Source organism: Danio rerio, chromosome 2 (genome assembly GCF_049306965.1).
Source record: "Danio rerio strain Tuebingen ecotype United States chromosome 2, GRCz12tu, whole genome shotgun sequence".
NCBI classification, from domain to species: Eukaryota; Metazoa; Chordata; class Actinopteri; order Cypriniformes; family Danionidae; genus Danio; species Danio rerio.
In genome coordinates, this window is record NC_133177.1 from 16652533 (window position 1) to 16719281 (window position 66749).

Consider the following 66749-nt stretch of genomic DNA (forward strand, 5'->3'; position numbering starts at 1 on the left):
GGGTGACTGACTCCCGCTTATTGTGGCAGCTCAATTGGGCATGGAAGAAACGCCCTGGAGGTCTTGTTCTTGGGGCCCTTCAAGAGCTCAAGCTGCCCCAGAAAGAGTGACTGATTCCTGCCAGTTGCTGGCAGCTCGTTTTGGCATTCAAGAAACCCTCCGCAAGTCTTACCCAGGGGTCCCTTTAGAGCTGAAGCTGCCCCAGAAAGAGTGACTCCTTCCCCGCTGACTGTGGTGGCTCAAGTGGGCATGGAAGAATCACCCTGGACGTCCTTCCCAATGGTCCCTTGGGCAGCTGAAGCTGCCCCAGACAGGGTGACTGATTCCTGCTAGTTGGGGCAGCACGTTTGGGCATGGAAGAAACGCCCTGGAGGTCTGTTCTTGGGGCCCTTCCAGAGGTCTAGCTGCCCCAGAAAGAGTGACTGATTCCCGCCTATTGTGGCAGCTCGTTTGGGCTTGGAAGAAACGCCCTGGAGGTCTTGTTCTTGGGGTCCTTCAAGAGCTCAAGCTGCCCCAGAAAGAGTGACTGATTCCTGCCAGTTGCTGGCAGCTCGTTTTGGCATTCAAGAAACCCTCCACAAGTCTTACCCAGGGGTCCCTTTAGAGCTGAAGCTGCCCCAGAAAGAGTGACTCCTTCCCCGCTGACTGTGGTGGCTCAAGTGGGCATGGAAGAATCACCCTGGAGGTCCTTCCCAGGGGTCCCTTAAGTAGCTGAGGCTGCCCCAGAAAGAGTGACTGATTCCTGCCAGTTGGGGCAGCTCCTTTGGGCATGGAAGAAATGCCCTGGAGGTCTTTTCTTGGGGTCCTTCAAGAGCTCAAGCTGCCCCGGAAAGAGTGACTGATTCCTGCCAATTGCTGGCAGCTCGTTTGGGCATGGAAGAAATGCCCTGGAGGTATTCTCTTGGGCTCCTTCAAGAGATCAAGCTGCCCCGGAAAGAGTGACATATTCCTGCCAGTTGCTGGCAGCTCGTTAGGGCATTCAAGAAACCCTCTGGAAGTCTTTCCCAGGGGTCCATTTTGAGCTGAAGCCGCCCCCGGAAAGAGTGACTGATTCCCCGCCGACTGTGGTGGCTCAAGTGGGCATGGAAGAAACACCCTGGAGGTCTTTTCTTGGGCTACTTCACGAGCTCAAGCTGTCCCAGAAAGAGTGACTGATCCCTGCCAGGAGCTGGCAGCTCGCGTGGGCGTTCAAGAAGCCCCCTGGAAGTCTTTTTCCAGGGTTCCCTTCAGAGCTGAAGCTGCCCCCGGAAAGAGTGGCTGGTTCCTGCCAATTGCTGGCAGCTCGTTCGGGCACGCAAGAAACTCTCTGGAGGTCTTTCCCAGGGTTCCCTTTAGAGCTGAAGCTGCCCCAAAAAGAGTGACTGATTCCCGCTGATTGTGGTGGCTCAAGTGGGCATGAAAGAATCACCCTGGAGGTCCTTCCCAATGGTCCCTTAAGTAGCTGAAGCTACCCCACAAAGAGTGACTGATTCCTGCTAGTTGGGGCAGCTCCTTTGGGCATGGAAGAAATGCCCTGGAGGTCTTTTCTTGGGGTCCTTCAAGAGCTCAAGCTGCCCCAGAAAGAGTGACTGATTCCTGCCAGTTGCTGGCAGCTCGTTTTGGCATTCAAGAAACCCTCCGCAAGTCTTACCCAGGGGTCCCTTTAGAGCTGAAGCTGCCCCAGAAAGAGTGACTCCTTCCCCGCTGACTGTGGTGGCTCAAGTGGGCATGGAAGAATCACCCTGGAGGTCCTTCCCAGGGGTCCCTTAAGTAGCTGAGGCTGCCCCAGAAAGAGTGACTGATTCCTGCTAGTTGGGGCAGCTCGTTTGGGATTGGAAGAAATGCCCTGGAGGTCTTTTCTTGGGCTCCTTCAAGAGCTCAAGCTGCCCCAGAAGGAGTGACTGATGTGGTGGCTCACGCGGGCATGGAAGAAATGCCATGCAAGTCCTTTCCAGGGGTTCCTTTAGAGCTGGAGCTGCCCCAAAAAAGAGTCACTGATTCCCGCTGACTGTGGTGGCTCATACGGGCATGGAAGTCTTTTCCCAAGGCTCAAGCAGGTAAAGGAAGACAGGTTGATCTCCGAGGCCGGCCCAGACAAAATCCTGGTCTGGACTTCTGAAGGGGGGATGGCAACTACACTGACTTGGTCGGAAAAGTCTCTCAAACAGGGGCTTTTCAAGTACCCTCATTGGGCACCAGCGGCCCATAGTCACGTCTCTTTGCCGTATTCAAGCTTGGAGTTTGTTTTTGGTCACCAACGGCTCTTAGTTAAGCCTAAAATGTTATGTCTGTCTGTCTGTCAGCAAATGTGCTGGAGGTTTAAGGGTTAAAAATTAGTACCTGTTATGCTTGCCGACATTGTATTATTTGTGGCGTAGATTGCGGCTCCTACTGCTGACAGTTTGTGGGTATCGCTTCTCGGCCTTTTGGCTAAGATCAAGTGTAGTATCTGTTCTTATCAGTTTAATATCTGATACGTGCCCTACCCGGGCACTATATATTAAATTGATTTTTGCAGCTGGGAGATGGGTTAGGGGCTTGCTCCACCCACTCCACGCATCGACCTGGTATTGCAGTACCTCCGGGAACGGTGCACTCATTAAGCGGTGAACAGCAGAACTAGATTGCATGAAATTTAACATAACGTTAGATTGAATGTAGGGACTTGCGCTTCTTTGCGATTAGGTATCTGTCTTATGCGCTCGTTTAGACAGTGAGCATGAACAACCCTCTTGGCAGGATCCTCTTATTCTAGTCCATGAGCCACGATGCACATATTGCAACTCAGGGAGGAAAAAAAAATAAATAAAAAAAATCCATCCAAAATTCCCAATCAGGACCTAAGTCTGACCTGGGGGATGGTGGGTCCAGAGAGCTGTGGAGAGGATAATTCCCAATCAGGACCCAAGTCTGACCTGGGGGATGGTGGGTCCAGAGAGCTGTGGAGAGGATAATTCCCAATCAGGACCTAAGTCTGACCTGGGGGATGGTGGGTCCAGAGAGCTGTGCAGAGGATTTGAAAAATGGCAAAGCATGAAACCCCCGCTCCTGTCGCATTCACCCAGGGTCCAAAGCGCCGGGCCGGGGCCCCAACTCCCAGCCTACGTGTGGGGACGTCCCGCGCCTAGAGGTACATGCCCCTTTGGGGCACCAGCGGCACGCAAGGCTGGCACCTGCGGTTAACCAAGTCAATGTTCCCGGGCTTAAGTTTGGGCTACCCGGGCACTGCTGGAGAACAGGTGTTCCTCCAGGGTCCCCCACAGGGCAGGTGCTTGCCCCCAGAGAGGGTGAAGATTACCCAGCCAGAGTCAAGGCCAGTGCGGGCAAGGAAAAACGCTCCGGAAAGGGGGGCCCTTAGGAGCTTAAGCGTATCCCCGGGAAAGGGTGACTGATTTCCGGCCAAGCTGGATTGGAAGAAAGGCTCTGGAAGTCCTTCCCATGGAAGGGTCCCTTAAGAGCTGGGTCTGACCCTAAAAAAGGTGATGGTTTCCCGCTAATTGTGGCCATGGAAGTCCTTCCAGGGCGCTTTTGAGAGCTAAAACACACCCCAGAAAGAGTGACCGATTCCTGCTGATTATGGTGGCTCAAGTGGGCATGGAAGAATCGCCCTGGAAGTCCTTCCCACTGGTCCCTTGAGTAGCCGAAGCTGCCCCAGAAAGGGTGACTGATTGCCGCTTGTGGAGGCATCTCGTTTGGGCTTGGAAGAAACGCCCTGGAGGTCTGTTCTTGGGGCCCTTCCAGAGGTCTAGCTGCCCCAGAAAGAGTGACTGATTCCCGCCTATTGTGGCAGCTCGTTTGGGCTTGGAAGAAACGCCCTGGAGGTCTTGTTCTTGGGGTCCTTCAAGAGGTCTAGCTGCCCCAGAAAGAGTGACTGATTCCCGCCTATTGTGGCAGTTGCTGGCAGCTTGTTTTGGCATTCAAGAAACCCTCCATAAGTCTTACCCAGGGGTCCCTTTGGAGCTGAAGCTGCCCCAGACAGGGTGACTGACTCCCGCTTATTGTGGCAGCTCAATTGGGCATGGAAGAAACGCCCTGGAGGTCTTGTTCTTGGGGCCCTTCAAGAGCTCAAGCTGCCCCAGAAAGAGTGACTGATTCCTGCCAGTTGCTGGCAGCTCGTTTTGGCATTCAAGAAACCCTCCGCAAGTCTTACCCAGGGGTCCCTTTAGAGCTGAAGCTGCCCCAGAAAGAGTGACTCCTTCCCCGCTGACTGTGGTGGCTCAAGTGGGCATGGAAGAATCACCCTGGACGTCCTTCCCAATGGTCCCTTGGGCAGCTGAAGCTGCCCCAGACAGGGTGACTGATTCCTGCTAGTTGGGGCAGCACGTTTGGGCATGGAAGAAACGCCCTGGAGGTCTGTTCTTGGGGCCCTTCCAGAGGTCTAGCTGCCCCAGAAAGAGTGACTGATTCCCGCCTATTGTGGCAGCTCGTTTGGGCTTGGAAGAAACGCCCTGGAGGTCTTGTTCTTGGGGTCCTTCAAGAGGTCTAGCTGCCCCAGAAAGAGTGACTGATTCCCGCCTATTGTGGCAGTTGCTGGCAGCTTGTTTTGGCATTCAAGAAACCCTCCATAAGTCTTACCCAGGGGTCCCTTTGGAGCTGAAGCTGCCCCAGACAGGGTGACTGACTCCCGCTTATTGTGGCAGCTCAATTGGGCATGGAAGAAACGCCCTGGAGGTCTTGTTCTTGGGGCCCTTCAAGAGCTCAAGCTGCCCCAGAAAGAGTGACTGATTCCTGCCAGTTGCTGGCAGCTCGTTTTGGCATTCAAGAAACCCTCCGCAAGTCTTACCCAGGGGTCCCTTTAGAGCTGAAGCTGCCCCAGAAAGAGTGACTCCTTCCCCGCTGACTGTGGTGGCTCAAGTGGGCATGGAAGAATCACCCTGGACGTCCTTCCCAATGGTCCCTTGGGCAGCTGAAGCTGCCCCAGACAGGGTGACTGATTCCTGCTAGTTGGGGCAGCACGTTTGGGCATGGAAGAAACGCCCTGGAGGTCTGTTCTTGGGGCCCTTCCAGAGGTCTAGCTGCCCCAGAAAGAGTGACTGATTCCCGCCTATTGTGGCAGCTCGTTTGGGCTTGGAAGAAACGCCCTGGAGGTCTTGTTCTTGGGGTCCTTCAAGAGCTCAAGCTGCCCCAGAAAGAGTGACTGATTCCTGCCAGTTGCTGGCAGCTCGTTTTGGCATTCAAGAAACCCTCCACAAGTCTTACCCAGGGGTCCCTTTAGAGCTGAAGCTGCCCCAGAAAGAGTGACTCCTTCCCCGCTGACTGTGGTGGCTCAAGTGGGCATGGAAGAATCACCCTGGAGGTCCTTCCCAGGGGTCCCTTAAGTAGCTGAGGCTGCCCCAGAAAGAGTGACTGATTCCTGCCAGTTGGGGCAGCTCCTTTGGGCATGGAAGAAATGCCCTGGAGGTCTTTTCTTGGGGTCCTTCAAGAGCTCAAGCTGCCCCGGAAAGAGTGACTGATTCCTGCCAATTGCTGGCAGCTCGTTTGGGCATGGAAGAAATGCCCTGGAGGTATTCTCTTGGGCTCCTTCAAGAGATCAAGCTGCCCCGGAAAGAGTGACATATTCCTGCCAGTTGCTGGCAGCTCGTTAGGGCATTCAAGAAACCCTCTGGAAGTCTTTCCCAGGGGTCCATTTTGAGCTGAAGCCGCCCCCGGAAAGAGTGACTGATTCCCCGCCGACTGTGGTGGCTCAAGTGGGCATGGAAGAAACACCCTGGAGGTCTTTTCTTGGGCTACTTCACGAGCTCAAGCTGTCCCAGAAAGAGTGACTGATCCCTGCCAGGAGCTGGCAGCTCGCGTGGGCGTTCAAGAAGCCCCCTGGAAGTCTTTTTCCAGGGTTCCCTTCAGAGCTGAAGCTGCCCCCGGAAAGAGTGGCTGGTTCCTGCCAATTGCTGGCAGCTCGTTCGGGCACGCAAGAAACTCTCTGGAGGTCTTTCCCAGGGTTCCCTTTAGAGCTGAAGCTGCCCCAAAAAGAGTGACTGATTCCCGCTGATTGTGGTGGCTCAAGTGGGCATGAAAGAATCACCCTGGAGGTCCTTCCCAATGGTCCCTTAAGTAGCTGAAGCTACCCCACAAAGAGTGACTGATTCCTGCTAGTTGGGGCAGCTCCTTTGGGCATGGAAGAAATGCCCTGGAGGTCTTTTCTTGGGGTCCTTCAAGAGCTCAAGCTGCCCCAGAAAGAGTGACTGATTCCTGCCAGTTGCTGGCAGCTCGTTTTGGCATTCAAGAAACCCTCCGCAAGTCTTACCCAGGGGTCCCTTTAGAGCTGAAGCTGCCCCAGAAAGAGTGACTCCTTCCCCGCTGACTGTGGTGGCTCAAGTGGGCATGGAAGAATCACCCTGGAGGTCCTTCCCAGGGGTCCCTTAAGTAGCTGAGGCTGCCCCAGAAAGAGTGACTGATTCCTGCTAGTTGGGGCAGCTCGTTTGGGATTGGAAGAAATGCCCTGGAGGTCTTTTCTTGGGCTCCTTCAAGAGCTCAAGCTGCCCCAGAAGGAGTGACTGATGTGGTGGCTCACGCGGGCATGGAAGAAATGCCATGCAAGTCCTTTCCAGGGGTTCCTTTAGAGCTGGAGCTGCCCCAAAAAAGAGTCACTGATTCCCGCTGACTGTGGTGGCTCATACGGGCATGGAAGTCTTTTCCCAAGGCTCAAGCAGGTAAAGGAAGACAGGTTGATCTCCGAGGCCGGCCCAGACAAAATCCTGGTCTGGACTTCTGAAGGGGGGATGGCAACTACACTGACTTGGTCGGAAAAGTCTCTCAAACAGGGGCTTTTCAAGTACCCTCATTGGGCACCAGCGGCCCATAGTCACGTCTCTTTGCCGTATTCAAGCTTGGAGTTTGTTTTTGGTCACCAACGGCTCTTAGTTAAGCCTAAAATGTTATGTCTGTCTGTCTGTCAGCAAATGTGCTGGAGGTTTAAGGGTTAAAAATTAGTACCTGTTATGCTTGCCGACATTGTATTATTTGTGGCGTAGATTGCGGCTCCTACTGCTGACAGTTTGTGGGTATCGCTTCTCGGCCTTTTGGCTAAGATCAAGTGTAGTATCTGTTCTTATCAGTTTAATATCTGATACGTGCCCTACCCGGGCACTATATATTAAATTGATTTTTGCAGCTGGGAGATGGGTTAGGGGCTTGCTCCACCCACTCCACGCATCGACCTGGTATTGCAGTACCTCCGGGAACGGTGCACTCATTAAGCGGTGAACAGCAGAACTAGATTGCATGAAATTTAACATAACGTTAGATTGAATGTAGGGACTTGCGCTTCTTTGCGATTAGGTATCTGTCTTATGCGCTCGTTTAGACAGTGAGCATGAACAACCCTCTTGGCAGGATCCTCTTATTCTAGTCCATGAGCCACGATGCACATATTGCAACTCAGGGAGGAAAAAAAAATAAATAAAAAAAATCCATCCAAAATTCCCAATCAGGACCTAAGTCTGACCTGGGGGATGGTGGGTCCAGAGAGCTGTGGAGAGGATAATTCCCAATCAGGACCCAAGTCTGACCTGGGGGATGGTGGGTCCAGAGAGCTGTGGAGAGGATAATTCCCAATCAGGACCTAAGTCTGACCTGGGGGATGGTGGGTCCAGAGAGCTGTGCAGAGGATTTGAAAAATGGCAAAGCATGAAACCCCCGCTCCTGTCGCATTCACCCAGGGTCCAAAGCGCCGGGCCGGGGCCCCAACTCCCAGCCTACGTGTGGGGACGTCCCGCGCCTAGAGGTACATGCCCCTTTGGGGCACCAGCGGCACGCAAGGCTGGCACCTGCGGTTAACCAAGTCAATGTTCCCGGGCTTAAGTTTGGGCTACCCGGGCACTGCTGGAGAACAGGTGTTCCTCCAGGGTCCCCCACAGGGCAGGTGCTTGCCCCCAGAGAGGGTGAAGATTACCCAGCCAGAGTCAAGGCCAGTGCGGGCAAGGAAAAACGCTCCGGAAAGGGGGGCCCTTAGGAGCTTAAGCGTATCCCCGGGAAAGGGTGACTGATTTCCGGCCAAGCTGGATTGGAAGAAAGGCTCTGGAAGTCCTTCCCATGGAAGGGTCCCTTAAGAGCTGGGTCTGACCCTAAAAAAGGTGATGGTTTCCCGCTAATTGTGGCCATGGAAGTCCTTCCAGGGCGCTTTTGAGAGCTAAAACACACCCCAGAAAGAGTGACCGATTCCTGCTGATTATGGTGGCTCAAGTGGGCATGGAAGAATCGCCCTGGAAGTCCTTCCCACTGGTCCCTTGAGTAGCCGAAGCTGCCCCAGAAAGGGTGACTGATTGCCGCTTGTGGAGGCATCTCGTTTGGGCTTGGAAGAAACGCCCTGGAGGTCTGTTCTTGGGGCCCTTCCAGAGGTCTAGCTGCCCCAGAAAGAGTGACTGATTCCCGCCTATTGTGGCAGCTCGTTTGGGCTTGGAAGAAACGCCCTGGAGGTCTTGTTCTTGGGGTCCTTCAAGAGGTCTAGCTGCCCCAGAAAGAGTGACTGATTCCCGCCTATTGTGGCAGTTGCTGGCAGCTTGTTTTGGCATTCAAGAAACCCTCCATAAGTCTTACCCAGGGGTCCCTTTGGAGCTGAAGCTGCCCCAGACAGGGTGACTGACTCCCGCTTATTGTGGCAGCTCAATTGGGCATGGAAGAAACGCCCTGGAGGTCTTGTTCTTGGGGCCCTTCAAGAGCTCAAGCTGCCCCAGAAAGAGTGACTGATTCCTGCCAGTTGCTGGCAGCTCGTTTTGGCATTCAAGAAACCCTCCGCAAGTCTTACCCAGGGGTCCCTTTAGAGCTGAAGCTGCCCCAGAAAGAGTGACTCCTTCCCCGCTGACTGTGGTGGCTCAAGTGGGCATGGAAGAATCACCCTGGACGTCCTTCCCAATGGTCCCTTGGGCAGCTGAAGCTGCCCCAGACAGGGTGACTGATTCCTGCTAGTTGGGGCAGCACGTTTGGGCATGGAAGAAACGCCCTGGAGGTCTGTTCTTGGGGCCCTTCCAGAGGTCTAGCTGCCCCAGAAAGAGTGACTGATTCCCGCCTATTGTGGCAGCTCGTTTGGGCTTGGAAGAAACGCCCTGGAGGTCTTGTTCTTGGGGTCCTTCAAGAGGTCTAGCTGCCCCAGAAAGAGTGACTGATTCCCGCCTATTGTGGCAGTTGCTGGCAGCTTGTTTTGGCATTCAAGAAACCCTCCATAAGTCTTACCCAGGGGTCCCTTTGGAGCTGAAGCTGCCCCAGACAGGGTGACTGACTCCCGCTTATTGTGGCAGCTCAATTGGGCATGGAAGAAACGCCCTGGAGGTCTTGTTCTTGGGGCCCTTCAAGAGCTCAAGCTGCCCCAGAAAGAGTGACTGATTCCTGCCAGTTGCTGGCAGCTCGTTTTGGCATTCAAGAAACCCTCCGCAAGTCTTACCCAGGGGTCCCTTTAGAGCTGAAGCTGCCCCAGAAAGAGTGACTCCTTCCCCGCTGACTGTGGTGGCTCAAGTGGGCATGGAAGAATCACCCTGGACGTCCTTCCCAATGGTCCCTTGGGCAGCTGAAGCTGCCCCAGACAGGGTGACTGATTCCTGCTAGTTGGGGCAGCACGTTTGGGCATGGAAGAAACGCCCTGGAGGTCTGTTCTTGGGGCCCTTCCAGAGGTCTAGCTGCCCCAGAAAGAGTGACTGATTCCCGCCTATTGTGGCAGCTCGTTTGGGCTTGGAAGAAACGCCCTGGAGGTCTTGTTCTTGGGGTCCTTCAAGAGCTCAAGCTGCCCCAGAAAGAGTGACTGATTCCTGCCAGTTGCTGGCAGCTCGTTTTGGCATTCAAGAAACCCTCCACAAGTCTTACCCAGGGGTCCCTTTAGAGCTGAAGCTGCCCCAGAAAGAGTGACTCCTTCCCCGCTGACTGTGGTGGCTCAAGTGGGCATGGAAGAATCACCCTGGAGGTCCTTCCCAGGGGTCCCTTAAGTAGCTGAGGCTGCCCCAGAAAGAGTGACTGATTCCTGCCAGTTGGGGCAGCTCCTTTGGGCATGGAAGAAATGCCCTGGAGGTCTTTTCTTGGGGTCCTTCAAGAGCTCAAGCTGCCCCGGAAAGAGTGACTGATTCCTGCCAATTGCTGGCAGCTCGTTTGGGCATGGAAGAAATGCCCTGGAGGTATTCTCTTGGGCTCCTTCAAGAGATCAAGCTGCCCCGGAAAGAGTGACATATTCCTGCCAGTTGCTGGCAGCTCGTTAGGGCATTCAAGAAACCCTCTGGAAGTCTTTCCCAGGGGTCCATTTTGAGCTGAAGCCGCCCCCGGAAAGAGTGACTGATTCCCCGCCGACTGTGGTGGCTCAAGTGGGCATGGAAGAAACACCCTGGAGGTCTTTTCTTGGGCTACTTCACGAGCTCAAGCTGTCCCAGAAAGAGTGACTGATCCCTGCCAGGAGCTGGCAGCTCGCGTGGGCGTTCAAGAAGCCCCCTGGAAGTCTTTTTCCAGGGTTCCCTTCAGAGCTGAAGCTGCCCCCGGAAAGAGTGGCTGGTTCCTGCCAATTGCTGGCAGCTCGTTCGGGCACGCAAGAAACTCTCTGGAGGTCTTTCCCAGGGTTCCCTTTAGAGCTGAAGCTGCCCCAAAAAGAGTGACTGATTCCCGCTGATTGTGGTGGCTCAAGTGGGCATGAAAGAATCACCCTGGAGGTCCTTCCCAATGGTCCCTTAAGTAGCTGAAGCTACCCCACAAAGAGTGACTGATTCCTGCTAGTTGGGGCAGCTCCTTTGGGCATGGAAGAAATGCCCTGGAGGTCTTTTCTTGGGGTCCTTCAAGAGCTCAAGCTGCCCCAGAAAGAGTGACTGATTCCTGCCAGTTGCTGGCAGCTCGTTTTGGCATTCAAGAAACCCTCCGCAAGTCTTACCCAGGGGTCCCTTTAGAGCTGAAGCTGCCCCAGAAAGAGTGACTCCTTCCCCGCTGACTGTGGTGGCTCAAGTGGGCATGGAAGAATCACCCTGGAGGTCCTTCCCAGGGGTCCCTTAAGTAGCTGAGGCTGCCCCAGAAAGAGTGACTGATTCCTGCTAGTTGGGGCAGCTCGTTTGGGATTGGAAGAAATGCCCTGGAGGTCTTTTCTTGGGCTCCTTCAAGAGCTCAAGCTGCCCCAGAAGGAGTGACTGATGTGGTGGCTCACGCGGGCATGGAAGAAATGCCATGCAAGTCCTTTCCAGGGGTTCCTTTAGAGCTGGAGCTGCCCCAAAAAAGAGTCACTGATTCCCGCTGACTGTGGTGGCTCATACGGGCATGGAAGTCTTTTCCCAAGGCTCAAGCAGGTAAAGGAAGACAGGTTGATCTCCGAGGCCGGCCCAGACAAAATCCTGGTCTGGACTTCTGAAGGGGGGATGGCAACTACACTGACTTGGTCGGAAAAGTCTCTCAAACAGGGGCTTTTCAAGTACCCTCATTGGGCACCAGCGGCCCATAGTCACGTCTCTTTGCCGTATTCAAGCTTGGAGTTTGTTTTTGGTCACCAACGGCTCTTAGTTAAGCCTAAAATGTTATGTCTGTCTGTCTGTCAGCAAATGTGCTGGAGGTTTAAGGGTTAAAAATTAGTACCTGTTATGCTTGCCGACATTGTATTATTTGTGGCGTAGATTGCGGCTCCTACTGCTGACAGTTTGTGGGTATCGCTTCTCGGCCTTTTGGCTAAGATCAAGTGTAGTATCTGTTCTTATCAGTTTAATATCTGATACGTGCCCTACCCGGGCACTATATATTAAATTGATTTTTGCAGCTGGGAGATGGGTTAGGGGCTTGCTCCACCCACTCCACGCATCGACCTGGTATTGCAGTACCTCCGGGAACGGTGCACTCATTAAGCGGTGAACAGCAGAACTAGATTGCATGAAATTTAACATAACGTTAGATTGAATGTAGGGACTTGCGCTTCTTTGCGATTAGGTATCTGTCTTATGCGCTCGTTTAGACAGTGAGCATGAACAACCCTCTTGGCAGGATCCTCTTATTCTAGTCCATGAGCCACGATGCACATATTGCAACTCAGGGAGGAAAAAAAAATAAATAAAAAAAATCCATCCAAAATTCCCAATCAGGACCTAAGTCTGACCTGGGGGATGGTGGGTCCAGAGAGCTGTGGAGAGGATAATTCCCAATCAGGACCCAAGTCTGACCTGGGGGATGGTGGGTCCAGAGAGCTGTGGAGAGGATAATTCCCAATCAGGACCTAAGTCTGACCTGGGGGATGGTGGGTCCAGAGAGCTGTGCAGAGGATTTGAAAAATGGCAAAGCATGAAACCCCCGCTCCTGTCGCATTCACCCAGGGTCCAAAGCGCCGGGCCGGGGCCCCAACTCCCAGCCTACGTGTGGGGACGTCCCGCGCCTAGAGGTACATGCCCCTTTGGGGCACCAGCGGCACGCAAGGCTGGCACCTGCGGTTAACCAAGTCAATGTTCCCGGGCTTAAGTTTGGGCTACCCGGGCACTGCTGGAGAACAGGTGTTCCTCCAGGGTCCCCCACAGGGCAGGTGCTTGCCCCCAGAGAGGGTGAAGATTACCCAGCCAGAGTCAAGGCCAGTGCGGGCAAGGAAAAACGCTCCGGAAAGGGGGGCCCTTAGGAGCTTAAGCGTATCCCCGGGAAAGGGTGACTGATTTCCGGCCAAGCTGGATTGGAAGAAAGGCTCTGGAAGTCCTTCCCATGGAAGGGTCCCTTAAGAGCTGGGTCTGACCCTAAAAAAGGTGATGGTTTCCCGCTAATTGTGGCCATGGAAGTCCTTCCAGGGCGCTTTTGAGAGCTAAAACACACCCCAGAAAGAGTGACCGATTCCTGCTGATTATGGTGGCTCAAGTGGGCATGGAAGAATCGCCCTGGAAGTCCTTCCCACTGGTCCCTTGAGTAGCCGAAGCTGCCCCAGAAAGGGTGACTGATTGCCGCTTGTGGAGGCATCTCGTTTGGGCTTGGAAGAAACGCCCTGGAGGTCTGTTCTTGGGGCCCTTCCAGAGGTCTAGCTGCCCCAGAAAGAGTGACTGATTCCCGCCTATTGTGGCAGCTCGTTTGGGCTTGGAAGAAACGCCCTGGAGGTCTTGTTCTTGGGGTCCTTCAAGAGGTCTAGCTGCCCCAGAAAGAGTGACTGATTCCCGCCTATTGTGGCAGTTGCTGGCAGCTTGTTTTGGCATTCAAGAAACCCTCCATAAGTCTTACCCAGGGGTCCCTTTGGAGCTGAAGCTGCCCCAGACAGGGTGACTGACTCCCGCTTATTGTGGCAGCTCAATTGGGCATGGAAGAAACGCCCTGGAGGTCTTGTTCTTGGGGCCCTTCAAGAGCTCAAGCTGCCCCAGAAAGAGTGACTGATTCCTGCCAGTTGCTGGCAGCTCGTTTTGGCATTCAAGAAACCCTCCGCAAGTCTTACCCAGGGGTCCCTTTAGAGCTGAAGCTGCCCCAGAAAGAGTGACTCCTTCCCCGCTGACTGTGGTGGCTCAAGTGGGCATGGAAGAATCACCCTGGACGTCCTTCCCAATGGTCCCTTGGGCAGCTGAAGCTGCCCCAGACAGGGTGACTGATTCCTGCTAGTTGGGGCAGCACGTTTGGGCATGGAAGAAACGCCCTGGAGGTCTGTTCTTGGGGCCCTTCCAGAGGTCTAGCTGCCCCAGAAAGAGTGACTGATTCCCGCCTATTGTGGCAGCTCGTTTGGGCTTGGAAGAAACGCCCTGGAAGTCCTTCCCACTGGTCCCTTGAGTAGCCGAAGCTGCCCCAGAAAGGGTGACTGATTGCCGCTTGTGGAGGCATCTCGTTTGGGCTTGGAAGAAACGCCCTGGAGGTCTGTTCTTGGGGCCCTTCCAGAGGTCTAGCTGCCCCAGAAAGAGTGACTGATTCCCGCCTATTGTGGCAGCTCGTTTGGGCTTGGAAGAAACGCCCTGGAGGTCTTGTTCTTGGGGTCCTTCAAGAGGTCTAGCTGCCCCAGAAAGAGTGACTGATTCCCGCCTATTGTGGCAGTTGCTGGCAGCTTGTTTTGGCATTCAAGAAACCCTCCATAAGTCTTACCCAGGGGTCCCTTTGGAGCTGAAGCTGCCCCAGACAGGGTGACTGACTCCCGCTTATTGTGGCAGCTCAATTGGGCATGGAAGAAACGCCCTGGAGGTCTTGTTCTTGGGGCCCTTCAAGAGCTCAAGCTGCCCCAGAAAGAGTGACTGATTCCTGCCAGTTGCTGGCAGCTCGTTTTGGCATTCAAGAAACCCTCCGCAAGTCTTACCCAGGGGTCCCTTTAGAGCTGAAGCTGCCCCAGAAAGAGTGACTCCTTCCCCGCTGACTGTGGTGGCTCAAGTGGGCATGGAAGAATCACCCTGGACGTCCTTCCCAATGGTCCCTTGGGCAGCTGAAGCTGCCCCAGACAGGGTGACTGATTCCTGCTAGTTGGGGCAGCACGTTTGGGCATGGAAGAAACGCCCTGGAGGTCTGTTCTTGGGGCCCTTCCAGAGGTCTAGCTGCCCCAGAAAGAGTGACTGATTCCCGCCTATTGTGGCAGCTCGTTTGGGCTTGGAAGAAACGCCCTGGAAGTCCTTCCCACTGGTCCCTTGAGTAGCCGAAGCTGCCCCAGAAAGGGTGACTGATTGCCGCTTGTGGAGGCATCTCGTTTGGGCTTGGAAGAAACGCCCTGGAGGTCTGTTCTTGGGGCCCTTCCAGAGGTCTAGCTGCCCCAGAAAGAGTGACTGATTCCCGCCTATTGTGGCAGCTCGTTTGGGCTTGGAAGAAACGCCCTGGAGGTCTTGTTCTTGGGGTCCTTCAAGAGGTCTAGCTGCCCCAGAAAGAGTGACTGATTCCCGCCTATTGTGGCAGTTGCTGGCAGCTTGTTTTGGCATTCAAGAAACCCTCCATAAGTCTTACCCAGGGGTCCCTTTGGAGCTGAAGCTGCCCCAGACAGGGTGACTGACTCCCGCTTATTGTGGCAGCTCAATTGGGCATGGAAGAAACGCCCTGGAGGTCTTGTTCTTGGGGCCCTTCAAGAGCTCAAGCTGCCCCAGAAAGAGTGACTGATTCCTGCCAGTTGCTGGCAGCTCGTTTTGGCATTCAAGAAACCCTCCGCAAGTCTTACCCAGGGGTCCCTTTAGAGCTGAAGCTGCCCCAGAAAGAGTGACTCCTTCCCCGCTGACTGTGGTGGCTCAAGTGGGCATGGAAGAATCACCCTGGACGTCCTTCCCAATGGTCCCTTGGGCAGCTGAAGCTGCCCCAGACAGGGTGACTGATTCCTGCTAGTTGGGGCAGCACGTTTGGGCATGGAAGAAACGCCCTGGAGGTCTGTTCTTGGGGCCCTTCCAGAGGTCTAGCTGCCCCAGAAAGAGTGACTGATTCCCGCCTATTGTGGCAGCTCGTTTGGGCTTGGAAGAAACGCCCTGGAGGTCTTGTTCTTGGGGTCCTTCAAGAGGTCTAGCTGCCCCAGAAAGAGTGACTGATTCCCGCCTATTGTGGCAGTTGCTGGCAGCTTGTTTTGGCATTCAAGAAACCCTCCATAAGTCTTACCCAGGGGTCCCTTTGGAGCTGAAGCTGCCCCAGACAGGGTGACTGACTCCCGCTTATTGTGGCAGCTCAATTGGGCATGGAAGAAACGCCCTGGAGGTCTTGTTCTTGGGGCCCTTCAAGAGCTCAAGCTGCCCCAGAAAGAGTGACTGATTCCTGCCAGTTGCTGGCAGCTCGTTTTGGCATTCAAGAAACCCTCCGCAAGTCTTACCCAGGGGTCCCTTTAGAGCTGAAGCTGCCCCAGAAAGAGTGACTCCTTCCCCGCTGACTGTGGTGGCTCAAGTGGGCATGGAAGAATCACCCTGGACGTCCTTCCCAATGGTCCCTTGGGCAGCTGAAGCTGCCCCAGACAGGGTGACTGATTCCTGCTAGTTGGGGCAGCACGTTTGGGCATGGAAGAAACGCCCTGGAGGTCTGTTCTTGGGGCCCTTCCAGAGGTCTAGCTGCCCCAGAAAGAGTGACTGATTCCCGCCTATTGTGGCAGCTCGTTTGGGCTTGGAAGAAACGCCCTGGAAGTCCTTCCCACTGGTCCCTTGAGTAGCCGAAGCTGCCCCAGAAAGGGTGACTGATTGCCGCTTGTGGAGGCATCTCGTTTGGGCTTGGAAGAAACGCCCTGGAGGTCTGTTCTTGGGGCCCTTCCAGAGGTCTAGCTGCCCCAGAAAGAGTGACTGATTCCCGCCTATTGTGGCAGCTCGTTTGGGCTTGGAAGAAACGCCCTGGAGGTCTTGTTCTTGGGGTCCTTCAAGAGGTCTAGCTGCCCCAGAAAGAGTGACTGATTCCCGCCTATTGTGGCAGTTGCTGGCAGCTTGTTTTGGCATTCAAGAAACCCTCCATAAGTCTTACCCAGGGGTCCCTTTGGAGCTGAAGCTGCCCCAGACAGGGTGACTGACTCCCGCTTATTGTGGCAGCTCAATTGGGCATGGAAGAAACGCCCTGGAGGTCTTGTTCTTGGGGCCCTTCAAGAGCTCAAGCTGCCCCAGAAAGAGTGACTGATTCCTGCCAGTTGCTGGCAGCTCGTTTTGGCATTCAAGAAACCCTCCGCAAGTCTTACCCAGGGGTCCCTTTAGAGCTGAAGCTGCCCCAGAAAGAGTGACTCCTTCCCCGCTGACTGTGGTGGCTCAAGTGGGCATGGAAGAATCACCCTGGACGTCCTTCCCAATGGTCCCTTGGGCAGCTGAAGCTGCCCCAGACAGGGTGACTGATTCCTGCTAGTTGGGGCAGCACGTTTGGGCATGGAAGAAACGCCCTGGAGGTCTGTTCTTGGGGCCCTTCCAGAGGTCTAGCTGCCCCAGAAAGAGTGACTGATTCCCGCCTATTGTGGCAGCTCGTTTGGGCTTGGAAGAAACGCCCTGGAGGTCTTGTTCTTGGGGTCCTTCAAGAGCTCAAGCTGCCCCAGAAAGAGTGACTGATTCCTGCCAGTTGCTGGCAGCTCGTTTTGGCATTCAAGAAACCCTCCACAAGTCTTACCCAGGGGTCCCTTTAGAGCTGAAGCTGMCCCRGAAAGAGTGACTCCTTCCCCGCTGACTGTGGTGGCTCAAGTGGGCATGGAAGAATCACCCTGGAGGTCCTTCCCAGGGGTCCCTTAAGTAGCTGAGGCTGCCCCAGAAAGAGTGACTGATTCCTGCCAGTTGGGGCAGCTCCTTTGGGCATGGAAGAAATGCCCTGGAGGTCTTTTCTTGGGGTCCTTCAAGAGCTCAAGCTGCCCCGGAAAGAGTGACTGATTCCTGCCAATTGCTGGCAGCTCGTTYGGGCATGGAAGAAATGCCCTGGAGGTATTCTCTTGGGCTCCTTCAAGAGATCAAGCTGCCCCGGAAAGAGTGACATATTCCTGCCAGTTGCTGGCAGCTCGTTAGGGCATTCAAGAAACCCTCTGGAAGTCTTTCCCAGGGGTCCATTTTGAGCTGAAGCCGCCCCCGGAAAGAGTGACTGATTCCCCGCCGACTGTGGTGGCTCAAGTGGGCATGGAAGAAACACCCTGGAGGTCTTTTCTTGGGCTACTTCAMGAGCTCAAGCTGTCCCAGAAAGAGTGACTGATCCCTGCCAGGAGCTGGCAGCTCGCGTGGGCGTTCAAGAAGCCCCCTGGAAGTCTTTTTCCAGGGTTCCCTTCAGAGCTGAAGCTGCCCCCGGAAAGAGTGGCTGGTTCCTGCCAATTGCTGGCAGCTCGTTCGGGCACGCAAGAAACTCTCTGGAGGTCTTTCCCAGGGTTCCCTTTAGAGCTGAAGCTGCCCCAAAAAGAGTGACTGATTCCCGCTGATTGTGGTGGCTCAAGTGGGCATGAAAGAATCACCCTGGAGGTCCTTCCCAATGGTCCCTTAAGTAGCTGAAGCTACCCCACAAAGAGTGACTGATTCCTGCTAGTTGGGGCAGCTCCTTTGGGCATGGAAGAAATGCCCTGGAGGTCTTTTCTTGGGGTCCTTCAAGAGCTCAAGCTGCCCCAGAAAGAGTGACTGATTCCTGCCAGTTGCTGGCAGCTCGTTTTGGCATTCAAGAAACCCTCCGCAAGTCTTACCCAGGGGTCCCTTTAGAGCTGAAGCTGCCCCAGAAAGAGTGACTCCTTCCCCGCTGACTGTGGTGGCTCAAGTGGGCATGGAAGAATCACCCTGGAGGTCCTTCCCAGGGGTCCCTTAAGTAGCTGAGGCTGCCCCAGAAAGAGTGACTGATTCCTGCTAGTTGGGGCAGCTCGTTTGGGATTGGAAGAAATGCCCTGGAGGTCTTTTCTTGGGCTCCTTCAAGAGCTCAAGCTGCCCCAGAAGGAGTGACTGATGTGGTGGCTCACGCGGGCATGGAAGAAATGCCATGCAAGTCCTTTCCAGGGGTTCCTTTAGAGCTGGAGCTGCCCCAAAAAAGAGTCACTGATTCCCGCTGACTGTGGTGGCTCATACGGGCATGGAAGTCTTTTCCCAAGGCTCAAGCAGGTAAAGGAAGACAGGTTGATCTCCGAGGCCGGCCCAGACAAAATCCTGGTCTGGACTTCTGAAGGGGGGATGGCAACTACACTGACTTGGTCGGAAAAGTCTCTCAAACAGGGGCTTTTCAAGTACCCTCATTGGGCACCAGCGGCCCATAGTCACGTCTCTTTGCCGTATTCAAGCTTGGAGTTTGTTTTTGGTCACCAACGGCTCTTAGTTAAGCCTAAAATGTTATGTCTGTCTGTCTGTCAGCAAATGTGCTGGAGGTTTAAGGGTTAAAAATTAGTACCTGTTATGCTTGCCGACATTGTATTATTTGTGGCGTAGATTGCGGCTCCTACTGCTGACAGTTTGTGGGTATCGCTTCTCGGCCTTTTGGCTAAGATCAAGTGTAGTATCTGTTCTTATCAGTTTAATATCTGATACGTGCCCTACCCGGGCACTATATATTAAATTGATTTTTGCAGCTGGGAGATGGGTTAGGGGCTTGCTCCACCCACTCCACGCATCGACCTGGTATTGCAGTACCTCCGGGAACGGTGCACTCATTAAGCGGTGAACAGCAGAACTAGATTGCATGAAATTTAACATAACGTTAGATTGAATGTAGGGACTTGCGCTTCTTTGCGATTAGGTATCTGTCTTATGCGCTCGTTTAGACAGTGAGCATGAACAACCCTCTTGGCAGGATCCTCTTATTCTAGTCCATGAGCCACGATGCACATATTGCAACTCAGGGAGGAAAAAAAAATAAATAAAAAAAATCCATCCAAAATTCCCAATCAGGACCTAAGTCTGACCTGGGGGATGGTGGGTCCAGAGAGCTGTGGAGAGGATAATTCCCAATCAGGACCCAAGTCTGACCTGGGGGATGGTGGGTCCAGAGAGCTGTGGAGAGGATAATTCCCAATCAGGACCTAAGTCTGACCTGGGGGATGGTGGGTCCAGAGAGCTGTGCAGAGGATTTGAAAAATGGCAAAGCATGAAACCCCCGCTCCTGTCGCATTCACCCAGGGTCCAAAGCGCCGGGCCGGGGCCCCAACTCCCAGCCTACGTGTGGGGACGTCCCGCGCCTAGAGGTACATGCCCCTTTGGGGCACCAGCGGCACGCAAGGCTGGCACCTGCGGTTAACCAAGTCAATGTTCCCGGGCTTAAGTTTGGGCTACCCGGGCACTGCTGGAGAACAGGTGTTCCTCCAGGGTCCCCCACAGGGCAGGTGCTTGCCCCCAGAGAGGGTGAAGATTACCCAGCCAGAGTCAAGGCCAGTGCGGGCAAGGAAAAACGCTCCGGAAAGGGGGGCCCTTAGGAGCTTAAGCGTATCCCCGGGAAAGGGTGACTGATTTCCGGCCAAGCTGGATTGGAAGAAAGGCTCTGGAAGTCCTTCCCATGGAAGGGTCCCTTAAGAGCTGGGTCTGACCCTAAAAAAGGTGATGGTTTCCCGCTAATTGTGGCCATGGAAGTCCTTCCAGGGCGCTTTTGAGAGCTAAAACACACCCCAGAAAGAGTGACCGATTCCTGCTGATTATGGTGGCTCAAGTGGGCATGGAAGAATCGCCCTGGAAGTCCTTCCCACTGGTCCCTTGAGTAGCCGAAGCTGCCCCAGAAAGGGTGACTGATTGCCGCTTGTGGAGGCATCTCGTTTGGGCTTGGAAGAAACGCCCTGGAGGTCTGTTCTTGGGGCCCTTCCAGAGGTCTAGCTGCCCCAGAAAGAGTGACTGATTCCCGCCTATTGTGGCAGCTCGTTTGGGCTTGGAAGAAACGCCCTGGAGGTCTTGTTCTTGGGGTCCTTCAAGAGGTCTAGCTGCCCCAGAAAGAGTGACTGATTCCCGCCTATTGTGGCAGTTGCTGGCAGCTTGTTTTGGCATTCAAGAAACCCTCCATAAGTCTTACCCAGGGGTCCCTTTGGAGCTGAAGCTGCCCCAGACAGGGTGACTGACTCCCGCTTATTGTGGCAGCTCAATTGGGCATGGAAGAAACGCCCTGGAGGTCTTGTTCTTGGGGCCCTTCAAGAGCTCAAGCTGCCCCAGAAAGAGTGACTGATTCCTGCCAGTTGCTGGCAGCTCGTTTTGGCATTCAAGAAACCCTCCGCAAGTCTTACCCAGGGGTCCCTTTAGAGCTGAAGCTGCCCCAGAAAGAGTGACTCCTTCCCCGCTGACTGTGGTGGCTCAAGTGGGCATGGAAGAATCACCCTGGACGTCCTTCCCAATGGTCCCTTGGGCAGCTGAAGCTGCCCCAGACAGGGTGACTGATTCCTGCTAGTTGGGGCAGCACGTTTGGGCATGGAAGAAACGCCCTGGAGGTCTGTTCTTGGGGCCCTTCCAGAGGTCTAGCTGCCCCAGAAAGAGTGACTGATTCCCGCCTATTGTGGCAGCTCGTTTGGGCTTGGAAGAAACGCCCTGGAAGTCCTTCCCACTGGTCCCTTGAGTAGCCGAAGCTGCCCCAGAAAGGGTGACTGATTGCCGCTTGTGGAGGCATCTCGTTTGGGCTTGGAAGAAACGCCCTGGAGGTCTGTTCTTGGGGCCCTTCCAGAGGTCTAGCTGCCCCAGAAAGAGTGACTGATTCCCGCCTATTGTGGCAGCTCGTTTGGGCTTGGAAGAAACGCCCTGGAGGTCTTGTTCTTGGGGTCCTTCAAGAGGTCTAGCTGCCCCAGAAAGAGTGACTGATTCCCGCCTATTGTGGCAGTTGCTGGCAGCTTGTTTTGGCATTCAAGAAACCCTCCATAAGTCTTACCCAGGGGTCCCTTTGGAGCTGAAGCTGCCCCAGACAGGGTGACTGACTCCCGCTTATTGTGGCAGCTCAATTGGGCATGGAAGAAACGCCCTGGAGGTCTTGTTCTTGGGGCCCTTCAAGAGCTCAAGCTGCCCCAGAAAGAGTGACTGATTCCTGCCAGTTGCTGGCAGCTCGTTTTGGCATTCAAGAAACCCTCCGCAAGTCTTACCCAGGGGTCCCTTTAGAGCTGAAGCTGCCCCAGAAAGAGTGACTCCTTCCCCGCTGACTGTGGTGGCTCAAGTGGGCATGGAAGAATCACCCTGGACGTCCTTCCCAATGGTCCCTTGGGCAGCTGAAGCTGCCCCAGACAGGGTGACTGATTCCTGCTAGTTGGGGCAGCACGTTTGGGCATGGAAGAAACGCCCTGGAGGTCTGTTCTTGGGGCCCTTCCAGAGGTCTAGCTGCCCCAGAAAGAGTGACTGATTCCCGCCTATTGTGGCAGCTCGTTTGGGCTTGGAAGAAACGCCCTGGAAGTCCTTCCCACTGGTCCCTTGAGTAGCCGAAGCTGCCCCAGAAAGGGTGACTGATTGCCGCTTGTGGAGGCATCTCGTTTGGGCTTGGAAGAAACGCCCTGGAGGTCTGTTCTTGGGGCCCTTCCAGAGGTCTAGCTGCCCCAGAAAGAGTGACTGATTCCCGCCTATTGTGGCAGCTCGTTTGGGCTTGGAAGAAACGCCCTGGAGGTCTTGTTCTTGGGGTCCTTCAAGAGGTCTAGCTGCCCCAGAAAGAGTGACTGATTCCCGCCTATTGTGGCAGTTGCTGGCAGCTTGTTTTGGCATTCAAGAAACCCTCCATAAGTCTTACCCAGGGGTCCCTTTGGAGCTGAAGCTGCCCCAGACAGGGTGACTGACTCCCGCTTATTGTGGCAGCTCAATTGGGCATGGAAGAAACGCCCTGGAGGTCTTGTTCTTGGGGCCCTTCAAGAGCTCAAGCTGCCCCAGAAAGAGTGACTGATTCCTGCCAGTTGCTGGCAGCTCGTTTTGGCATTCAAGAAACCCTCCGCAAGTCTTACCCAGGGGTCCCTTTAGAGCTGAAGCTGCCCCAGAAAGAGTGACTCCTTCCCCGCTGACTGTGGTGGCTCAAGTGGGCATGGAAGAATCACCCTGGACGTCCTTCCCAATGGTCCCTTGGGCAGCTGAAGCTGCCCCAGACAGGGTGACTGATTCCTGCTAGTTGGGGCAGCACGTTTGGGCATGGAAGAAACGCCCTGGAGGTCTGTTCTTGGGGCCCTTCCAGAGGTCTAGCTGCCCCAGAAAGAGTGACTGATTCCCGCCTATTGTGGCAGCTCGTTTGGGCTTGGAAGAAACGCCCTGGAGGTCTTGTTCTTGGGGTCCTTCAAGAGGTCTAGCTGCCCCAGAAAGAGTGACTGATTCCCGCCTATTGTGGCAGTTGCTGGCAGCTTGTTTTGGCATTCAAGAAACCCTCCATAAGTCTTACCCAGGGGTCCCTTTGGAGCTGAAGCTGCCCCAGACAGGGTGACTGACTCCCGCTTATTGTGGCAGCTCAATTGGGCATGGAAGAAACGCCCTGGAGGTCTTGTTCTTGGGGCCCTTCAAGAGCTCAAGCTGCCCCAGAAAGAGTGACTGATTCCTGCCAGTTGCTGGCAGCTCGTTTTGGCATTCAAGAAACCCTCCGCAAGTCTTACCCAGGGGTCCCTTTAGAGCTGAAGCTGCCCCAGAAAGAGTGACTCCTTCCCCGCTGACTGTGGTGGCTCAAGTGGGCATGGAAGAATCACCCTGGACGTCCTTCCCAATGGTCCCTTGGGCAGCTGAAGCTGCCCCAGACAGGGTGACTGATTCCTGCTAGTTGGGGCAGCACGTTTGGGCATGGAAGAAACGCCCTGGAGGTCTGTTCTTGGGGCCCTTCCAGAGGTCTAGCTGCCCCAGAAAGAGTGACTGATTCCCGCCTATTGTGGCAGCTCGTTTGGGCTTGGAAGAAACGCCCTGGAAGTCCTTCCCACTGGTCCCTTGAGTAGCCGAAGCTGCCCCAGAAAGGGTGACTGATTGCCGCTTGTGGAGGCATCTCGTTTGGGCTTGGAAGAAACGCCCTGGAGGTCTGTTCTTGGGGCCCTTCCAGAGGTCTAGCTGCCCCAGAAAGAGTGACTGATTCCCGCCTATTGTGGCAGCTCGTTTGGGCTTGGAAGAAACGCCCTGGAGGTCTTGTTCTTGGGGTCCTTCAAGAGGTCTAGCTGCCCCAGAAAGAGTGACTGATTCCCGCCTATTGTGGCAGTTGCTGGCAGCTTGTTTTGGCATTCAAGAAACCCTCCATAAGTCTTACCCAGGGGTCCCTTTGGAGCTGAAGCTGCCCCAGACAGGGTGACTGACTCCCGCTTATTGTGGCAGCTCAATTGGGCATGGAAGAAACGCCCTGGAGGTCTTGTTCTTGGGGCCCTTCAAGAGCTCAAGCTGCCCCAGAAAGAGTGACTGATTCCTGCCAGTTGCTGGCAGCTCGTTTTGGCATTCAAGAAACCCTCCGCAAGTCTTACCCAGGGGTCCCTTTAGAGCTGAAGCTGCCCCAGAAAGAGTGACTCCTTCCCCGCTGACTGTGGTGGCTCAAGTGGGCATGGAAGAATCACCCTGGACGTCCTTCCCAATGGTCCCTTGGGCAGCTGAAGCTGCCCCAGACAGGGTGACTGATTCCTGCTAGTTGGGGCAGCACGTTTGGGCATGGAAGAAACGCCCTGGAGGTCTGTTCTTGGGGCCCTTCCAGAGGTCTAGCTGCCCCAGAAAGAGTGACTGATTCCCGCCTATTGTGGCAGCTCGTTTGGGCTTGGAAGAAACGCCCTGGAGGTCTTGTTCTTGGGGTCCTTCAAGAGCTCAAGCTGCCCCAGAAAGAGTGACTGATTCCTGCCAGTTGCTGGCAGCTCGTTTTGGCATTCAAGAAACCCTCCACAAGTCTTACCCAGGGGTCCCTTTAGAGCTGAAGCTGAACCCGGAAAGAGTGACTCCTTCCCCGCTGACTGTGGTGGCTCAAGTGGGCATGGAAGAATCACCCTGGAGGTCCTTCCCAGGGGTCCCTTAAGTAGCTGAGGCTGCCCCAGAAAGAGTGACTGATTCCTGCCAGTTGGGGCAGCTCCTTTGGGCATGGAAGAAATGCCCTGGAGGTCTTTTCTTGGGGTCCTTCAAGAGCTCAAGCTGCCCCGGAAAGAGTGACTGATTCCTGCCAATTGCTGGCAGCTCGTTCGGGCATGGAAGAAATGCCCTGGAGGTATTCTCTTGGGCTCCTTCAAGAGATCAAGCTGCCCCGGAAAGAGTGACATATTCCTGCCAGTTGCTGGCAGCTCGTTAGGGCATTCAAGAAACCCTCTGGAAGTCTTTCCCAGGGGTCCATTTTGAGCTGAAGCCGCCCCCGGAAAGAGTGACTGATTCCCCGCCGACTGTGGTGGCTCAAGTGGGCATGGAAGAAACACCCTGGAGGTCTTTTCTTGGGCTACTTCAAGAGCTCAAGCTGTCCCAGAAAGAGTGACTGATCCCTGCCAGGAGCTGGCAGCTCGCGTGGGCGTTCAAGAAGCCCCCTGGAAGTCTTTTTCCAGGGTTCCCTTCAGAGCTGAAGCTGCCCCCGGAAAGAGTGGCTGGTTCCTGCCAATTGCTGGCAGCTCGTTCGGGCACGCAAGAAACTCTCTGGAGGTCTTTCCCAGGGTTCCCTTTAGAGCTGAAGCTGCCCCAAAAAGAGTGACTGATTCCCGCTGATTGTGGTGGCTCAAGTGGGCATGAAAGAATCACCCTGGAGGTCCTTCCCAATGGTCCCTTAAGTAGCTGAAGCTACCCCACAAAGAGTGACTGATTCCTGCTAGTTGGGGCAGCTCCTTTGGGCATGGAAGAAATGCCCTGGAGGTCTTTTCTTGGGGTCCTTCAAGAGCTCAAGCTGCCCCAGAAAGAGTGACTGATTCCTGCCAGTTGCTGGCAGCTCGTTTTGGCATTCAAGAAACCCTCCGCAAGTCTTACCCAGGGGTCCCTTTAGAGCTGAAGCTGCCCCAGAAAGAGTGACTCCTTCCCCGCTGACTGTGGTGGCTCAAGTGGGCATGGAAGAATCACCCTGGAGGTCCTTCCCAGGGGTCCCTTAAGTAGCTGAGGCTGCCCCAGAAAGAGTGACTGATTCCTGCTAGTTGGGGCAGCTCGTTTGGGATTGGAAGAAATGCCCTGGAGGTCTTTTCTTGGGCTCCTTCAAGAGCTCAAGCTGCCCCAGAAGGAGTGACTGATGTGGTGGCTCACGCGGGCATGGAAGAAATGCCATGCAAGTCCTTTCCAGGGGTTCCTTTAGAGCTGGAGCTGCCCCAAAAAAGAGTCACTGATTCCCGCTGACTGTGGTGGCTCATACGGGCATGGAAGTCTTTTCCCAAGGCTCAAGCAGGTAAAGGAAGACAGGTTGATCTCCGAGGCCGGCCCAGACAAAATCCTGGTCTGGACTTCTGAAGGGGGGATGGCAACTACACTGACTTGGTCGGAAAAGTCTCTCAAACAGGGGCTTTTCAAGTACCCTCATTGGGCACCAGCGGCCCATAGTCACGTCTCTTTGCCGTATTCAAGCTTGGAGTTTGTTTTTGGTCACCAACGGCTCTTAGTTAAGCCTAAAATGTTATGTCTGTCTGTCTGTCAGCAAATGTGCTGGAGGTTTAAGGGTTAAAAATTAGTACCTGTTATGCTTGCCGACATTGTATTATTTGTGGCGTAGATTGCGGCTCCTACTGCTGACAGTTTGTGGGTATCGCTTCTCGGCCTTTTGGCTAAGATCAAGTGTAGTATCTGTTCTTATCAGTTTAATATCTGATACGTGCCCTACCCGGGCACTATATATTAAATTGATTTTTGCAGCTGGGAGATGGGTTAGGGGCTTGCTCCACCCACTCCACGCATCGACCTGGTATTGCAGTACCTCCGGGAACGGTGCACTCATTAAGCGGTGAACAGCAGAACTAGATTGCATGAAATTTAACATAACGTTAGATTGAATGTAGGGACTTGCGCTTCTTTGCGATTAGGTATCTGTCTTATGCGCTCGTTTAGACAGTGAGCATGAACAACCCTCTTGGCAGGATCCTCTTATTCTAGTCCATGAGCCACGATGCACATATTGCAACTCAGGGAGGAAAAAAAAATAAATAAAAAAAATCCATCCAAAATTCCCAATCAGGACCTAAGTCTGACCTGGGGGATGGTGGGTCCAGAGAGCTGTGGAGAGGATAATTCCCAATCAGGACCCAAGTCTGACCTGGGGGATGGTGGGTCCAGAGAGCTGTGGAGAGGATAATTCCCAATCAGGACCTAAGTCTGACCTGGGGGATGGTGGGTCCAGAGAGCTGTGCAGAGGATTTGAAAAATGGCAAAGCATGAAACCCCCGCTCCTGTCGCATTCACCCAGGGTCCAAAGCGCCGGGCCGGGGCCCCAACTCCCAGCCTACGTGTGGGGACGTCCCGCGCCTAGAGGTACATGCCCCTTTGGGGCACCAGCGGCACGCAAGGCTGGCACCTGCGGTTAACCAAGTCAATGTTCCCGGGCTTAAGTTTGGGCAACCCGGGCACTGCTGGAGAACAGGTGTTCCTCCAGGGTCCCCCACAGGGCAGGTGCTTGCCCCCAGAGAGGGTGAAGATTACCCAGCCAGAGTCAAGGCCAGTGCGGGCAAGGAAAAACGCTCCGGAAAGGGGGGCCCTTAGGAGCTTAAGCGTATCCCCGGGAAAGGGTGACTGATTTCCGGCCAAGCTGGATTGGAAGAAAGGCTCTGGAAGTCCTTCCCATGGAAGGGTCCCTTAAGAGCTGGGTCTGACCCTAAAAAAGGTGATGGTTTCCCGCTAATTGTGGCCATGGAAGTCCTTCCAGGGCGCTTTTGAGAGCTAAAACACACCCCAGAAAGAGTGACCGATTCCTGCTGATTATGGTGGCTCAAGTGGGCATGGAAGAATCGCCCTGGAAGTCCTTCCCACTGGTCCCTTGAGTAGCCGAAGCTGCCCCAGAAAGGGTGACTGATTGCCGCTTGTGGAGGCATCTCGTTTGGGCTTGGAAGAAACGCCCTGGAGGTCTGTTCTTGGGGCCCTTCCAGAGGTCTAGCTGCCCCAGAAAGAGTGACTGATTCCCGCCTATTGTGGCAGCTCGTTTGGGCTTGGAAGAAACGCCCTGGAGGTCTTGTTCTTGGGGTCCTTCAAGAGGTCTAGCTGCCCCAGAAAGAGTGACTGATTCCCGCCTATTGTGGCAGTTGCTGGCAGCTTGTTTTGGCATTCAAGAAACCCTCCATAAGTCTTACCCAGGGGTCCCTTTGGAGCTGAAGCTGCCCCAGACAGGGTGACTGACTCCCGCTTATTGTGGCAGCTCAATTGGGCATGGAAGAAACGCCCTGGAGGTCTTGTTCTTGGGGCCCTTCAAGAGCTCAAGCTGCCCCAGAAAGAGTGACTGATTCCTGCCAGTTGCTGGCAGCTCGTTTTGGCATTCAAGAAACCCTCCGCAAGTCTTACCCAGGGGTCCCTTTAGAGCTGAAGCTGCCCCAGAAAGAGTGACTCCTTCCCCGCTGACTGTGGTGGCTCAAGTGGGCATGGAAGAATCACCCTGGACGTCCTTCCCAATGGTCCCTTGGGCAGCTGAAGCTGCCCCAGACAGGGTGACTGATTCCTGCTAGTTGGGGCAGCACGTTTGGGCATGGAAGAAACGCCCTGGAGGTCTGTTCTTGGGGCCCTTCCAGAGGTCTAGCTGCCCCAGAAAGAGTGACTGATTCCCGCCTATTGTGGCAGCTCGTTTGGGCTTGGAAGAAACGCCCTGGAGGTCTTGTTCTTGGGGTCCTTCAAGAGGTCTAGCTGCCCCAGAAAGAGTGACTGATTCCCGCCTATTGTGGCAGTTGCTGGCAGCTTGTTTTGGCATTCAAGAAACCCTCCATAAGTCTTACCCAGGGGTCCCTTTGGAGCTGAAGCTGCCCCAGACAGGGTGACTGACTCCCGCTTATTGTGGCAGCTCAATTGGGCATGGAAGAAACGCCCTGGAGGTCTTGTTCTTGGGGCCCTTCAAGAGCTCAAGCTGCCCCAGAAAGAGTGACTGATTCCTGCCAGTTGCTGGCAGCTCGTTTTGGCATTCAAGAAACCCTCCGCAAGTCTTACCCAGGGGTCCCTTTAGAGCTGAAGCTGCCCCAGAAAGAGTGACTCCTTCCCCGCTGACTGTGGTGGCTCAAGTGGGCATGGAAGAATCACCCTGGACGTCCTTCCCAATGGTCCCTTGGGCAGCTGAAGCTGCCCCAGACAGGGTGACTGATTCCTGCTAGTTGGGGCAGCACGTTTGGGCATGGAAGAAACGCCCTGGAGGTCTGTTCTTGGGGCCCTTCCAGAGGTCTAGCTGCCCCAGAAAGAGTGACTGATTCCCGCCTATTGTGGCAGCTCGTTTGGGCTTGGAAGAAACGCCCTGGAGGTCTTGTTCTTGGGGTCCTTCAAGAGCTCAAGCTGCCCCAGAAAGAGTGACTGATTCCTGCCAGTTGCTGGCAGCTCGTTTTGGCATTCAAGAAACCCTCCACAAGTCTTACCCAGGGGTCCCTTTAGAGCTGAAGCTGCCCCAGAAAGAGTGACTCCTTCCCCGCTGACTGTGGTGGCTCAAGTGGGCATGGAAGAATCACCCTGGAGGTCCTTCCCAGGGGTCCCTTAAGTAGCTGAGGCTGCCCCAGAAAGAGTGACTGATTCCTGCCAGTTGGGGCAGCTCCTTTGGGCATGGAAGAAATGCCCTGGAGGTCTTTTCTTGGGGTCCTTCAAGAGCTCAAGCTGCCCCGGAAAGAGTGACTGATTCCTGCCAATTGCTGGCAGCTCGTTTGGGCATGGAAGAAATGCCCTGGAGGTATTCTCTTGGGCTCCTTCAAGAGATCAAGCTGCCCCGGAAAGAGTGACATATTCCTGCCAGTTGCTGGCAGCTCGTTAGGGCATTCAAGAAACCCTCTGGAAGTCTTTCCCAGGGGTCCATTTTGAGCTGAAGCCGCCCCCGGAAAGAGTGACTGATTCCCCGCCGACTGTGGTGGCTCAAGTGGGCATGGAAGAAACACCCTGGAGGTCTTTTCTTGGGCTACTTCACGAGCTCAAGCTGTCCCAGAAAGAGTGACTGATCCCTGCCAGGAGCTGGCAGCTCGCGTGGGCGTTCAAGAAGCCCCCTGGAAGTCTTTTTCCAGGGTTCCCTTCAGAGCTGAAGCTGCCCCCGGAAAGAGTGGCTGGTTCCTGCCAATTGCTGGCAGCTCGTTCGGGCACGCAAGAAACTCTCTGGAGGTCTTTCCCAGGGTTCCCTTTAGAGCTGAAGCTGCCCCAAAAAGAGTGACTGATTCCCGCTGATTGTGGTGGCTCAAGTGGGCATGAAAGAATCACCCTGGAGGTCCTTCCCAATGGTCCCTTAAGTAGCTGAAGCTACCCCACAAAGAGTGACTGATTCCTGCTAGTTGGGGCAGCTCCTTTGGGCATGGAAGAAATGCCCTGGAGGTCTTTTCTTGGGGTCCTTCAAGAGCTCAAGCTGCCCCAGAAAGAGTGACTGATTCCTGCCAGTTGCTGGCAGCTCGTTTTGGCATTCAAGAAACCCTCCGCAAGTCTTACCCAGGGGTCCCTTTAGAGCTGAAGCTGCCCCAGAAAGAGTGACTCCTTCCCCGCTGACTGTGGTGGCTCAAGTGGGCATGGAAGAATCACCCTGGAGGTCCTTCCCAGGGGTCCCTTAAGTAGCTGAGGCTGCCCCAGAAAGAGTGACTGATTCCTGCTAGTTGGGGCAGCTCGTTTGGGATTGGAAGAAATGCCCTGGAGGTCTTTTCTTGGGCTCCTTCAAGAGCTCAAGCTGCCCCAGAAGGAGTGACTGATGTGGTGGCTCACGCGGGCATGGAAGAAATGCCATGCAAGTCCTTTCCAGGGGTTCCTTTAGAGCTGGAGCTGCCCCAAAAAAGAGTCACTGATTCCCGCTGACTGTGGTGGCTCATACGGGCATGGAAGTCTTTTCCCAAGGCTCAAGCAGGTAAAGGAAGACAGGTTGATCTCCGAGGCCGGCCCAGACAAAATCCTGGTCTGGACTTCTGAAGGGGGGATGGCAACTACACTGACTTGGTCGGAAAAGTCTCTCAAACAGGGGCTTTTCAAGTACCCTCATTGGGCACCAGCGGCCCATAGTCACGTCTCTTTGCCGTATTCAAGCTTGGAGTTTGTTTTTGGTCACCAACGGCTCTTAGTTAAGCCTAAAATGTTATGTCTGTCTGTCTGTCAGCAAATGTGCTGGAGGTTTAAGGGTTAAAAATTAGTACCTGTTATGCTTGCCGACATTGTATTATTTGTGGCGTAGATTGCGGCTCCTACTGCTGACAGTTTGTGGGTATCGCTTCTCGGCCTTTTGGCTAAGATCAAGTGTAGTATCTGTTCTTATCAGTTTAATATCTGATACGTGCCCTACCCGGGCACTATATATTAAATTGATTTTTGCAGCTGGGAGATGGGTTAGGGGCTTGCTCCACCCACTCCACGCATCGACCTGGTATTGCAGTACCTCCGGGAACGGTGCACTCATTAAGCGGTGAACAGCAGAACTAGATTGCATGAAATTTAACATAACGTTAGATTGAATGTAGGGACTTGCGCTTCTTTGCGATTAGGTATCTGTCTTATGCGCTCGTTTAGACAGTGAGCATGAACAACCCTCTTGGCAGGATCCTCTTATTCTAGTCCATGAGCCACGATGCACATATTGCAACTCAGGGAGGAAAAAAAAATAAATAAAAAAAATCCATCCAAAATTCCCAATCAGGACCTAAGTCTGACCTGGGGGATGGTGGGTCCAGAGAGCTGTGGAGAGGATAATTCCCAATCAGGACCCAAGTCTGACCTGGGGGATGGTGGGTCCAGAGAGCTGTGCAGAGGATTTGAAAAATGGCAAAGCATGAAACCCCCGCTCCTGTCGCATTCACCCAGGGTCCAAAGCGCCGGGCCGGGGCCCCAACTCCCAGCCTACGTGTGGGGACGTCCCGCGCCTAGAGGTACATGCCCCTTTGGGGCACCAGCGGCACGCAAGGCTGGCACCTGCGGTTAACCAAGTCAATGTTCCCGGGCTTAAGTTTGGGCTACCCGGGCACTGCTGGAGAACAGGTGTTCCTCCAGGGTCCCCCACAGGGCAGGTGCTTGCCCCCAGAGAGGGTGAAGATTACCCAGCCAGAGTCAAGGCCAGTGCGGGCAAGGAAAAACGCTCCGGAAAGGGGGGCCCTTAGGAGCTTAAGCGTATCCCCGGGAAAGGGTGACTGATTTCCGGCCAAGCTGGATTGGAAGAAAGGCTCTGGAAGTCCTTCCCATGGAAGGGTCCCTTAAGAGCTGGGTCTGACCCTAAAAAAGGTGATGGTTTCCCGCTAATTGTGGCCATGGAAGTCCTTCCAGGGCGCTTTTGAGAGCTAAAACACACCCCAGAAAGAGTGACCGATTCCTGCTGATTATGGTGGCTCAAGTGGGCATGGAAGAATCGCCCTGGAAGTCCTTCCCACTGGTCCCTTGAGTAGCCGAAGCTGCCCCAGAAAGGGTGACTGATTGCCGCTTGTGGAGGCATCTCGTTTGGGCTTGGAAGAAACGCCCTGGAGGTCTGTTCTTGGGGCCCTTCCAGAGGTCTAGCTGCCCCAGAAAGAGTGACTGATTCCCGCCTATTGTGGCAGCTCGTTTGGGCTTGGAAGAAACGCCCTGGAGGTCTTGTTCTTGGGGTCCTTCAAGAGGTCTAGCTGCCCCAGAAAGAGTGACTGATTCCCGCCTATTGTGGCAGTTGCTGGCAGCTTGTTTTGGCATTCAAGAAACCCTCCATAAGTCTTACCCAGGGGTCCCTTTGGAGCTGAAGCTGCCCCAGACAGGGTGACTGACTCCCGCTTATTGTGGCAGCTCAATTGGGCATGGAAGAAACGCCCTGGAGGTCTTGTTCTTGGGGCCCTTCAAGAGCTCAAGCTGCCCCAGAAAGAGTGACTGATTCCTGCCAGTTGCTGGCAGCTCGTTTTGGCATTCAAGAAACCCTCCGCAAGTCTTACCCAGGGGTCCCTTTAGAGCTGAAGCTGCCCCAGAAAGAGTGACTCCTTCCCCGCTGACTGTGGTGGCTCAAGTGGGCATGGAAGAATCACCCTGGACGTCCTTCCCAATGGTCCCTTGGGCAGCTGAAGCTGCCCCAGACAGGGTGACTGATTCCTGCTAGTTGGGGCAGCACGTTTGGGCATGGAAGAAACGCCCTGGAGGTCTGTTCTTGGGGCCCTTCCAGAGGTCTAGCTGCCCCAGAAAGAGTGACTGATTCCCGCCTATTGTGGCAGCTCGTTTGGGCTTGGAAGAAACGCCCTGGAGGTCTTGTTCTTGGGGTCCTTCAAGAGGTCTAGCTGCCCCAGAAAGAGTGACTGATTCCCGCCTATTGTGGCAGTTGCTGGCAGCTTGTTTTGGCATTCAAGAAACCCTCCATAAGTCTTACCCAGGGGTCCCTTTGGAGCTGAAGCTGCCCCAGACAGGGTGACTGACTCCCGCTTATTGTGGCAGCTCAATTGGGCATGGAAGAAACGCCCTGGAGGTCTTGTTCTTGGGGCCCTTCAAGAGCTCAAGCTGCCCCAGAAAGAGTGACTGATTCCTGCCAGTTGCTGGCAGCTCGTTTTGGCATTCAAGAAACCCTCCGCAAGTCTTACCCAGGGGTCCCTTTAGAGCTGAAGCTGCCCCAGAAAGAGTGACTCCTTCCCCGCTGACTGTGGTGGCTCAAGTGGGCATGGAAGAATCACCCTGGACGTCCTTCCCAATGGTCCCTTGGGCAGCTGAAGCTGCCCCAGACAGGGTGACTGATTCCTGCTAGTTGGGGCAGCACGTTTGGGCATGGAAGAAACGCCCTGGAGGTCTGTTCTTGGGGCCCTTCCAGAGGTCTAGCTGCCCCAGAAAGAGTGACTGATTCCCGCCTATTGTGGCAGCTCGTTTGGGCTTGGAAGAAACGCCCTGGAGGTCTTGTTCTTGGGGTCCTTCAAGAGCTCAAGCTGCCCCAGAAAGAGTGACTGATTCCTGCCAGTTGCTGGCAGCTCGTTTTGGCATTCAAGAAACCCTCCACAAGTCTTACCCAGGGGTCCCTTTAGAGCTGAAGCTGCCCCAGAAAGAGTGACTCCTTCCCCGCTGACTGTGGTGGCTCAAGTGGGCATGGAAGAATCACCCTGGAGGTCCTTCCCAGGGGTCCCTTAAGTAGCTGAGGCTGCCCCAGAAAGAGTGACTGATTCCTGCCAGTTGGGGCAGCTCCTTTGGGCATGGAAGAAATGCCCTGGAGGTCTTTTCTTGGGGTCCTTCAAGAGCTCAAGCTGCCCCGGAAAGAGTGACTGATTCCTGCCAATTGCTGGCAGCTCGTTTGGGCATGGAAGAAATGCCCTGGAGGTATTCTCTTGGGCTCCTTCAAGAGATCAAGCTGCCCCGGAAAGAGTGACATATTCCTGCCAGTTGCTGGCAGCTCGTTAGGGCATTCAAGAAACCCTCTGGAAGTCTTTCCCAGGGGTCCATTTTGAGCTGAAGCCGCCCCCGGAAAGAGTGACTGATTCCCCGCCGACTGTGGTGGCTCAAGTGGGCATGGAAGAAACACCCTGGAGGTCTTTTCTTGGGCTACTTCACGAGCTCAAGCTGTCCCAGAAAGAGTGACTGATCCCTGCCAGGAGCTGGCAGCTCGCGTGGGCGTTCAAGAAGCCCCCTGGAAGTCTTTTTCCAGGGTTCCCTTCAGAGCTGAAGCTGCCCCCGGAAAGAGTGGCTGGTTCCTGCCAATTGCTGGCAGCTCGTTCGGGCACGCAAGAAACTCTCTGGAGGTCTTTCCCAGGGTTCCCTTTAGAGCTGAAGCTGCCCCAAAAAGAGTGACTGATTCCCGCTGATTGTGGTGGCTCAAGTGGGCATGAAAGAATCACCCTGGAGGTCCTTCCCAATGGTCCCTTAAGTAGCTGAAGCTACCCCACAAAGAGTGACTGATTCCTGCTAGTTGGGGCAGCTCCTTTGGGCATGGAAGAAATGCCCTGGAGGTCTTTTCTTGGGGTCCTTCAAGAGCTCAAGCTGCCCCAGAAAGAGTGACTGATTCCTGCCAGTTGCTGGCAGCTCGTTTTGGCATTCAAGAAACCCTCCGCAAGTCTTACCCAGGGGTCCCTTTAGAGCTGAAGCTGCCCCAGAAAGAGTGACTCCTTCCCCGCTGACTGTGGTGGCTCAAGTGGGCATGGAAGAATCACCCTGGAGGTCCTTCCCAGGGGTCCCTTAAGTAGCTGAGGCTGCCCCAGAAAGAGTGACTGATTCCTGCTAGTTGGGGCAGCTCGTTTGGGATTGGAAGAAATGCCCTGGAGGTCTTTTCTTGGGCTCCTTCAAGAGCTCAAGCTGCCCCAGAAGGAGTGACTGATGTGGTGGCTCACGCGGGCATGGAAGAAATGCCATGCAAGTCCTTTCCAGGGGTTCCTTTAGAGCTGGAGCTGCCCCAAAAAAGAGTCACTGATTCCCGCTGACTGTGGTGGCTCATACGGGCATGGAAGTCTTTTCCCAAGGCTCAAGCAGGTAAAGGAAGACAGGTTGATCTCCGAGGCCGGCCCAGACAAAATCCTGGTCTGGACTTCTGAAGGGGGGATGGCAACTACACTGACTTGGTCGGAAAAGTCTCTCAAACAGGGGCTTTTCAAGTACCCTCATTGGGCACCAGCGGCCCATAGTCACGTCTCTTTGCCGTATTCAAGCTTGGAGTTTGTTTTTGGTCACCAACGGCTCTTAGTTAAGCCTAAAATGTTATGTCTGTCTGTCTGTCAGCAAATGTGCTGGAGGTTTAAGGGTTAAAAATTAGTACCTGTTATGCTTGCCGACATTGTATTATTTGTGGCGTAGATTGCGGCTCCTACTGCTGACAGTTTGTGGGTATCGCTTCTCGGCCTTTTGGCTAAGATCAAGTGTAGTATCTGTTCTTATCAGTTTAATATCTGATACGTGCCCTACCCGGGCACTATATATTAAATTGATTTTTGCAGCTGGGAGATGGGTTAGGGGCTTGCTCCACCCACTCCACGCATCGACCTGGTATTGCAGTACCTCCGGGAACGGTGCACTCATTAAGCGGTGAACAGCAGAACTAGATTGCATGAAATTTAACATAACGTTAGATTGAATGTAGGGACTTGCGCTTCTTTGCGATTAGGTATCTGTCTTATGCGCTCGTTTAGACAGTGAGCATGAACAACCCTCTTGGCAGGATCCTCTTATTCTAGTCCATGAGCCACGATGCACATATTGCAACTCAGGGAGGAAAAAAAAATAAATAAAAAAAATCCATCCAAAATTCCCAATCAGGACCTAAGTCTGACCTGGGGGATGGTGGGTCCAGAGAGCTGTGGAGAGGATAATTCCCAATCAGGACCCAAGTCTGACCTGGGGGATGGTGGGTCCAGAGAGCTGTGCAGAGGATTTGAAAAATGGCAAAGCATGAAACCCCCGCTCCTGTCGCATTCACCCAGGGTCCAAAGCGCCGGGCCGGGGCCCCAACTCCCAGCCTACGTGTGGGGACGTCCCGCGCCTAGAGGTACATGCCCCTTTGGGGCACCAGCGGCACGCAAGGCTGGCACCTGCGGTTAACCAAGTCAATGTTCCCGGGCTTAAGTTTGGGCTACCCGGGCACTGCTGGAGAACAGGTGTTCCTCCAGGGTCCCCCACAGGGCAGGTGCTTGCCCCCAGAGAGGGTGAAGATTACCCAGCCAGAGTCAAGGCCAGTGCGGGCAAGGAAAAACGCTCCGGAAAGGGGGGCCCTTAGGAGCTTAAGCGTATCCCCGGGAAAGGGTGACTGATTTCCGGCCAAGCTGGATTGGAAGAAAGGCTCTGGAAGTCCTTCCCATGGAAGGGTCCCTTAAGAGCTGGGTCTGACCCTAAAAAAGGTGATGGTTTCCCGCTAATTGTGGCCATGGAAGTCCTTCCAGGGCGCTTTTGAGAGCTAAAACACACCCCAGAAAGAGTGACCGATTCCTGCTGATTATGGTGGCTCAAGTGGGCATGGAAGAATCGCCCTGGAAGTCCTTCCCACTGGTCCCTTGAGTAGCCGAAGCTGCCCCAGAAAGGGTGACTGATTGCCGCTTGTGGAGGCATCTCGTTTGGGCTTGGAAGAAACGCCCTGGAGGTCTGTTCTTGGGGCCCTTCCAGAGGTCTAGCTGCCCCAGAAAGAGTGACTGATTCCCGCCTATTGTGGCAGCTCGTTTGGGCTTGGAAGAAACGCCCTGGAGGTCTTGTTCTTGGGGTCCTTCAAGAGGTCTAGCTGCCCCAGAAAGAGTGACTGATTCCCGCCTATTGTGGCAGTTGCTGGCAGCTTGTTTTGGCATTCAAGAAACCCTCCATAAGTCTTACCCAGGGGTCCCTTTGGAGCTGAAGCTGCCCCAGACAGGGTGACTGACTCCCGCTTATTGTGGCAGCTCAATTGGGCATGGAAGAAACGCCCTGGAGGTCTTGTTCTTGGGGCCCTTCAAGAGCTCAAGCTGCCCCAGAAAGAGTGACTGATTCCTGCCAGTTGCTGGCAGCTCGTTTTGGCATTCAAGAAACCCTCCGCAAGTCTTACCCAGGGGTCCCTTTAGAGCTGAAGCTGCCCCAGAAAGAGTGACTCCTTCCCCGCTGACTGTGGTGGCTCAAGTGGGCATGGAAGAATCACCCTGGACGTCCTTCCCAATGGTCCCTTGGGCAGCTGAAGCTGCCCCAGACAGGGTGACTGATTCCTGCTAGTTGGGGCAGCACGTTTGGGCATGGAAGAAACGCCCTGGAGGTCTGTTCTTGGGGCCCTTCCAGAGGTCTAGCTGCCCCAGAAAGAGTGACTGATTCCCGCCTATTGTGGCAGCTCGTTTGGGCTTGGAAGAAACGCCCTGGAGGTCTTGTTCTTGGGGTCCTTCAAGAGGTCTAGCTGCCCCAGAAAGAGTGACTGATTCCCGCCTATTGTGGCAGTTGCTGGCAGCTTGTTTTGGCATTCAAGAAACCCTCCATAAGTCTTACCCAGGGGTCCCTTTGGAGCTGAAGCTGCCCCAGACAGGGTGACTGACTCCCGCTTATTGTGGCAGCTCAATTGGGCATGGAAGAAACGCCCTGGAGGTCTTGTTCTTGGGGCCCTTCAAGAGCTCAAGCTGCCCCAGAAAGAGTGACTGATTCCTGCCAGTTGCTGGCAGCTCGTTTTGGCATTCAAGAAACCCTCCGCAAGTCTTACCCAGGGGTCCCTTTAGAGCTGAAGCTGCCCCAGAAAGAGTGACTCCTTCCCCGCTGACTGTGGTGGCTCAAGTGGGCATGGAAGAATCACCCTGGACGTCCTTCCCAATGGTCCCTTGGGCAGCTGAAGCTGCCCCAGACAGGGTGACTGATTCCTGCTAGTTGGGGCAGCACGTTTGGGCATGGAAGAAACGCCCTGGAGGTCTGTTCTTGGGGCCCTTCCAGAGGTCTAGCTGCCCCAGAAAGAGTGACTGATTCCCGCCTATTGTGGCAGCTCGTTTGGGCTTGGAAGAAACGCCCTGGAGGTCTTGTTCTTGGGGTCCTTCAAGAGCTCAAGCTGCCCCAGAAAGAGTGACTGATTCCTGCCAGTTGCTGGCAGCTCGTTTTGGCATTCAAGAAACCCTCCACAAGTCTTACCCAGGGGTCCCTTTAGAGCTGAAGCTGCCCCAGAAAGAGTGACTCCTTCCCCGCTGACTGTGGTGGCTCAAGTGGGCATGGAAGAATCACCCTGGAGGTCCTTCCCAGGGGTCCCTTAAGTAGCTGAGGCTGCCCCAGAAAGAGTGACTGATTCCTGCCAGTTGGGGCAGCTCCTTTGGGCATGGAAGAAATGCCCTGGAGGTCTTTTCTTGGGGTCCTTCAAGAGCTCAAGCTGCCCCGGAAAGAGTGACTGATTCCTGCCAATTGCTGGCAGCTCGTTTGGGCATGGAAGAAATGCCCTGGAGGTATTCTCTTGGGCTCCTTCAAGAGATCAAGCTGCCCCGGAAAGAGTGACATATTCCTGCCAGTTGCTGGCAGCTCGTTAGGGCATTCAAGAAACCCTCTGGAAGTCTTTCCCAGGGGTCCATTTTGAGCTGAAGCCGCCCCCGGAAAGAGTGACTGATTCCCCGCCGACTGTGGTGGCTCAAGTGGGCATGGAAGAAACACCCTGGAGGTCTTTTCTTGGGCTACTTCACGAGCTCAAGCTGTCCCAGAAAGAGTGACTGATCCCTGCCAGGAGCTGGCAGCTCGCGTGGGCGTTCAAGAAGCCCCCTGGAAGTCTTTTTCCAGGGTTCCCTTCAGAGCTGAAGCTGCCCCCGGAAAGAGTGGCTGGTTCCTGCCAATTGCTGGCAGCTCGTTCGGGCACGCAAGAAACTCTCTGGAGGTCTTTCCCAGGGTTCCCTTTAGAGCTGAAGCTGCCCCAAAAAGAGTGACTGATTCCCGCTGATTGTGGTGGCTCAAGTGGGCATGAAAGAATCACCCTGGAGGTCCTTCCCAATGGTCCCTTAAGTAGCTGAAGCTACCCCACAAAGAGTGACTGATTCCTGCTAGTTGGGGCAGCTCCTTTGGGCATGGAAGAAATGCCCTGGAGGTCTTTTCTTGGGGTCCTTCAAGAGCTCAAGCTGCCCCAGAAAGAGTGACTGATTCCTGCCAGTTGCTGGCAGCTCGTTTTGGCATTCAAGAAACCCTCCGCAAGTCTTACCCAGGGGTCCCTTTAGAGCTGAAGCTGCCCCAGAAAGAGTGACTCCTTCCCCGCTGACTGTGGTGGCTCAAGTGGGCATGGAAGAATCACCCTGGAGGTCCTTCCCAGGGGTCCCTTAAGTAGCTGAGGCTGCCCCAGAAAGAGTGACTGATTCCTGCTAGTTGGGGCAGCTCGTTTGGGATTGGAAGAAATGCCCTGGAGGTCTTTTCTTGGGCTCCTTCAAGAGCTCAAGCTGCCCCAGAAGGAGTGACTGATGTGGTGGCTCACGCGGGCATGGAAGAAATGCCATGCAAGTCCTTTCCAGGGGTTCCTTTAGAGCTGGAGCTGCCCCAAAAAAGAGTCACTGATTCCCGCTGACTGTGGTGGCTCATACGGGCATGGAAGTCTTTTCCCAAGGCTCAAGCAGGTAAAGGAAGACAGGTTGATCTCCGAGGCCGGCCCAGACAAAATCCTGGTCTGGACTTCTGAAGGGGGGATGGCAACTACACTGACTTGGTCGGAAAAGTCTCTCAAACAGGGGCTTTTCAAGTACCCTCATTGGGCACCAGCGGCCCATAGTCACGTCTCTTTGCCGTATTCAAGCTTGGAGTTTGTTTTTGGTCACCAACGGCTCTTAGTTAAGCCTAAAATGTTATGTCTGTCTGTCTGTCAGCAAATGTGCTGGAGGTTTAAGGGTTAAAAATTAGTACCTGTTATGCTTGCCGACATTGTATTATTTGTGGCGTAGATTGCGGCTCCTACTGCTGACAGTTTGTGGGTATCGCTTCTCGGCCTTTTGGCTAAGATCAAGTGTAGTATCTGTTCTTATCAGTTTAATATCTGATACGTGCCCTACCCGGGCACTATATATTAAATTGATTTTTGCAGCTGGGAGATGGGTTAGGGGCTTGCTCCACCCACTCCACGCATCGACCTGGTATTGCAGTACCTCCGGGAACGGTGCACTCATTAAGCGGTGAACAGCAGAACTAGATTGCATGAAATTTAACATAACGTTAGATTGAATGTAGGGACTTGCGCTTCTTTGCGATTAGGTATCTGTCTTATGCGCTCGTTTAGACAGTGAGCATGAACAACCCTCTTGGCAGGATCCTCTTATTCTAGTCCATGAGCCACGATGCACATATTGCAACTCAGGGAGGAAAAAAAAATAAATAAAAAAAATCCATCCAAAATTCCCAATCAGGACCTAAGTCTGACCTGGGGGATGGTGGGTCCAGAGAGCTGTGGAGAGGATAATTCCCAATCAGGACCCAAGTCTGACCTGGGGGATGGTGGGTCCAGAGAGCTGTGCAGAGGATTTGAAAAATGGCAAAGCATGAAACCCCCGCTCCTGTCGCATTCACCCAGGGTCCAAAGCGCCGGGCCGGGGCCCCAACTCCCAGCCTACGTGTGGGGACGTCCCGCGCCTAGAGGTACATGCCCCTTTGGGGCACCAGCGGCACGCAAGGCTGGCACCTGCGGTTAACCAAGTCAATGTTCCCGGGCTTAAGTTTGGGCTACCCGGGCACTGCTGGAGAACAGGTGTTCCTCCAGGGTCCCCCACAGGGCAGGTGCTTGCCCCCAGAGAGGGTGAAGATTACCCAGCCAGAGTCAAGGCCAGTGCGGGCAAGGAAAAACGCTCCGGAAAGGGGGGCCCTTAGGAGCTTAAGCGTATCCCCGGGAAAGGGTGACTGATTTCCGGCCAAGCTGGATTGGAAGAAAGGCTCTGGAAGTCCTTCCCATGGAAGGGTCCCTTAAGAGCTGGGTCTGACCCTAAAAAAGGTGATGGTTTCCCGCTAATTGTGGCCATGGAAGTCCTTCCAGGGCGCTTTTGAGAGCTAAAACACACCCCAGAAAGAGTGACCGATTCCTGCTGATTATGGTGGCTCAAGTGGGCATGGAAGAATCGCCCTGGAAGTCCTTCCCACTGGTCCCTTGAGTAGCCGAAGCTGCCCCAGAAAGGGTGACTGATTGCCGCTTGTGGAGGCATCTCGTTTGGGCTTGGAAGAAACGCCCTGGAGGTCTGTTCTTGGGGCCCTTCCAGAGGTCTAGCTGCCCCAGAAAGAGTGACTGATTCCCGCCTATTGTGGCAGCTCGTTTGGGCTTGGAAGAAACGCCCTGGAGGTCTTGTTCTTGGGGTCCTTCAAGAGGTCTAGCTGCCCCAGAAAGAGTGACTGATTCCCGCCTATTGTGGCAGTTGCTGGCAGCTTGTTTTGGCATTCAAGAAACCCTCCATAAGTCTTACCCAGGGGTCCCTTTGGAGCTGAAGCTGCCCCAGACAGGGTGACTGACTCCCGCTTATTGTGGCAGCTCAATTGGGCATGGAAGAAACGCCCTGGAGGTCTTGTTCTTGGGGCCCTTCAAGAGCTCAAGCTGCCCCAGAAAGAGTGACTGATTCCTGCCAGTTGCTGGCAGCTCGTTTTGGCATTCAAGAAACCCTCCGCAAGTCTTACCCAGGGGTCCCTTTAGAGCTGAAGCTGCCCCAGAAAGAGTGACTCCTTCCCCGCTGACTGTGGTGGCTCAAGTGGGCATGGAAGAATCACCCTGGACGTCCTTCCCAATGGTCCCTTGGGCAGCTGAAGCTGCCCCAGACAGGGTGACTGATTCCTGCTAGTTGGGGCAGCACGTTTGGGCATGGAAGAAACGCCCTGGAGGTCTGTTCTTGGGGCCCTTCCAGAGGTCTAGCTGCCCCAGAAAGAGTGACTGATTCCCGCCTATTGTGGCAGCTCGTTTGGGCTTGGAAGAAACGCCCTGGAGGTCTTGTTCTTGGGGTCCTTCAAGAGGTCTAGCTGCCCCAGAAAGAGTGACTGATTCCCGCCTATTGTGGCAGTTGCTGGCAGCTTGTTTTGGCATTCAAGAAACCCTCCATAAGTCTTACCCAGGGGTCCCTTTGGAGCTGAAGCTGCCCCAGACAGGGTGACTGACTCCCGCTTATTGTGGCAGCTCAATTGGGCATGGAAGAAACGCCCTGGAGGTCTTGTTCTTGGGGCCCTTCAAGAGCTCAAGCTGCCCCAGAAAGAGTGACTGATTCCTGCCAGTTGCTGGCAGCTCGTTTTGGCATTCAAGAAACCCTCCGCAAGTCTTACCCAGGGGTCCCTTTAGAGCTGAAGCTGCCCCAGAAAGAGTGACTCCTTCCCCGCTGACTGTGGTGGCTCAAGTGGGCATGGAAGAATCACCCTGGACGTCCTTCCCAATGGTCCCTTGGGCAGCTGAAGCTGCCCCAGACAGGGTGACTGATTCCTGCTAGTTGGGGCAGCACGTTTGGGCATGGAAGAAACGCCCTGGAGGTCTGTTCTTGGGGCCCTTCCAGAGGTCTAGCTGCCCCAGAAAGAGTGACTGATTCCCGCCTATTGTGGCAGCTCGTTTGGGCTTGGAAGAAACGCCCTGGAGGTCTTGTTCTTGGGGTCCTTCAAGAGCTCAAGCTGCCCCAGGAAGAGTGACTGATTCCTGCCAGTTGCTGGCAGCTCGTTTTGGCATTCAAGAAACCCTCCACAAGTCTTACCCAGGGGTCCCTTTAGAGCTGAAGCTGCCCCAGAAAGAGTGACTCCTTCCCCGCTGACTGTGGTGGCTCAAGTGGGCATGGAAGAATCACCCTGGAGGTCCTTCCCAGGGGTCCCTTAAGTAGCTGAGGCTGCCCCAGAAAGAGTGACTGATTCCTGCCAGTTGGGGCAGCTCCTTTGGGCATGGAAGAAATGCCCTGGAGGTCTTTTCTTGGGGTCCTTCAAGAGCTCAAGCTGCCCCGGAAAGAGTGACTGATTCCTGCCAATTGCTGGCAGCTCGTTTGGGCATGGAAGAAATGCCCTGGAGGTATTCTCTTGGGCTCCTTCAAGAGATCAAGCTGCCCCGGAAAGAGTGACATATTCCTGCCAGTTGCTGGCAGCTCGTTAGGGCATTCAAGAAACCCTCTGGAAGTCTTTCCCAGGGGTCCATTTTGAGCTGAAGCCGCCCCCGGAAAGAGTGACTGATTCCCCGCCGACTGTGGTGGCTCAAGTGGGCATGGAAGAAACACCCTGGAGGTCTTTTCTTGGGCTACTTCACGAGCTCAAGCTGTCCCAGAAAGAGTGACTGATCCCTGCCAGGAGCTGGCAGCTCGCGTGGGCGTTCAAGAAGCCCCCTGGAAGTCTTTTTCCAGGGTTCCCTTCAGAGCTGAAGCTGCCCCCGGAAAGAGTGGCTGGTTCCTGCCAATTGCTGGCAGCTCGTTCGGGCACGCAAGAAACTCTCTGGAGGTCTTTCCCAGGGTTCCCTTTAGAGCTGAAGCTGCCCCAAAAAGAGTGACTGATTCCCGCTGATTGTGGTGGCTCAAGTGGGCATGAAAGAATCACCCTGGAGGTCCTTCCCAATGGTCCCTTAAGTAGCTGAAGCTACCCCACAAAGAGTGACTGATTCCTGCTAGTTGGGGCAGCTCCTTTGGGCATGGAAGAAATGCCCTGGAGGTCTTTTCTTGGGGTCCTTCAAGAGCTCAAGCTGCCCCAGAAAGAGTGACTGATTCCTGCCAGTTGCTGGCAGCTCGTTTTGGCATTCAAGAAACCCTCCGCAAGTCTTACCCAGGGGTCCCTTTAGAGCTGAAGCTGCCCCAGAAAGAGTGACTCCTTCCCCGCTGACTGTGGTGGCTCAAGTGGGCATGGAAGAATCACCCTGGAGGTCCTTCCCAGGGGTCCCTTAAGTAGCTGAGGCTGCCCCAGAAAGAGTGACTGATTCCTGCTAGTTGGGGCAGCTCGTTTGGGATTGGAAGAAATGCCCTGGAGGTCTTTTCTTGGGCTCCTTCAAGAGCTCAAGCTGCCCCAGAAGGAGTGACTGATGTGGTGGCTCACGCGGGCATGGAAGAAATGCCATGCAAGTCCTTTCCAGGGGTTCCTTTAGAGCTGGAGCTGCCCCAAAAAAGAGTCACTGATTCCCGCTGACTGTGGTGGCTCATACGGGCATGGAAGTCTTTTCCCAAGGCTCAAGCAGGTAAAGGAAGACAGGTTGATCTCCGAGGCCGGCCCAGACAAAATCCTGGTCTGGACTTCTGAAGGGGGGATGGCAACTACACTGACTTGGTCGGAAAAGTCTCTCAAACAGGGGCTTTTCAAGTACCCTCATTGGGCACCAGCGGCCCATAGTCACGTCTCTTTGCCGTATTCAAGCTTGGAGTTTGTTTTTGGTCACCAACGGCTCTTAGTTAAGCCTAAAATGTTATGTCTGTCTGTCTGTCAGCAAATGTGCTGGAGGTTTAAGGGTTAAAAATTAGTACCTGTTATGCTTGCCGACATTGTATTATTTGTGGCGTAGATTGCGGCTCCTACTGCTGACAGTTTGTGGGTATCGCTTCTCGGCCTTTTGGCTAAGATCAAGTGTAGTATCTGTTCTTATCAGTTTAATATCTGATACGTGCCCTACCCGGGCACTATATATTAAATTGATTTTTGCAGCTGGGAGATGGGTTAGGGGCTTGCTCCACCCACTCCACGCATCGACCTGGTATTGCAGTACCTCCGGGAACGGTGCACTCATTAAGCGGTGAACAGCAGAACTAGATTGCATGAAATTTAACATAACGTTAGATTGAATGTAGGGACTTGCGCTTCTTTGCGATTAGGTATCTGTCTTATGCGCTCGTTTAGACAGTGAGCATGAACAACCCTCTTGGCAGGATCCTCTTATTCTAGTCCATGAGCCACGATGCACATATTGCAACTCAGGGAGGAAAAAAAAATAAATAAAAAAAATCCATCCAAAATTCCCAATCAGGACCTAAGTCTGACCTGGGGGATGGTGGGTCCAGAGAGCTGTGGAGAGGATAATTCCCAATCAGGACCCAAGTCTGACCTGGGGGATGGTGGGTCCAGAGAGCTGTGCAGAGGATTTGAAAAATGGCAAAGCATGAAACCCCCGCTCCTGTCGCATTCACCCAGGGTCCAAAGCGCCGGGCCGGGGCCCCAACTCCCAGCCTACGTGTGGGGACGTCCCGCGCCTAGAGGTACATGCCCCTTTGGGGCACCAGCGGCACGCAAGGCTGGCACCTGCGGTTAACCAAGTCAATGTTCCCGGGCTTAAGTTTGGGCTACCCGGGCACTGCTGGAGAACAGGTGTTCCTCCAGGGTCCCCCACAGGGCAGGTGCTTGCCCCCAGAGAGGGTGAAGATTACCCAGCCAGAGTCAAGGCCAGTGCGGGCAAGGAAAAACGCTCCGGAAAGGGGGGCCCTTAGGAGCTTAAGCGTATCCCCGGGAAAGGGTGACTGATTTCCGGCCAAGCTGGATTGGAAGAAAGGCTCTGGAAGTCCTTCCCATGGAAGGGTCCCTTAAGAGCTGGGTCTGACCCTAAAAAAGGTGATGGTTTCCCGCTAATTGTGGCCATGGAAGTCCTTCCAGGGCGCTTTTGAGAGCTAAAACACACCCCAGAAAGAGTGACCGATTCCTGCTGATTATGGTGGCTCAAGTGGGCATGGAAGAATCGCCCTGGAAGTCCTTCCCACTGGTCCCTTGAGTAGCCGAAGCTGCCCCAGAAAGGGTGACTGATTGCCGCTTGTGGAGGCATCTCGTTTGGGCTTGGAAGAAACGCCCTGGAGGTCTGTTCTTGGGGCCCTTCCAGAGGTCTAGCTGCCCCAGAAAGAGTGACTGATTCCCGCCTATTGTGGCAGCTCGTTTGGGCTTGGAAGAAACGCCCTGGAGGTCTTGTTCTTGGGGTCCTTCAAGAGGTCTAGCTGCCCCAGAAAGAGTGACTGATTCCCGCCTATTGTGGCAGTTGCTGGCAGCTTGTTTTGGCATTCAAGAAACCCTCCATAAGTCTTACCCAGGGGTCCCTTTGGAGCTGAAGCTGCCCCAGACAGGGTGACTGACTCCCGCTTATTGTGGCAGCTCAATTGGGCATGGAAGAAACGCCCTGGAGGTCTTGTTCTTGGGGCCCTTCAAGAGCTCAAGCTGCCCCAGAAAGAGTGACTGATTCCTGCCAGTTGCTGGCAGCTCGTTTTGGCATTCAAGAAACCCTCCGCAAGTCTTACCCAGGGGTCCCTTTAGAGCTGAAGCTGCCCCAGAAAGAGTGACTCCTTCCCCGCTGACTGTGGTGGCTCAAGTGGGCATGGAAGAATCACCCTGGACGTCCTTCCCAATGGTCCCTTGGGCAGCTGAAGCTGCCCCAGACAGGGTGACTGATTCCTGCTAGTTGGGGCAGCACGTTTGGGCATGGAAGAAACGCCCTGGAGGTCTGTTCTTGGGGCCCTTCCAGAGGTCTAGCTGCCCCAGAAAGAGTGACTGATTCCCGCCTATTGTGGCAGCTCGTTTGGGCTTGGAAGAAACGCCCTGGAGGTCTTGTTCTTGGGGTCCTTCAAGAGGTCTAGCTGCCCCAGAAAGAGTGACTGATTCCCGCCTATTGTGGCAGTTGCTGGCAGCTTGTTTTGGCATTCAAGAAACCCTCCATAAGTCTTACCCAGGGGTCCCTTTGGAGCTGAAGCTGCCCCAGACAGGGTGACTGACTCCCGCTTATTGTGGCAGCTCAATTGGGCATGGAAGAAACGCCCTGGAGGTCTTGTTCTTGGGGCCCTTCAAGAGCTCAAGCTGCCCCAGAAAGAGTGACTGATTCCTGCCAGTTGCTGGCAGCTCGTTTTGGCATTCAAGAAACCCTCCGCAAGTCTTACCCAGGGGTCCCTTTAGAGCTGAAGCTGCCCCAGAAAGAGTGACTCCTTCCCCGCTGACTGTGGTGGCTCAAGTGGGCATGGAAGAATCACCCTGGACGTCCTTCCCAATGGTCCCTTGGGCAGCTGAAGCTGCCCCAGACAGGGTGACTGATTCCTGCTAGTTGGGGCAGCACGTTTGGGCATGGAAGAAACGCCCTGGAGGTCTGTTCTTGGGGCCCTTCCAGAGGTCTAGCTGCCCCAGAAAGAGTGACTGATTCCCGCCTATTGTGGCAGCTCGTTTGGGCTTGGAAGAAACGCCCTGGAGGTCTTGTTCTTGGGGTCCTTCAAGAGCTCAAGCTGCCCCAGAAAGAGTGACTGATTCCTGCCAGTTGCTGGCAGCTCGTTTTGGCATTCAAGAAACCCTCCACAAGTCTTACCCAGGGGTCCCTTTAGAGCTGAAGCTGCCCCAGAAAGAGTGACTCCTTCCCCGCTGACTGTGGTGGCTCAAGTGGGCATGGAAGAATCACCCTGGAGGTCCTTCCCAGGGGTCCCTTAAGTAGCTGAGGCTGCCCCAGAAAGAGTGACTGATTCCTGCCAGTTGGGGCAGCTCCTTTGGGCATGGAAGAAATGCCCTGGAGGTCTTTTCTTGGGGTCCTTCAAGAGCTCAAGCTGCCCCGGAAAGAGTGACTGATTCCTGCCAATTGCTGGCAGCTCGTTTGGGCATGGAAGAAATGCCCTGGAGGTATTCTCTTGGGCTCCTTCAAGAGATCAAGCTGCCCCGGAAAGAGTGACATATTCCTGCCAGTTGCTGGCAGCTCGTTAGGGCATTCAAGAAACCCTCTGGAAGTCTTTCCCAGGGGTCCATTTTGAGCTGAAGCCGCCCCCGGAAAGAGTGACTGATTCCCCGCCGACTGTGGTGGCTCAAGTGGGCATGGAAGAAACACCCTGGAGGTCTTTTCTTGGGCTACTTCACGAGCTCAAGCTGTCCCAGAAAGAGTGACTGATCCCTGCCAGGAGCTGGCAGCTCGCGTGGGCGTTCAAGAAGCCCCCTGGAAGTCTTTTTCCAGGGTTCCCTTCAGAGCTGAAGCTGCCCCCGGAAAGAGTGGCTGGTTCCTGCCAATTGCTGGCAGCTCGTTCGGGCACGCAAGAAACTCTCTGGAGGTCTTTCCCAGGGTTCCCTTTAGAGCTGAAGCTGCCCCAAAAAGAGTGACTGATTCCCGCTGATTGTGGTGGCTCAAGTGGGCATGAAAGAATCACCCTGGAGGTCCTTCCCAATGGTCCCTTAAGTAGCTGAAGCTACCCCACAAAGAGTGACTGATTCCTGCTAGTTGGGGCAGCTCCTTTGGGCATGGAAGAAATGCCCTGGAGGTCTTTTCTTGGGGTCCTTCAAGAGCTCAAGCTGCCCCAGAAAGAGTGACTGATTCCTGCCAGTTGCTGGCAGCTCGTTTTGGCATTCAAGAAACCCTCCGCAAGTCTTACCCAGGGGTCCCTTTAGAGCTGAAGCTGCCCCAGAAAGAGTGACTCCTTCCCCGCTGACTGTGGTGGCTCAAGTGGGCATGGAAGAATCACCCTGGAGGTCCTTCCCAGGGGTCCCTTAAGTAGCTGAGGCTGCCCCAGAAAGAGTGACTGATTCCTGCTAGTTGGGGCAGCTCGTTTGGGATTGGAAGAAATGCCCTGGAGGTCTTTTCTTGGGCTCCTTCAAGAGCTCAAGCTGCCCCAGAAGGAGTGACTGATGTGGTGGCTCACGCGGGCATGGAAGAAATGCCATGCAAGTCCTTTCCAGGGGTTCCTTTAGAGCTGGAGCTGCCCCAAAAAAGAGTCACTGATTCCCGCTGACTGTGGTGGCTCATACGGGCATGGAAGTCTTTTCCCAAGGCTCAAGCAGGTAAAGGAAGACAGGTTGATCTCCGAGGCCGGCCCAGACAAAATCCTGGTCTGGACTTCTGAAGGGGGGATGGCAACTACACTGACTTGGTCGGAAAAGTCTCTCAAACAGGGGCTTTTCAAGTACCCTCATTGGGCACCAGCGGCCCATAGTCACGTCTCTTTGCCGTATTCAAGCTTGGAGTTTGTTTTTGGTCACCAACGGCTCTTAGTTAAGCCTAAAATGTTATGTCTGTCTGTCTGTCAGCAAATGTGCTGGAGGTTTAAGGGTTAAAAATTAGTACCTGTTATGCTTGCCGACATTGTATTATTTGTGGCGTAGATTGCGGCTCCTACTGCTGACAGTTTGTGGGTATCGCTTCTCGGCCTTTTGGCTAAGATCAAGTGTAGTATCTGTTCTTATCAGTTTAATATCTGATACGTGCCCTACCCGGGCACTATATATTAAATTGATTTTTGCAGCTGGGAGATGGGTTAGGGGCTTGCTCCACCCACTCCACGCATCGACCTGGTATTGCAGTACCTCCGGGAACGGTGCACTCATTAAGCGGTGAACAGCAGAACTAGATTGCATGAAATTTAACATAACGTTAGATTGAATGTAGGGACTTGCGCTTCTTTGCGATTAGGTATCTGTCTTATGCGCTCGTTTAGACAGTGAGCATGAACAACCCTCTTGGCAGGATCCTCTTATTCTAGTCCATGAGCCACGATGCACATATTGCAACTCAGGGAGGAAAAAAAAATAAATAAAAAAAATCCATCCAAAATTCCCAATCAGGACCTAAGTCTGACCTGGGGGATGGTGGGTCCAGAGAGCTGTGGAGAGGATAATTCCCAATCAGGACCCAAGTCTGACCTGGGGGATGGTGGGTCCAGAGAGCTGTGCAGAGGATTTGAAAAATGGCAAAGCATGAAACCCCCGCTCCTGTCGCATTCACCCAGGGTCCAAAGCGCCGGGCCGGGGCCCCAACTCCCAGCCTACGTGTGGGGACGTCCCGCGCCTAGAGGTACATGCCCCTTTGGGGCACCAGCGGCACGCAAGGCTGGCACCTGCGGTTAACCAAGTCAATGTTCCCGGGCTTAAGTTTGGGCTACCCGGGCACTGCTGGAGAACAGGTGTTCCTCCAGGGTCCCCCACAGGGCAGGTGCTTGCCCCCAGAGAGGGTGAAGATTACCCAGCCAGAGTCAAGGCCAGTGCGGGCAAGGAAAAACGCTCCGGAAAGGGGGGCCCTTAGGAGCTTAAGCGTATCCCCGGGAAAGGGTGACTGATTTCCGGCCAAGCTGGATTGGAAGAAAGGCTCTGGAAGTCCTTCCCATGGAAGGGTCCCTTAAGAGCTGGGTCTGACCCTAAAAAAGGTGATGGTTTCCCGCTAATTGTGGCCATGGAAGTCCTTCCAGGGCGCTTTTGAGAGCTAAAACACACCCCAGAAAGAGTGACCGATTCCTGCTGATTATGGTGGCTCAAGTGGGCATGGAAGAATCGCCCTGGAAGTCCTTCCCACTGGTCCCTTGAGTAGCCGAAGCTGCCCCAGAAAGGGTGACTGATTGCCGCTTGTGGAGGCATCTCGTTTGGGCTTGGAAGAAACGCCCTGGAGGTCTGTTCTTGGGGCCCTTCCAGAGGTCTAGCTGCCCCAGAAAGAGTGACTGATTCCCGCCTATTGTGGCAGCTCGTTTGGGCTTGGAAGAAACGCCCTGGAGGTCTTGTTCTTGGGGTCCTTCAAGAGGTCTAGCTGCCCCAGAAAGAGTGACTGATTCCCGCCTATTGTGGCAGTTGCTGGCAGCTTGTTTTGGCATTCAAGAAACCCTCCATAAGTCTTACCCAGGGGTCCCTTTGGAGCTGAAGCTGCCCCAGACAGGGTGACTGACTCCCGCTTATTGTGGCAGCTCAATTGGGCATGGAAGAAACGCCCTGGAGGTCTTGTTCTTGGGGCCCTTCAAGAGCTCAAGCTGCCCCAGAAAGAGTGACTGATTCCTGCCAGTTGCTGGCAGCTCGTTTTGGCATTCAAGAAACCCTCCGCAAGTCTTACCCAGGGGTCCCTTTAGAGCTGAAGCTGCCCCAGAAAGAGTGACTCCTTCCCCGCTGACTGTGGTGGCTCAAGTGGGCATGGAAGAATCACCCTGGACGTCCTTCCCAATGGTCCCTTGGGCAGCTGAAGCTGCCCCAGACAGGGTGACTGATTCCTGCTAGTTGGGGCAGCACGTTTGGGCATGGAAGAAACGCCCTGGAGGTCTGTTCTTGGGGCCCTTCCAGAGGTCTAGCTGCCCCAGAAAGAGTGACTGATTCCCGCCTATTGTGGCAGCTCGTTTGGGCTTGGAAGAAACGCCCTGGAAGTCCTTCCCACTGGTCCCTTGAGTAGCCGAAGCTGCCCCAGAAAGGGTGACTGATTGCCGCTTGTGGAGGCATCTCGTTTGGGCTTGGAAGAAACGCCCTGGAGGTCTGTTCTTGGGGCCCTTCCAGAGGTCTAGCTGCCCCAGAAAGAGTGACTGATTCCCGCCTATTGTGGCAGCTCGTTTGGGCTTGGAAGAAACGCCCTGGAGGTCTTGTTCTTGGGGTCCTTCAAGAGGTCTAGCTGCCCCAGAAAGAGTGACTGATTCCCGCCTATTGTGGCAGTTGCTGGCAGCTTGTTTTGGCATTCAAGAAACCCTCCATAAGTCTTACCCAGGGGTCCCTTTGGAGCTGAAGCTGCCCCAGACAGGGTGACTGACTCCCGCTTATTGTGGCAGCTCAATTGGGCATGGAAGAAACGCCCTGGAGGTCTTGTTCTTGGGGCCCTTCAAGAGCTCAAGCTGCCCCAGAAAGAGTGACTGATTCCTGCCAGTTGCTGGCAGCTCGTTTTGGCATTCAAGAAACCCTCCGCAAGTCTTACCCAGGGGTCCCTTTAGAGCTGAAGCTGCCCCAGAAAGAGTGACTCCTTCCCCGCTGACTGTGGTGGCTCAAGTGGGCATGGAAGAATCACCCTGGACGTCCTTCCCAATGGTCCCTTGGGCAGCTGAAGCTGCCCCAGACAGGGTGACTGATTCCTGCTAGTTGGGGCAGCACGTTTGGGCATGGAAGAAACGCCCTGGAGGTCTGTTCTTGGGGCCCTTCCAGAGGTCTAGCTGCCCCAGAAAGAGTGACTGATTCCCGCCTATTGTGGCAGCTCGTTTGGGCTTGGAAGAAACGCCCTGGAAGTCCTTCCCACTGGTCCCTTGAGTAGCCGAAGCTGCCCCAGAAAGGGTGACTGATTGCCGCTTGTGGAGGCATCTCGTTTGGGCTTGGAAGAAACGCCCTGGAGGTCTGTTCTTGGGGCCCTTCCAGAGGTCTAGCTGCCCCAGAAAGAGTGACTGATTCCCGCCTATTGTGGCAGCTCGTTTGGGCTTGGAAGAAACGCCCTGGAGGTCTTGTTCTTGGGGTCCTTCAAGAGGTCTAGCTGCCCCAGAAAGAGTGACTGATTCCCGCCTATTGTGGCAGTTGCTGGCAGCTTGTTTTGGCATTCAAGAAACCCTCCATAAGTCTTACCCAGGGGTCCCTTTGGAGCTGAAGCTGCCCCAGACAGGGTGACTGACTCCCGCTTATTGTGGCAGCTCAATTGGGCATGGAAGAAACGCCCTGGAGGTCTTGTTCTTGGGGCCCTTCAAGAGCTCAAGCTGCCCCAGAAAGAGTGACTGATTCCTGCCAGTTGCTGGCAGCTCGTTTTGGCATTCAAGAAACCCTCCGCAAGTCTTACCCAGGGGTCCCTTTAGAGCTGAAGCTGCCCCAGAAAGAGTGACTCCTTCCCCGCTGACTGTGGTGGCTCAAGTGGGCATGGAAGAATCACCCTGGACGTCCTTCCCAATGGTCCCTTGGGCAGCTGAAGCTGCCCCAGACAGGGTGACTGATTCCTGCTAGTTGGGGCAGCACGTTTGGGCATGGAAGAAACGCCCTGGAGGTCTGTTCTTGGGGCCCTTCCAGAGGTCTAGCTGCCCCAGAAAGAGTGACTGATTCCCGCCTATTGTGGCAGCTCGTTTGGGCTTGGAAGAAACGCCCTGGAGGTCTTGTTCTTGGGGTCCTTCAAGAGGTCTAGCTGCCCCAGAAAGAGTGACTGATTCCCGCCTATTGTGGCAGTTGCTGGCAGCTTGTTTTGGCATTCAAGAAACCCTCCATAAGTCTTACCCAGGGGTCCCTTTGGAGCTGAAGCTGCCCCAGACAGGGTGACTGACTCCCGCTTATTGTGGCAGCTCAATTGGGCATGGAAGAAACGCCCTGGAGGTCTTGTTCTTGGGGCCCTTCAAGAGCTCAAGCTGCCCCAGAAAGAGTGACTGATTCCTGCCAGTTGCTGGCAGCTCGTTTTGGCATTCAAGAAACCCTCCGCAAGTCTTACCCAGGGGTCCCTTTAGAGCTGAAGCTGCCCCAGAAAGAGTGACTCCTTCCCCGCTGACTGTGGTGGCTCAAGTGGGCATGGAAGAATCACCCTGGACGTCCTTCCCAATGGTCCCTTGGGCAGCTGAAGCTGCCCCAGACAGGGTGACTGATTCCTGCTAGTTGGGGCAGCACGTTTGGGCATGGAAGAAACGCCCTGGAGGTCTGTTCTTGGGGCCCTTCCAGAGGTCTAGCTGCCCCAGAAAGAGTGACTGATTCCCGCCTATTGTGGCAGCTCGTTTGGGCTTGGAAGAAACGCCCTGGAAGTCCTTCCCACTGGTCCCTTGAGTAGCCGAAGCTGCCCCAGAAAGGGTGACTGATTGCCGCTTGTGGAGGCATCTCGTTTGGGCTTGGAAGAAACGCCCTGGAGGTCTGTTCTTGGGGCCCTTCCAGAGGTCTAGCTGCCCCAGAAAGAGTGACTGATTCCCGCCTATTGTGGCAGCTCGTTTGGGCTTGGAAGAAACGCCCTGGAGGTCTTGTTCTTGGGGTCCTTCAAGAGGTCTAGCTGCCCCAGAAAGAGTGACTGATTCCCGCCTATTGTGGCAGTTGCTGGCAGCTTGTTTTGGCATTCAAGAAACCCTCCATAAGTCTTACCCAGGGGTCCCTTTGGAGCTGAAGCTGCCCCAGACAGGGTGACTGACTCCCGCTTATTGTGGCAGCTCAATTGGGCATGGAAGAAACGCCCTGGAGGTCTTGTTCTTGGGGCCCTTCAAGAGCTCAAGCTGCCCCAGAAAGAGTGACTGATTCCTGCCAGTTGCTGGCAGCTCGTTTTGGCATTCAAGAAACCCTCCGCAAGTCTTACCCAGGGGTCCCTTTAGAGCTGAAGCTGCCCCAGAAAGAGTGACTCCTTCCCCGCTGACTGTGGTGGCTCAAGTGGGCATGGAAGAATCACCCTGGACGTCCTTCCCAATGGTCCCTTGGGCAGCTGAAGCTGCCCCAGACAGGGTGACTGATTCCTGCTAGTTGGGGCAGCACGTTTGGGCATGGAAGAAACGCCCTGGAGGTCTGTTCTTGGGGCCCTTCCAGAGGTCTAGCTGCCCCAGAAAGAGTGACTGATTCCCGCCTATTGTGGCAGCTCGTTTGGGCTTGGAAGAAACGCCCTGGAGGTCTTGTTCTTGGGGTCCTTCAAGAGCTCAAGCTGCCCCAGAAAGAGTGACTGATTCCTGCCAGTTGCTGGCAGCTCGTTTTGGCATTCAAGAAACCCTCCACAAGTCTTACCCAGGGGTCCCTTTAGAGCTGAAGCTGAACCCGGAAAGAGTGACTCCTTCCCCGCTGACTGTGGTGGCTCAAGTGGGCATGGAAGAATCACCCTGGAGGTCCTTCCCAGGGGTCCCTTAAGTAGCTGAGGCTGCCCCAGAAAGAGTGACTGATTCCTGCCAGTTGGGGCAGCTCCTTTGGGCATGGAAGAAATGCCCTGGAGGTCTTTTCTTGGGGTCCTTCAAGAGCTCAAGCTGCCCCGGAAAGAGTGACTGATTCCTGCCAATTGCTGGCAGCTCGTTCGGGCATGGAAGAAATGCCCTGGAGGTATTCTCTTGGGCTCCTTCAAGAGATCAAGCTGCCCCGGAAAGAGTGACATATTCCTGCCAGTTGCTGGCAGCTCGTTAGGGCATTCAAGAAACCCTCTGGAAGTCTTTCCCAGGGGTCCATTTTGAGCTGAAGCCGCCCCCGGAAAGAGTGACTGATTCCCCGCCGACTGTGGTGGCTCAAGTGGGCATGGAAGAAACACCCTGGAGGTCTTTTCTTGGGCTACTTCAAGAGCTCAAGCTGTCCCAGAAAGAGTGACTGATCCCTGCCAGGAGCTGGCAGCTCGCGTGGGCGTTCAAGAAGCCCCCTGGAAGTCTTTTTCCAGGGTTCCCTTCAGAGCTGAAGCTGCCCCCGGAAAGAGTGGCTGGTTCCTGCCAATTGCTGGCAGCTCGTTCGGGCACGCAAGAAACTCTCTGGAGGTCTTTCCCAGGGTTCCCTTTAGAGCTGAAGCTGCCCCAAAAAGAGTGACTGATTCCCGCTGATTGTGGTGGCTCAAGTGGGCATGAAAGAATCACCCTGGAGGTCCTTCCCAATGGTCCCTTAAGTAGCTGAAGCTACCCCACAAAGAGTGACTGATTCCTGCTAGTTGGGGCAGCTCCTTTGGGCATGGAAGAAATGCCCTGGAGGTCTTTTCTTGGGGTCCTTCAAGAGCTCAAGCTGCCCCAGAAAGAGTGACTGATTCCTGCCAGTTGCTGGCAGCTCGTTTTGGCATTCAAGAAACCCTCCGCAAGTCTTACCCAGGGGTCCCTTTAGAGCTGAAGCTGCCCCAGAAAGAGTGACTCCTTCCCCGCTGACTGTGGTGGCTCAAGTGGGCATGGAAGAATCACCCTGGAGGTCCTTCCCAGGGGTCCCTTAAGTAGCTGAGGCTGCCCCAGAAAGAGTGACTGATTCCTGCTAGTTGGGGCAGCTCGTTTGGGATTGGAAGAAATGCCCTGGAGGTCTTTTCTTGGGCTCCTTCAAGAGCTCAAGCTGCCCCAGAAGGAGTGACTGATGTGGTGGCTCACGCGGGCATGGAAGAAATGCCATGCAAGTCCTTTCCAGGGGTTCCTTTAGAGCTGGAGCTGCCCCAAAAAAGAGTCACTGATTCCCGCTGACTGTGGTGGCTCATACGGGCATGGAAGTCTTTTCCCAAGGCTCAAGCAGGTAAAGGAAGACAGGTTGATCTCCGAGGCCGGCCCAGACAAAATCCTGGTCTGGACTTCTGAAGGGGGGATGGCAACTACACTGACTTGGTCGGAAAAGTCTCTCAAACAGGGGCTTTTCAAGTACCCTCATTGGGCACCAGCGGCCCATAGTCACGTCTCTTTGCCGTATTCAAGCTTGGAGTTTGTTTTTGGTCACCAACGGCTCTTAGTTAAGCCTAAAATGTTATGTCTGTCTGTCTGTCAGCAAATGTGCTGGAGGTTTAAGGGTTAAAAATTAGTACCTGTTATGCTTGCCGACATTGTATTATTTGTGGCGTAGATTGCGGCTCCTACTGCTGACAGTTTGTGGGTATCGCTTCTCGGCCTTTTGGCTAAGATCAAGTGTAGTATCTGTTCTTATCAGTTTAATATCTGATACGTGCCCTACCCGGGCACTATATATTAAATTGATTTTTGCAGCTGGGAGATGGGTTAGGGGCTTGCTCCACCCACTCCACGCATCGACCTGGTATTGCAGTACCTCCGGGAACGGTGCACTCATTAAGCGGTGAACAGCAGAACTAGATTGCATGAAATTTAACATAACGTTAGATTGAATGTAGGGACTTGCGCTTCTTTGCGATTAGGTATCTGTCTTATGCGCTCGTTTAGACAGTGAGCATGAACAACCCTCTTGGCAGGATCCTCTTATTCTAGTCCATGAGCCACGATGCACATATTGCAACTCAGGGAGGAAAAAAAAATAAATAAAAAAAATCCATCCAAAATTCCCAATCAGGACCTAAGTCTGACCTGGGGGATGGTGGGTCCAGAGAGCTGTGGAGAGGATAATTCCCAATCAGGACCCAAGTCTGACCTGGGGGATGGTGGGTCCAGAGAGCTGTGGAGAGGATAATTCCCAATCAGGACCTAAGTCTGACCTGGGGGATGGTGGGTCCAGAGAGCTGTGCAGAGGATTTGAAAAATGGCAAAGCATGAAACCCCCACTCCTGTCGCATTCACCCAGGGTCCAAAGCGCCGGGCCGGGGCCCCAACTCCCAGCCTACGTGTGGGGACGTCCCGCGCCTAGAGGTACATGCCCCTTTGGGGCACCAGCGGCACGCAAGGCTGGCACCTGCGGTTAACCAAGTCAATGTTCCCGGGCTTAAGTTTGGGCTACCCGGGCACTGCTGGAGAACAGGTGTTCCTCCAGGGTCCCCCACAGGGCAGGTGCTTGCCCCCAGAGAGGGTGAAGATTACCCAGCCAGAGTCAAGGCCAGTGCGGGCAAGGAAAAACGCTCCGGAAAGGGGGGCCCTTAGGAGCTTAAGCGTATCCCCGGGAAAGGGTGACTGATTTCCGGCCAAGCTGGATTGGAAGAAAGGCTCTGGAAGTCCTTCCCATGGAAGGGTCCCTTAAGAGCTGGGTCTGACCCTAAAAAAGGTGATGGTTTCCCGCTAATTGTGGCCATGGAAGTCCTTCCAGGGCGCTTTTGAGAGCTAAAACACACCCCAGAAAGAGTGACCGATTCCTGCTGATTATGGTGGCTCAAGTGGGCATGGAAGAATCGCCCTGGAAGTCCTTCCCACTGGTCCCTTGAGTAGCCGAAGCTGCCCCAGAAAGGGTGACTGATTGCCGCTTGTGGAGGCATCTCGTTTGGGCTTGGAAGAAACGCCCTGGAGGTCTGTTCTTGGGGCCCTTCCAGAGGTCTAGCTGCCCCAGAAAGAGTGACTGATTCCCGCCTATTGTGGCAGCTCGTTTGGGCTTGGAAGAAACGCCCTGGAGGTCTTGTTCTTGGGGTCCTTCAAGAGGTCTAGCTGCCCCAGAAAGAGTGACTGATTCCCGCCTATTGTGGCAGTTGCTGGCAGCTTGTTTTGGCATTCAAGAAACCCTCCATAAGTCTTACCCAGGGGTCCCTTTGGAGCTGAAGCTGCCCCAGACAGGGTGACTGACTCCCGCTTATTGTGGCAGCTCAATTGGGCATGGAAGAAACGCCCTGGAGGTCTTGTTCTTGGGGCCCTTCAAGAGCTCAAGCTGCCCCAGAAAGAGTGACTGATTCCTGCCAGTTGCTGGCAGCTCGTTTTGGCATTCAAGAAACCCTCCGCAAGTCTTACCCAGGGGTCCCTTTAGAGCTGAAGCTGCCCCAGAAAGAGTGACTCCTTCCCCGCTGACTGTGGTGGCTCAAGTGGGCATGGAAGAATCACCCTGGACGTCCTTCCCAATGGTCCCTTGGGCAGCTGAAGCTGCCCCAGACAGGGTGACTGATTCCTGCTAGTTGGGGCAGCACGTTTGGGCATGGAAGAAACGCCCTGGAGGTCTGTTCTTGGGGCCCTTCCAGAGGTCTAGCTGCCCCAGAAAGAGTGACTGATTCCCGCCTATTGTGGCAGCTCGTTTGGGCTTGGAAGAAACGCCCTGGAGGTCTTGTTCTTGGGGTCCTTCAAGAGGTCTAGCTGCCCCAGAAAGAGTGACTGATTCCCGCCTATTGTGGCAGTTGCTGGCAGCTTGTTTTGGCATTCAAGAAACCCTCCATAAGTCTTACCCAGGGGTCCCTTTGGAGCTGAAGCTGCCCCAGACAGGGTGACTGACTCCCGCTTATTGTGGCAGCTCAATTGGGCATGGAAGAAACGCCCTGGAGGTCTTGTTCTTGGGGCCCTTCAAGAGCTCAAGCTGCCCCAGAAAGAGTGACTGATTCCTGCCAGTTGCTGGCAGCTCGTTTTGGCATTCAAGAAACCCTCCGCAAGTCTTACCCAGGGGTCCCTTTAGAGCTGAAGCTGCCCCAGAAAGAGTGACTCCTTCCCCGCTGACTGTGGTGGCTCAAGTGGGCATGGAAGAATCACCCTGGACGTCCTTCCCAATGGTCCCTTGGGCAGCTGAAGCTGCCCCAGACAGGGTGACTGATTCCTGCTAGTTGGGGCAGCACGTTTGGGCATGGAAGAAACGCCCTGGAGGTCTGTTCTTGGGGCCCTTCCAGAGGTCTAGCTGCCCCAGAAAGAGTGACTGATTCCCGCCTATTGTGGCAGCTCGTTTGGGCTTGGAAGAAACGCCCTGGAGGTCTTGTTCTTGGGGTCCTTCAAGAGCTCAAGCTGCCCCAGAAAGAGTGACTGATTCCTGCCAGTTGCTGGCAGCTCGTTTTGGCATTCAAGAAACCCTCCACAAGTCTTACCCAGGGGTCCCTTTAGAGCTGAAGCTGCCCCAGAAAGAGTGACTCCTTCCCCGCTGACTGTGGTGGCTCAAGTGGGCATGGAAGAATCACCCTGGAGGTCCTTCCCAGGGGTCCCTTAAGTAGCTGAGGCTGCCCCAGAAAGAGTGACTGATTCCTGCCAGTTGGGGCAGCTCCTTTGGGCATGGAAGAAATGCCCTGGAGGTCTTTTCTTGGGGTCCTTCAAGAGCTCAAGCTGCCCCGGAAAGAGTGACTGATTCCTGCCAATTGCTGGCAGCTCGTTTGGGCATGGAAGAAATGCCCTGGAGGTATTCTCTTGGGCTCCTTCAAGAGATCAAGCTGCCCCGGAAAGAGTGACATATTCCTGCCAGTTGCTGGCAGCTCGTTAGGGCATTCAAGAAACCCTCTGGAAGTCTTTCCCAGGGGTCCATTTTGAGCTGAAGCCGCCCCCGGAAAGAGTGACTGATTCCCCGCCGACTGTGGTGGCTCAAGTGGGCATGGAAGAAACACCCTGGAGGTCTTTTCTTGGGCTACTTCACGAGCTCAAGCTGTCCCAGAAAGAGTGACTGATCCCTGCCAGGAGCTGGCAGCTCGCGTGGGCGTTCAAGAAGCCCCCTGGAAGTCTTTTTCCAGGGTTCCCTTCAGAGCTGAAGCTGCCCCCGGAAAGAGTGGCTGGTTCCTGCCAATTGCTGGCAGCTCGTTCGGGCACGCAAGAAACTCTCTGGAGGTCTTTCCCAGGGTTCCCTTTAGAGCTGAAGCTGCCCCAAAAAGAGTGACTGATTCCCGCTGATTGTGGTGGCTCAAGTGGGCATGAAAGAATCACCCTGGAGGTCCTTCCCAATGGTCCCTTAAGTAGCTGAAGCTACCCCACAAAGAGTGACTGATTCCTGCTAGTTGGGGCAGCTCCTTTGGGCATGGAAGAAATGCCCTGGAGGTCTTTTCTTGGGGTCCTTCAAGAGCTCAAGCTGCCCCAGAAAGAGTGACTGATTCCTGCCAGTTGCTGGCAGCTCGTTTTGGCATTCAAGAAACCCTCCGCAAGTCTTACCCAGGGGTCCCTTTAGAGCTGAAGCTGCCCCAGAAAGAGTGACTCCTTCCCCGCTGACTGTGGTGGCTCAAGTGGGCATGGAAGAATCACCCTGGAGGTCCTTCCCAGGGGTCCCTTAAGTAGCTGAGGCTGCCCCAGAAAGAGTGACTGATTCCTGCTAGTTGGGGCAGCTCGTTTGGGATTGGAAGAAATGCCCTGGAGGTCTTTTCTTGGGCTCCTTCAAGAGCTCAAGCTGCCCCAGAAGGAGTGACTGATGTGGTGGCTCACGCGGGCATGGAAGAAATGCCATGCAAGTCCTTTCCAGGGGTTCCTTTAGAGCTGGAGCTGCCCCAAAAAAGAGTCACTGATTCCCGCTGACTGTGGTGGCTCATACGGGCATGGAAGTCTTTTCCCAAGGCTCAAGCAGGTAAAGGAAGACAGGTTGATCTCCGAGGCCGGCCCAGACAAAATCCTGGTCTGGACTTCTGAAGGGGGGATGGCAACTACACTGACTTGGTCGGAAAAGTCTCTCAAACAGGGGCTTTTCAAGTACCCTCATTGGGCACCAGCGGCCCATAGTCACGTCTCTTTGCCGTATTCAAGCTTGGAGTTTGTTTTTGGTCACCAACGGCTCTTAGTTAAGCCTAAAATGTTATGTCTGTCTGTCTGTCAGCAAATGTGCTGGAGGTTTAAGGGTTAAAAATTAGTACCTGTTATGCTTGCCGACATTGTATTATTTGTGGCGTAGATTGCGGCTCCTACTGCTGACAGTTTGTGGGTATCGCTTCTCGGCCTTTTGGCTAAGATCAAGTGTAGTATCTGTTCTTATCAGTTTAATATCTGATACGTGCCCTACCCGGGCACTATATATTAAATTGATTTTTGCAGCTGGGAGATGGGTTAGGGGCTTGCTCCACCCACTCCACGCATCGACCTGGTATTGCAGTACCTCCGGGAACGGTGCACTCATTAAGCGGTGAACAGCAGAACTAGATTGCATGAAATTTAACATAACGTTAGATTGAATGTAGGGACTTGCGCTTCTTTGCGATTAGGTATCTGTCTTATGCGCTCGTTTAGACAGTGAGCATGAACAACCCTCTTGGCAGGATCCTCTTATTCTAGTCCATGAGCCACGATGCACATATTGCAACTCAGGGAGGAAAAAAAAATAAATAAAAAAAATCCATCCAAAATTCCCAATCAGGACCTAAGTCTGACCTGGGGGATGGTGGGTCCAGAGAGCTGTGGAGAGGATAATTCCCAATCAGGACCCAAGTCTGACCTGGGGGATGGTGGGTCCAGAGAGCTGTGCAGAGGATTTGAAAAATGGCAAAGCATGAAACCCCCGCTCCTGTCGCATTCACCCAGGGTCCAAAGCGCCGGGCCGGGGCCCCAACTCCCAGCCTACGTGTGGGGACGTCCCGCGCCTAGAGGTACATGCCCCTTTGGGGCACCAGCGGCACGCAAGGCTGGCACCTGCGGTTAACCAAGTCAATGTTCCCGGGCTTAAGTTTGGGCTACCCGGGCACTGCTGGAGAACAGGTGTTCCTCCAGGGTCCCCCACAGGGCAGGTGCTTGCCCCCAGAGAGGGTGAAGATTACCCAGCCAGAGTCAAGGCCAGTGCGGGCAAGGAAAAACGCTCCGGAAAGGGGGGCCCTTAGGAGCTTAAGCGTATCCCCGGGAAAGGGTGACTGATTTCCGGCCAAGCTGGATTGGAAGAAAGGCTCTGGAAGTCCTTCCCATGGAAGGGTCCCTTAAGAGCTGGGTCTGACCCTAAAAAAGGTGATGGTTTCCCGCTAATTGTGGCCATGGAAGTCCTTCCAGGGCGCTTTTGAGAGCTAAAACACACCCCAGAAAGAGTGACCGATTCCTGCTGATTATGGTGGCTCAAGTGGGCATGGAAGAATCGCCCTGGAAGTCCTTCCCACTGGTCCCTTGAGTAGCCGAAGCTGCCCCAGAAAGGGTGACTGATTGCCGCTTGTGGAGGCATCTCGTTTGGGCTTGGAAGAAACGCCCTGGAGGTCTGTTCTTGGGGCCCTTCCAGAGGTCTAGCTGCCCCAGAAAGAGTGACTGATTCCCGCCTATTGTGGCAGCTCGTTTGGGCTTGGAAGAAACGCCCTGGAGGTCTTGTTCTTGGGGTCCTTCAAGAGGTCTAGCTGCCCCAGAAAGAGTGACTGATTCCCGCCTATTGTGGCAGTTGCTGGCAGCTTGTTTTGGCATTCAAGAAACCCTCCATAAGTCTTACCCAGGGGTCCCTTTGGAGCTGAAGCTGCCCCAGACAGGGTGACTGACTCCCGCTTATTGTGGCAGCTCAATTGGGCATGGAAGAAACGCCCTGGAGGTCTTGTTCTTGGGGCCCTTCAAGAGCTCAAGCTGCCCCAGAAAGAGTGACTGATTCCTGCCAGTTGCTGGCAGCTCGTTTTGGCATTCAAGAAACCCTCCGCAAGTCTTACCCAGGGGTCCCTTTAGAGCTGAAGCTGCCCCAGAAAGAGTGACTCCTTCCCCGCTGACTGTGGTGGCTCAAGTGGGCATGGAAGAATCACCCTGGACGTCCTTCCCAATGGTCCCTTGGGCAGCTGAAGCTGCCCCAGACAGGGTGACTGATTCCTGCTAGTTGGGGCAGCACGTTTGGGCATGGAAGAAACGCCCTGGAGGTCTGTTCTTGGGGCCCTTCCAGAGGTCTAGCTGCCCCAGAAAGAGTGACTGATTCCCGCCTATTGTGGCAGCTCGTTTGGGCTTGGAAGAAACGCCCTGGAGGTCTTGTTCTTGGGGTCCTTCAAGAGCTCAAGCTGCCCCAGAAAGAGTGACTGATTCCCGCCTATTGTGGCAGTTGCTGGCAGCTTGTTTTGGCATTCAAGAAACCCTCCATAAGTCTTACCCAGGGGTCCCTTTGGAGCTGAAGCTGCCCCAGACAGGGTGACTGACTCCCGCTTATTGTGGCAGCTCAATTGGGCATGGAAGAAACGCCCTGGAGGTCTTGTTCTTGGGGCCCTTCAAGAGCTCAAGCTGCCCCAGAAAGAGTGACTGATTCCTGCCAGTTGCTGGCAGCTCGTTTTGGCATTCAAGAAACCCTCCGCAAGTCTTACCCAGGGGTCCCTTTAGAGCTGAAGCTGCCCCAGAAAGAGTGACTCCTTCCCCGCTGACTGTGGTGGCTCAAGTGGGCATGGAAGAATCACCCTGGACGTCCTTCCCAATGGTCCCTTGGGCAGCTGAAGCTGCCCCAGACAGGGTGACTGATTCCTGCTAGTTGGGGCAGCACGTTTGGGCATGGAAGAAACGCCCTGGAGGTCTGTTCTTGGGGCCCTTCCAGAGGTCTAGCTGCCCCAGAAAGAGTGACTGATTCCCGCCTATTGTGGCAGCTCGTTTGGGCTTGGAAGAAACGCCCTGGAGGTCTTGTTCTTGGGGTCCTTCAAGAGCTCAAGCTGCCCCAGAAAGAGTGACTGATTCCTGCCAGTTGCTGGCAGCTCGTTTTGGCATTCAAGAAACCCTCCACAAGTCTTACCCAGGGGTCCCTTTAGAGCTGAAGCTGCCCCAGAAAGAGTGACTCCTTCCCCGCTGACTGTGGTGGCTCAAGTGGGCATGGAAGAATCACCCTGGAGGTCCTTCCCAGGGGTCCCTTAAGTAGCTGAGGCTGCCCCAGAAAGAGTGACTGATTCCTGCCAGTTGGGGCAGCTCCTTTGGGCATGGAAGAAATGCCCTGGAGGTCTTTTCTTGGGGTCCTTCAAGAGCTCAAGCTGCCCCGGAAAGAGTGACTGATTCCTGCCAATTGCTGGCAGCTCGTTTGGGCATGGAAGAAATGCCCTGGAGGTATTCTCTTGGGCTCCTTCAAGAGATCAAGCTGCCCCGGAAAGAGTGACATATTCCTGCCAGTTGCTGGCAGCTCGTTAGGGCATTCAAGAAACCCTCTGGAAGTCTTTCCCAGGGGTCCATTTTGAGCTGAAGCCGCCCCCGGAAAGAGTGACTGATTCCCCGCCGACTGTGGTGGCTCAAGTGGGCATGGAAGAAACACCCTGGAGGTCTTTTCTTGGGCTACTTCACGAGCTCAAGCTGTCCCAGAAAGAGTGACTGATCCCTGCCAGGAGCTGGCAGCTCGCGTGGGCGTTCAAGAAGCCCCCTGGAAGTCTTTTTCCAGGGTTCCCTTCAGAGCTGAAGCTGCCCCCGGAAAGAGTGGCTGGTTCCTGCCAATTGCTGGCAGCTCGTTCGGGCACGCAAGAAACTCTCTGGAGGTCTTTCCCAGGGTTCCCTTTAGAGCTGAAGCTGCCCCAAAAAGAGTGACTGATTCCCGCTGATTGTGGTGGCTCAAGTGGGCATGAAAGAATCACCCTGGAGGTCCTTCCCAATGGTCCCTTAAGTAGCTGAAGCTACCCCACAAAGAGTGACTGATTCCTGCTAGTTGGGGCAGCTCCTTTGGGCATGGAAGAAATGCCCTGGAGGTCTTTTCTTGGGGTCCTTCAAGAGCTCAAGCTGCCCCAGAAAGAGTGACTGATTCCTGCCAGTTGCTGGCAGCTCGTTTTGGCATTCAAGAAACCCTCCGCAAGTCTTACCCAGGGGTCCCTTTAGAGCTGAAGCTGCCCCAGAAAGAGTGACTCCTTCCCCGCTGACTGTGGTGGCTCAAGTGGGCATGGAAGAATCACCCTGGAGGTCCTTCCCAGGGGTCCCTTAAGTAGCTGAGGCTGCCCCAGAAAGAGTGACTGATTCCTGCTAGTTGGGGCAGCTCGTTTGGGATTGGAAGAAATGCCCTGGAGGTCTTTTCTTGGGCTCCTTCAAGAGCTCAAGCTGCCCCAGAAGGAGTGACTGATGTGGTGGCTCACGCGGGCATGGAAGAAATGCCATGCAAGTCCTTTCCAGGGGTTCCTTTAGAGCTGGAGCTGCCCCAAAAAAGAGTCACTGATTCCCGCTGACTGTGGTGGCTCATACGGGCATGGAAGTCTTTTCCCAAGGCTCAAGCAGGTAAAGGAAGACAGGTTGATCTCCGAGGCCGGCCCAGACAAAATCCTGGTCTGGACTTCTGAAGGGGGGATGGCAACTACACTGACTTGGTCGGAAAAGTCTCTCAAACAGGGGCTTTTCAAGTACCCTCATTGGGCACCAGCGGCCCATAGTCACGTCTCTTTGCCGTATTCAAGCTTGGAGTTTGTTTTTGGTCACCAACGGCTCTTAGTTAAGCCTAAAATGTTATGTCTGTCTGTCTGTCAGCAAATGTGCTGGAGGTTTAAGGGTTAAAAATTAGTACCTGTTATGCTTGCCGACATTGTATTATTTGTGGCGTAGATTGCGGCTCCTACTGCTGACAGTTTGTGGGTATCGCTTCTCGGCCTTTTGGCTAAGATCAAGTGTAGTATCTGTTCTTATCAGTTTAATATCTGATACGTGCCCTACCCGGGCACTATATATTAAATTGATTTTTGCAGCTGGGAGATGGGTTAGGGGCTTGCTCCACCCACTCCACGCATCGACCTGGTATTGCAGTACCTCCGGGAACGGTGCACTCATTAAGCGGTGAACAGCAGAACTAGATTGCATGAAATTTAACATAACGTTAGATTGAATGTAGGGACTTGCGCTTCTTTGCGATTAGGTATCTGTCTTATGCGCTCGTTTAGACAGTGAGCATGAACAACCCTCTTGGCAGGATCCTCTTATTCTAGTCCATGAGCCACGATGCACATATTGCAACTCAGGGAGGAAAAAAAAATAAATAAAAAAAATCCATCCAAAATTCCCAATCAGGACCTAAGTCTGACCTGGGGGATGGTGGGTCCAGAGAGCTGTGGAGAGGATAATTCCCAATCAGGACCCAAGTCTGACCTGGGGGATGGTGGGTCCAGAGAGCTGTGCAGAGGATTTGAAAAATGGCAAAGCATGAAACCCCCGCTCCTGTCGCATTCACCCAGGGTCCAAAGCGCCGGGCCGGGGCCCCAACTCCCAGCCTACGTGTGGGGACGTCCCGCGCCTAGAGGTACATGCCCCTTTGGGGCACCAGCGGCACGCAAGGCTGGCACCTGCGGTTAACCAAGTCAATGTTCCCGGGCTTAAGTTTGGGCTACCCGGGCACTGCTGGAGAACAGGTGTTCCTCCAGGGTCCCCCACAGGGCAGGTGCTTGCCCCCAGAGAGGGTGAAGATTACCCAGCCAGAGTCAAGGCCAGTGCGGGCAAGGAAAAACGCTCCGGAAAGGGGGGCCCTTAGGAGCTTAAGCGTATCCCCGGGAAAGGGTGACTGATTTCCGGCCAAGCTGGATTGGAAGAAAGGCTCTGGAAGTCCTTCCCATGGAAGGGTCCCTTAAGAGCTGGGTCTGACCCTAAAAAAGGTGATGGTTTCCCGCTAATTGTGGCCATGGAAGTCCTTCCAGGGCGCTTTTGAGAGCTAAAACACACCCCAGAAAGAGTGACCGATTCCTGCTGATTATGGTGGCTCAAGTGGGCATGGAAGAATCGCCCTGGAAGTCCTTCCCACTGGTCCCTTGAGTAGCCGAAGCTGCCCCAGAAAGGGTGACTGATTGCCGCTTGTGGAGGCATCTCGTTTGGGCTTGGAAGAAACGCCCTGGAGGTCTGTTCTTGGGGCCCTTCCAGAGGTCTAGCTGCCCCAGAAAGAGTGACTGATTCCCGCCTATTGTGGCAGCTCGTTTGGGCTTGGAAGAAACGCCCTGGAGGTCTTGTTCTTGGGGTCCTTCAAGAGGTCTAGCTGCCCCAGAAAGAGTGACTGATTCCCGCCTATTGTGGCAGTTGCTGGCAGCTTGTTTTGGCATTCAAGAAACCCTCCATAAGTCTTACCCAGGGGTCCCTTTGGAGCTGAAGCTGCCCCAGACAGGGTGACTGACTCCCGCTTATTGTGGCAGCTCAATTGGGCATGGAAGAAACGCCCTGGAGGTCTTGTTCTTGGGGCCCTTCAAGAGCTCAAGCTGCCCCAGAAAGAGTGACTGATTCCTGCCAGTTGCTGGCAGCTCGTTTTGGCATTCAAGAAACCCTCCGCAAGTCTTACCCAGGGGTCCCTTTAGAGCTGAAGCTGCCCCAGAAAGAGTGACTCCTTCCCCGCTGACTGTGGTGGCTCAAGTGGGCATGGAAGAATCACCCTGGACGTCCTTCCCAATGGTCCCTTGGGCAGCTGAAGCTGCCCCAGACAGGGTGACTGATTCCTGCTAGTTGGGGCAGCACGTTTGGGCATGGAAGAAACGCCCTGGAGGTCTGTTCTTGGGGCCCTTCCAGAGGTCTAGCTGCCCCAGAAAGAGTGACTGATTCCCGCCTATTGTGGCAGCTCGTTTGGGCTTGGAAGAAACGCCCTGGAGGTCTTGTTCTTGGGGTCCTTCAAGAGCTCAAGCTGCCCCAGAAAGAGTGACTGATTCCCGCCTATTGTGGCAGTTGCTGGCAGCTTGTTTTGGCATTCAAGAAACCCTCCATAAGTCTTACC

At 54.4% G+C, this 66749-nt stretch overlaps 13 non-coding genes across 13 annotated transcripts; all 13 read left to right on the top strand.

Moving 5' to 3' along the window:
• Window positions 1–2389: 2389 nt before the first annotated feature.
• On the top strand, window positions 2390–2580 carry LOC141379306 (U2 spliceosomal RNA). The gene has a single exon (XR_012395855.1). It is a non-coding gene; the product is annotated as a U2 spliceosomal RNA (small nuclear RNA).
• A 4399-nt stretch (window positions 2581–6979) lies between these two features.
• Window positions 6980–7170, top strand: LOC141379307 (U2 spliceosomal RNA). The gene has a single exon (XR_012395856.1). It is a non-coding gene; the product is annotated as a U2 spliceosomal RNA (small nuclear RNA).
• A 4399-nt stretch (window positions 7171–11569) lies between these two features.
• LOC141379308 (U2 spliceosomal RNA) lies at window positions 11570–11760 on the top strand. Its single transcript, XR_012395857.1, has one exon. It is a non-coding gene; the product is annotated as a U2 spliceosomal RNA (small nuclear RNA).
• Window positions 11761–18679: 6919 nt separating this feature from the next.
• Window positions 18680–18870, top strand: LOC141379309 (U2 spliceosomal RNA). Its single transcript, XR_012395858.1, has one exon. It is a non-coding gene; the product is annotated as a U2 spliceosomal RNA (small nuclear RNA).
• Window positions 18871–25790: 6920 nt separating this feature from the next.
• LOC141379310 (U2 spliceosomal RNA) lies at window positions 25791–25981 on the top strand. The gene has a single exon (XR_012395859.1). It is a non-coding gene; the product is annotated as a U2 spliceosomal RNA (small nuclear RNA).
• A 4399-nt stretch (window positions 25982–30380) lies between these two features.
• Window positions 30381–30571, top strand: LOC141379312 (U2 spliceosomal RNA). The gene has a single exon (XR_012395864.1). It is a non-coding gene; the product is annotated as a U2 spliceosomal RNA (small nuclear RNA).
• Window positions 30572–34906: 4335 nt separating this feature from the next.
• Window positions 34907–35097, top strand: LOC141379317 (U2 spliceosomal RNA). Its single transcript, XR_012395867.1, has one exon. It is a non-coding gene; the product is annotated as a U2 spliceosomal RNA (small nuclear RNA).
• A 4335-nt stretch (window positions 35098–39432) lies between these two features.
• LOC141379318 (U2 spliceosomal RNA) lies at window positions 39433–39623 on the top strand. Its single transcript, XR_012395868.1, has one exon. It is a non-coding gene; the product is annotated as a U2 spliceosomal RNA (small nuclear RNA).
• A 4335-nt stretch (window positions 39624–43958) lies between these two features.
• LOC141379321 (U2 spliceosomal RNA) lies at window positions 43959–44149 on the top strand. Its single transcript, XR_012395872.1, has one exon. It is a non-coding gene; the product is annotated as a U2 spliceosomal RNA (small nuclear RNA).
• A 4335-nt stretch (window positions 44150–48484) lies between these two features.
• LOC141379324 (U2 spliceosomal RNA) lies at window positions 48485–48675 on the top strand. The gene has a single exon (XR_012395873.1). It is a non-coding gene; the product is annotated as a U2 spliceosomal RNA (small nuclear RNA).
• Window positions 48676–55531: 6856 nt separating this feature from the next.
• Window positions 55532–55722, top strand: LOC141379326 (U2 spliceosomal RNA). Its single transcript, XR_012395874.1, has one exon. It is a non-coding gene; the product is annotated as a U2 spliceosomal RNA (small nuclear RNA).
• Window positions 55723–60121: 4399 nt separating this feature from the next.
• LOC141379329 (U2 spliceosomal RNA) lies at window positions 60122–60312 on the top strand. The gene has a single exon (XR_012395875.1). It is a non-coding gene; the product is annotated as a U2 spliceosomal RNA (small nuclear RNA).
• A 4335-nt stretch (window positions 60313–64647) lies between these two features.
• Window positions 64648–64838, top strand: LOC141379332 (U2 spliceosomal RNA). The gene has a single exon (XR_012395876.1). It is a non-coding gene; the product is annotated as a U2 spliceosomal RNA (small nuclear RNA).
• The last annotated feature ends 1911 nt before the right edge of the window (window positions 64839–66749 follow it).